We start from the raw sequence: 72,089 nt of genomic DNA, 5'->3' as shown, positions 1-72,089 counted from the left end.
CAGATGTGTTTGCAAACTAAGTTTATATACTGAAATTGCCAGTGTGGAATTTGAACATGCACTGTCCAGATTACTAGTCCGGTATCATGATCGCTACTCAAATGCACCTGAAATGCCTGTCCTGTTTGAATCTGTAGAATCTTTAATGTCTTTATGAAAAAGATTATAATAGAAGGAAGAATACATGGTAACACAGGAATAGAACACTCAATTGGACATATGAATAATCTGCAAACGTATGTCATGATTGCACAGTATTGTGCTTACTAGCCCATTAGCTTCCCTCTGTTAGAGTGCTGGAGTTAGTAAACTAGGGAAAGGAAAATTGCAGGCTTCTGCATATTTCTGACTCCTGACTCTCCCACATATTCTGTGTTGCCATTAGATTGAAGTACATTGTGAATAGTTTCAGCATCAAGCACAGTAAAAGGGAAATGGCATATATACATTGGGCTAATGTACAATTTCTGCATTATTCTGAGGCTGGGCTGGAGTAAAGTTGAGAGTGTGGTGCTGGAAAAGCACAGCCAGTCAGGCAGCATCCGAGGAGCAGGAGAATCGACGCTTCACCCCCCCCCCCCCCACCCCAATCACTAACTCCATTCCTGATGAAGGGCTTATGCCCAAAATGTCAACTCCTGCTCCTCGGATGCTGCCTGACCGACTGCTTTCCTAGCACCACACTCTCGACTCTGATCTCCAGCATCTGCAATCCTCCCTTTCTCCTGAGCTGGAGTAAAAAAATATTACACCAGAATTCTTGTACAGAGCCAAAAGCATTCTTTCAGTTGGCAGGGTTGGGACCTGCTGCTGTGGATAGTAATTACATACACAACAATCTGACCTGAAATCCCAAGGAGGGACATCACAAAATGTTCTGATAAAATGGCAAGAGAATACTTCCTGAGTTTTTTTTGTTCTTACTTGTGCTTTACAACTGGAATTAGGGTTTCAAATTAAAATTTTCTAGTAATTGATTGAAATGTTTTAGCCATGGTACACTGGTTGGAAAAGTTGACACAATTACTTAAAGTTTAACAGCAGTCTTTCACTTTTATTGTTTGAGATGAATACAAGGGAGCTGCTTGCAATGTTGCCAGGTATGAAACTTCTGAAAAACACCTCTTTCTGTAGATTGCGTAGAACTATTAACTATTTTTGGAATATTCTGAAATAATAGAGGTGTTGCTGTGACACCAGATTTAGCTCAGAACATGTATGTTCTGGTCATAAAAAAAGTACCCTTATTGATTTCCGTTTTGTTCCTCCAACGTAGGTAGTCTTGGCACAACATATTACAGAGCCATAAAATCTTTAGGATTCAATTTTAATATCCCTCAGGAATAAAAGCTTTTGCGTTTTGTCCATAATTTCTTTTCCCTAGGTTCTTATGTCGCATCTATCCTTCCCTCCTCTGTTATTGAATGTTAGGAAACAGACTGCCCAGACAAAACTAACACTCCATAACGTTTTGTTCCATTAGTAAGAATTTTGTTTGCCCAAGCTTTAATGTAAAATTAGGTAAGGTTGTGCCCCTAATCTCTAACTACGCTGATGCCACGGCATGGTGCCTAAATGTGTACTACTACCCATAATAATTTTTCCATGTTAATTTTCTAAACCACAGCCGAGCAGCTAAGTGATATTGGATATTTTAGCATGTGTGGGTTGACAAGATTATATTTGCATACAATAGGATATTCGGATTGTCATAACTCGAGTTTTCTGCTAATACTGAGGAAACAGAAACAATGGTAAACCCAAGGTAATGGTTCACTGCTACAACATGCATTGCAGATGCATGGCTGGCTGCAACAACACAAAGGTTGGGACCTAAATATTCAAGAGTTCATGGAATGATAAAAATTGAGGAAATAGCAGGGGAGCCATGATCCTTTCCTTTGTTGAAGCAGGCCAAACAGGTTAACTAATCTATTCCTGCTCCTAATTCGTGCATTCATACTGTTATGATCCGAGCTGGTGTAACTACGGGACAAGTTTGATCCCAGAATGAAATCTGACTTGATAGAACAAAGAACAAAGAAAATTTACAGCACAGGAACAGGCCCTTTGGCCCTCCAAGCCTGTGCCAATGCAAGTCCACTGTCTAAACCTATCGCCCAATTTCTAAGTATCTGAATCCCAGTCACATCTTAAATGAATCTACCATGTCTGTCACTACTACCTCTGCTGGCAACGCATTCCAGGCACCTACCACCCTTTGTGTAAAGTGCTTGCTGTGTGTGTCCACCTTAGACTTTTCTCCTCTCACCTTAAACGTGTGACCTCTCATTATTGAATCCCTCACACTGGGAAAAAGGTTATCTCTATCTATTCAGTCTTTACCTTTCATGATTTTGTAGTCCTCAATCAGGTCCTCCCTCAATCTCCTTTTTTCTAATGAAAACAATCCTAACCTACTCAAACTCTTTTCATAGCTAGCACCTTCCATACCAGGCAACATCCTCATGAACGTTCTCTGCACTCTCTCCAAAGTGTCCACACCCTTTTGGTAATATGGTGACAAGAACTGTACATAGTAGTCTAAATGCGGATGAACCAAAGTCCTGTACAATTTTAACATGACCTGCCAGCTCTTATACTCAATACCCTGTTCGATGAAGGCAAGCATACTATATGCCTCCTTGATCACTCTATCCACCTGTGCAGCCACCTTCAGGGTACTCCCAGATCGCTCTGCTCATCAACTTTTCCCAAGGCTCTTCCGCTTACAGTGTAGTTTGCTGTAGAATTAGACCTTCCAAAATGCGTCACCTCACATTTGCCTGGATTGAACTCCAACTGCCACTTCTCTGCCCAAGTCTCCAGTCCATCTATATTCTCCTCTATTCTTTAATTGTTTCCTATGCTTTCTGCTACTCCATCAATCTTTGTGTCATCTGCAAGCTTACTGATCAGACCACCAATGCTCTCTTCCAGATCATTTATATATATCACAAACAACAGTGACCCGAGCACTGGTCACCTTTCTCCATTTTGAGAAACTCCCTTCAATTACTACTGTTTCCTGTTGCTCAACCAGTTCTTTATCCACCTAACTAGAACACCCTGCATGCCATGTGACTTCACTTTCTCCATTAGTCTATATTGGGGAACCTTATCAAACACCTTACTAAAGTCCATGTATATGACATCTACGGACCTTCCTTCATCTATCAACTTGGTCACTTCCTCAAAGAACTATATTTTGGTAAGGCACAATCTTCCCTGCACAAAACCATGTTGCTTATCACTGATAAGCCCATTCTCTTCCTATCTTTCAGTATCTTCTCCAACAACTTTCCCACCACAGATGTCAGGCTCACTGGTTTGTAGTTACCTGGAATATCCCTTCTTGAACAGGAGGACAGCATTAGCAACTCTCCAGTCCCCTGACACTTCATGTATGTTTAAGGATGCTGCAAAGATATCTATCAGGGTCCCAGCTATTTCCTCTCTCGCCTCCCTCAGCAACCTGTATTAGATCCCATCTGGTCCTGAGGATTTGTCCACCTTAATATCTTTTAGCCTACCCAGCACATCCTCCCACCTTATGTCAATGTAATCCAGAGTAAACAAACTTCTATCTCTAATCTCAACATTCATCATGCCCCTCTCCTCAGTGAACACAGATGCAAAGTAATAATTGAGAATCTCACCCATTTTCTCAGGTTTGACACACAACCTTCCTTCCTTATCCTTTAGTGGACCAACCCTTTCTCTAGTTACCCTCTTGCTTTTTATTATTGATTAAAAGACCTTGAGATTCTCCTAAACTCTGCTCGCTAAAGTTATTTCATGACCCCTTTTAGCCTGCTTGATTCCTCGTTTATGATTGCTCCTACTCTTCCACCAAAGCCTGTTCAGTTCTGTTAGCTGCCTGGACCTTATGTACGCTTCCCTTTTTCTCATGGCTAGTTGCACAATTTCTGCTGTCATCCACGGATCATGAATCTTGCTTTTCCTATCCCTCCTTTTCAAAGGGACTTGCCTATCCTGCACTATCTTTGAAAACCTCCCACATATCACATGGAACTTCCCTTCAAATAGCTGTGTCCAATCCACATTTCCCATCTCCTGCCAAATTTGGACATATTTGGCCTTGGCCCAGCTTAGTATTCTTCCCTTAGGATCACTCTCTCATCTTTGTCTATGAGTATTCTAAAGCTTTCAGAATTGTGGTCGCTGTTCCAAAAGAAATCCCCCACTGCAACTTCTACCATTTGGCCTGGCTCATTCCCCAACACCAGGTCCAATATGGCCCCTTACCTATTTGGATTATTGACATACTGCTCTAGAAAACTTTCCTGGATGCTCCTTACAAATTCTGTCCCATCCAGACTTCTGACACTAAGTGTATACCAGTCAATGTTGGGAAAATTAAAATCTCCCATCACCACCACCCTACTTGCCTCTATTTCTTTCTGTAATCTGTTTGCGTATTTGTTCTTCTACCTCACATTCACTGTTGGGAGGCCTTCAGTACAGCCCCGACAATGTAACTGCACCCTTCTTATTTCTCAGTTCTATCCATAATGCCTCATTGCTCAAGCCGTCCATCGTTCTTCCTTTAGAGCAGTAGATATCATCCCTGGCCAGCAATGCAACTTCTTCCCACCTTTTACTTTCCTCCCTGTCCTGTCTGATGTATCTATATCCTGGAACATTTAGTTGTAATCATGCCCTTCCTTCAACCAAGTCTCTGTGATCGCAATAATGTCATACTGCCAGGCACCAATCCAAGCCCTAAGTTCATCTGCCTTATCTGCATTAAAGCATATGCACCAGTTCCTTTGCATTCATCTGCTCTTTGCCTACTCTTCCCCTTGCTAACTTCATGATCCTGTTCCCTACAGTCTCTAGATTCTCACTGTCTACGAGTCTTCTCTTCTGGCTCCCAGCCCCCTGCCACATTAGTTTAAACCCTCCCCAACATCAGTAGCAAAACCTCACCCAAGGACATTAGTTCCAGTCTGGTTCAGGTGTAGACCATCCAATTTGTAATAGTCCCACCTTCCCCAGAACTGGTCCCAATGTCCCAAAAATCTGAGCCCCCCACCCCCAAACAGCATCCCTCAAGCTATGTGTTCATCCTGTCTATTCTTTCATTTCTACATTGGCTAGCACATGGCACTGGTAGCAATCCTGAGGGGATCCAAGATGGTGGCGATCTAGGAGGATCACGTTGCAGAGATCCGCACCGCAGCACAAGTGGGATGAACCTTTAACCCGCCTATCCCTGACCAACGCAATATCTTGGGACTCTAGAAAGGTCAGGGAGTCCCAGGAAAGTATGAGAAGTTAACTTACCTACATTTCTTGCCATCCAGAGATGGGAGGAGGAGTGTCCGAGGCCGGGGCCGCAGCCCAGCCTGCAGGATCCTCAGACTCGATTATCTAGCAAGCCCTGGTGAACGAGCTCACGAAACCTCGAGATGCTGGGTAAGTAGATAGAGGAGAAGTTGATTCCGATCTCTATCATGCTGCAGAAACATGAACAGCAGCTGGGAGACCTGGAAAAGAGGATGGAAGAGGTGGGGCACAAGGTGATGCTTGTTCATCCAAGGATAGGATCCAAGCCCTGGAGATGCAGGTCTGTAGCTTGTGTGACCAAGTGGATGATCTTGAACAGGGGCAAGAGAAAAAATATTTGAATTATCGGTCTGCCTGAGGGTAAGGAAGGTGAGCAGTCTGCAGATTCTATTGAAGACTGGTTGCCGAAATTCCTTAACTTGGAGGCTGGCACGAGACGTTTGAAGATCAAGACGGCACACCAGGTAACGGTGCCGAGATCAGGTTTGGGTCAACGTCCTTTCCTTTCATTGTTATAAAGATAAGGAGAGAATTGTGGATGCTCCCACAATCCATGGGAAGGATCCAAAGGTCGTAATTTATGAGGGCTCTAAAATCATGTTATTCCAGGACTTCTCAGTGGTGGTAATCCAGAAAAGAAAATCTTATGATGCTGTCAAGAGAAGATTGAGGGAGCTTGGGATTCAGTACTCTGAGATAGCCAGTGGTGCTGCGGATCATCTTAGATGGATCTGTACATCTCTTTGACACGTCAGAGAAGGCAAGAGACTTTGTGGACAAATTAACCTAACCTGAACAACAGTATGTACAAATAGTAATGTTGTTTGGATATGTCTTTGTTGCTTTGTTAAAAAAAAAACAGAGGAAGTCCAGTTGGAGCTTTCTTTTCCTTTCTTTTCTTTTGGTAATAATTTGGTTTAAAATATGTTTGGCGGCGGTTGAAATGTGTATTTTCAATTTCTAGGTTAAGTTATACCAAAGGATGTGTGGGATATTTACCCCTTTTTTTTCTTTTTAAGAAAATTATTTTCTTTATTCATATTGCTATTTTATGGTGTATTTACTTTCTTTTCTGCTTGTGTTTGCGGTGTGGCTCTGGCTAGGAGGACGGAAAATGGTTGGGATGGCTAGATGCCTACTTATGGGCAGTTTGGGATGGGTAGTTACCCCTTTGGGCAGGGGGTAAGTTCCCCTATTCAGTGTCTTTGGTTTGTTTTTTGGTTTTTGTTGTTTTTAATCTTTGATAGTTTTGTAGGTTTGTTAAATGTAGTGGTTTTAGTTTATGTAGTTTTTATGTTCAATGGATCATGTGACACCTTAGGTTTGAATTCCTCCTCTCTGGAATTTAAATGTTATTGCATAAGGTTATGGCTGATGACTTAGTTAAATGGTGTACCTGGAGCATCAAGGGAAGTCAGTCAACAATAAAGATGAAGAAGGTATTTTTGAGTCTTAGAAAGGAGACGGTGGATATTGCTTTGTTACAGGAGACACACTTGGATGATAGGTAACATTTGAAACTACAACAGAATGGCTTTGAACGGGTTTACTTTTCATCATTTAATACCAGAAATAGGGGAGTAGGTATATTGGTTGGGAGGAATCTCCTATTTAAGTAACTAGAGTGTGTTAAAGACACACGGGAGATTTGTATTTCTTATAGCCTTGATAAATGGGGAAGAATATGGTGTTTTAAATGTTTATTGCCCACCAGCTCATCTCCTCAAATTTGTTTGGTAGCAGTCCTGAGATCACTGCCTTTGAGGTCCTCCTCTTTAACTTCTCTCCTAGCTCCCAGAATTCTGCTTTCAGGACCTCATCTCATTTTTTTACTTACTTTCATTGGTGCCTATATGCACCACGACAACTGCCAGTTCACCCTCCCCTTTCAGAATGCTTTGCAGCCGATCAGTGACATCTCTGACCCGAGCATCTGCGAGGCAACATACCATCTGGGAATCTCATTTTCAGCCACACAGCTGCCTATGTACTCCCCTTACAATAAAATCCCCTATGACTATGGTCCTACGAGTCTTTTTCCCACCCTTCTGAACAGCAGAGCCCACCACAGTGCCATGATCCTGGCAACTGCTATTCTCCCCTGTTGAGCCATCTCCACTAACCATATCCAAAATGGTATACCTGTTTTGGAGGAAGATGACCGCAGGGTAAACCTGCATTGCCTTCCTACTCTTTCTCTGCCTTTTGGGCACCCATTCATTGTCTCCCTCAGCAATTCTAATCTGCGATGTGACCAATTCACTAAATGTGCTATCCATGACCACCTCAACATCGCAGATGTTCCACAGTGAGTCCATCCACAGCCCCAGAGCCATCATGTGGGCAAACAAGAGCTGCAGCTGAACACACTTCTTGCAAGTGTAAGAGTCAGGGACATCAGCCACTTTCCTGAGCTCCCACATCAGGCAAGAGGCACATGCCACAGGTCTGAGGTCCCCTGCCATTGTAAGCCTTAGCTTTAACTCAACTCACTAAAACCAAACAATGCACTTAAATATATAAAAGAAAAGGAAAAAATTCTTATCTTACATAGTTCTTTTCTTATGGTTTGAGGAGAAGTGAGGAATAGGGGGAGGGGGAGGGGTGCAGTTAGGAGATCCTACACATGCAGTATCTTGGGTTTAGCCGCTGCCCAAATAGGTGAGTAGGTGAGGTCAGTGCAGGAGAGAGAGAGAGAGAGAAAGAAACCTACCTTGCTACCTGACAGAGCAGTGAACCTGCGCAGTTACTGCCTTTGCTGTTTGAATTCATCACTGGACATCAGAGTGCATCTGGGAAAAATATTGCTGGCCCTCTTACCAAGGTATTTGTATCATCGATAGTCACAGGTGAGGTGCCAGAAGACTGGTGGTTGGCTAATGTGGTGCTAAGGTCAAGTCAGGGAACTATAGACCAGTGAGCCTGAGGTCGATGGTGGGCAAGTTGTTGGAGGGAACCCTGAGGGACAGGATGTACATGTATTTGGAAAGGCAAGGACTGATTAGGGATAGTCAACATGGCTTTGTGCATGGGGAATCATATCTCACAAACTTGATTGTTGTTACTTCAAAACAGTCAGGATTGATGAGGGCAGGGTGGTAGATGTGATCTATATGGACATCAGTAAGGCATTGGACAAGGTTCCCCTTGAGACACTGGTTAGCAAGGTTAGATCTCACTGAATACAGGGAGAACTAGCCATTTGGATACAGAACTGGCTCAAAGGTAGAAGACAGAGGGTGGTGGTGGAGGGTTGTTTTTCAGACTGTGACCAGTGGAGTGCCACAAGGATCGGTGCTGGGTCCACTACTTTTCATCATTTATATAAATGATTTCGATGTGAGCATAAGAGGTATAGTTAGTAAGTTTGCAGATGACACCAAAATTGGAGGTGTAGTGGACAACAAAGAAGGTTGCCTCAGATTACAACAGGATCTTGATCAGATGGGCTAATGGGCTGAGGAGTGGCAGATGGAGTTTAATTTAGATAAGCGTGAGGTGCTGCATTTTGGGAAAGCAAATCTTAGCAGAACATAAACACTTAATGGTAAGGTCCTAGGGAGTGTTGCTGAACAAAGAGACCTTGGAGTGCAGGTTCATAGCTCCTTGAAAGTGTAGTTCCAAGTAGATAGGATAATGAAGAAGGCGCTTGGTATGCTTTCCTTTATTGGTCAGAGTATTGGGGACAGGAGTTGAGAGGTCATGTTGTGGCTGTACAGGACATTGGTTAGACCACTGCTGGAATATTGCAAGCAATTCTGGTCTCCTTCCTGTCGGAAAGAAGTTGTGAAACTTGAAAGGGTTCAGAAAAGATTTACAAACATGTAGCCAGGGTTGGAGGATTTGAACTAAGTGTGAGGTGCTGCATTTTGGGAAAGCAAATCTTAGCAGAACATATACACTTAATGGTGATGTCCTAGGGAGTGTTGCTGAACAAAGAGACCTTGGAGTGCAGGTTCATAGCTCCTTGAAAGTGGAGTCACAGGTAGATAGGATAGTGAAGAAGGTGTTTGCTATGCCTTCCTTTCTTGGTGAAGAGTATTGAGTACAGGAGTTGGGAGGTCATGTTGCAGCTGTACATTGGTTAGGCCCATTTAGAATATTGCATGCAATTCTGGTCGTCTTAACGGAAAGATGTTGTGAAACTTGAAAGGCTTCAGAAAAGATTTACAAGAATGTTGCCAGGGTTGGAGGATTTGAACTATGGGGAGGGGTTGAATAAGCTGGGGCTGTTTTCCATGGAGCGTTGGAGGCTGAGGGGTGACCTCATAGAGGTTTATAAAATCATGAAGGGCCTGGATAGGATAAATAGACAAAGTCTTTTCCCTGGGATGGGGGAATCCAGAAGTAGAGGGCATAGGTTTAGGGTGAGATGGGACAGATATAAAAGAAATCTAAGGAGCAACTTGTACCACTCTCTGCATGAAAGTGTGTGGAATGAGCTGCCAGAGGAAGTGGTACAATTGCAACATTTAAAAGGCATCTGGATGAGTATATGAATTTTTGAGAAGATTTGTATATGGGTATATGAATAGGAAGGGTTTGGAGGGATATGGGCCAAGCACTGATAATTGGATTGGGTTGGGATATCTGGTCGGCATGGATGAGTTGGACTGAACGGTCTGTTTCCATGCTGTGTACATCTTTATGACTCTATATACTAACCCTAACCTTCCTGGCAACCTCCTGATCCCAACGTCACCTTCGCTCTGTTAACCGCTGCTCCCGGACAGGAAAAAGGCCACGGGCATAGATCATGATTTGTTTTTGTTTTTATTTAGCATAGCAGTCTTTCACTGAAACATAAGCACAGAAGGTTGCAGATAAGGTTTTAACACTAAAACAAATTCATAACACCAAAGAAATAAGAATAAAATAAATCAAATCAATCTATTTAAATATAACACAGTTTGAAAGATGTCAAAATACAAAGCAAACCGAAGTGGCATTTGTTCCCCAACACCATCACTTTACAGGTATTAAAATTCCAGGGAAATTTTCCTTCCCTATCCAATCTATAGATTTGATTAAACTGGTTGTTCTCAGTTCTTCTTTTGTGAGATGTGATGCTTTTTCCTTCAACATTTGCATAACTGAGATTTTAGACTTTTTTAAGTTTTCATCTTTACCAGAGATTTTGAATTACCAATGCAGGTTTCTAACCAAACAGTCCTAGTATGTAAGTTTCACAACCTACACTCCTCCGCTGAGCTAATGTAGCTCCTAAACTACTGTCTTTTTTTTAATCTATGGAAGACTAAATTTGCTTCTGATCCCAGTCAGGCTGTCCTTCAAACTGAACCCATAAGCTTAATAACTTGATTTTAAAAAAGCTTGCTCATTCTAGATTATACTAGAGCTAATGGCTTGATGTTACTTTGTCTTCTGTTACAAACTCCATTCTTGTGTCCATTCAAATTTTCTGCCTTTAACAAATTTGTTAAAGAGCTGAAGTTAGGAATGAAAACCCGATAAAATCCACACGTCAACAGATTGAAAAGTTTCACAATTTTTTGTAGGTATGGGAAAATTCAAACTGGTCCCCTCTTTTCACTTTTCTAGGTGTTACATGCTCTTGCTCTACAACATTGTCAAAGTAAATTACTTCTGTTTTGTCAAATTCACTCAGCCTGATTTATAGACAAATTGGTTCGTTGTTGCTGATTTAACAGCCCGGCCAAGTTGTGTGGATGTTCTGCCCAGGTTTGATTTGAAAACAACCAAATTGTTGATGTAGACAGTCACACAGTCCTTCAATGGCTTTATTAGTTAGTCATTGGAACATTGCTGGTGCATTTTTCATTCCAAACATTTACATTGATAAAGTTCATCTCGTGTAACAAAAGCTGATATTTATGTAGCTTTATTAGTTAATGAAACTTTGCTATCCTGTAAGAAATCAATTGTGTTAATTCTTTCAATGCAATTTTCCAAAGTTAGAATAAGACATAGGTCCACTTTTGTTGCCTTGTTGGCCATAAGATGTAAAAGCAGAAGTACGCCATTCAGCCCATTGAGCCAGCTCTGAATTCAATGAGATTATTGCTGATCTGAGAATTCTCAACAACACTTTCCTGCCTTTTCCCCATAACACCTTGATTCCTTTACTGATTAAACATTTGTTGATCTAAACCATGAATTTAGTTAGCAACCCACCCTTTGGCATTGTGATAGTCAATGGACAACTTTTGTGACCTATTGGTTTCCCCAATGTCGTGATAAGCAATCTCCATTGACTGTGACTCAATTCCACAATATCATTATCCATCGTGATCATTATAGCTTTCCCTACTTGACCTAATTTCCCTGGTTTGAGTATGTAAGGGTGTTCTTTTTTTATTTCAGTAATGCACCCCTGAAATTACCATAATGAACAGCAAAGGATATTTTCCTGGCCTATTCTCACAAATTAGATTATGATTGTGTAATGGCTTTTCTGGAAGATAAAATGTTGTGCAGACTAACCTTTTAAGCACTTCCATATAATCCATATAATATATTTGCTACAGGATCAGTTTTTGAATTTTAAATTTCTGATTCATTCTGCATTTTTCAGATATTTTAGATTCACTCCCTTTCTATTTCAGTATCAGAAATATACCTTCTTCCTGAATATCACCGCTGTTGCAATATCTATCATTTCATTATGACACACTTAATGTTTCTTTCTCCTGTTTGGACTACTCACTACATTTATTGAGTTTTAGTTTTTTTAAAAAATGATACCTAATGCACCTTACTTTTAATAGTTCCCCAAAGACTGTTAACAAATATTAGCATCTTGTCTCCAGCAAAAAAAAAATCAAATCTTGGTGTTTTCATCTGCTCTAGTTTTCATTATTTTTGAGCACTCCTCAAAGGCTTCTTGGCCAACTCACTTTGGTTTGGCTAGTGCTTTAGTTAGTTTCAAGTTTCAGAGAGAAATTTAGGCTGGAAGCATAGCCTCAGAGCTTTGGTTTATTAACTTTTTTAGAATCAAGTGGTCCACTCATCTTGTATTCGGATATCAAAGGATTAACCTATGGACTCATTAGGAGTGGAACGCAATGGACAAAAACAGAAATTGCAGGAGAAACTCAGCAGGTCTGGCAGCATCTGTTCAGCAAAGACAAAGTTAGGTGTTCTGCAAAGTAGTTACCCAGTCTATGTTTCATCTCCCCAATGTAGAGGAGGCTACAATGTTCACAGTTCCAAGTAACAGTTTTCATTGCTGAACACACCACCTGCAGAATCTGGGACAACACTCAGAACAACTGGATGGGAAAGAAAAGGAAAAACCTTTTGAAGGCACTTTGATAGCACAGGTGACAATGCACTTTACACTAAGTATTGTGTTTGGATAATTTTTTAATGTTTTGAATTACGTCTGTGTAGTTAGAATCTGTGAAATCCCTAGATACCTTTGCCAGCATGGTGGCTAACTTGATGTCAGTATAGGATGTACCATTGATTGAAATCTATGCTGGGAGCCTGTTGCAGCATGTGGAAGCAAGATGAAGAAGTTGTATGTAGGGTAATAGGTTCTGCTGGCACTATTGCCTCTCATGGTGTAACATCATTATTCCTTCCCTGGCTGCTGTATGCACAAGTATTGCTGACCAATTGATTGACATGAATGGGTATCTCCAGCAAAAAAAAATCAAATCGTGTTTTTATCTGCTCTAATTTTCATTATTTTTGAGCACTCCTCATATGCTGCTTGACCACCTCCCCATTAACTTCACACCTCCCCATCTCCCATCAAAAGCCAGCTGCTCACATTACCCCTTCTCCCAGGCTCTGGCATTTGAGGTGACAATTTTAGCCAGGTGTGCTAAAATACTGTTCCCTTCTTAATCATCGAATTCTTATAGTGTGGAATCAGGCCATTCGGCCCAATAAGTCCACACTGACCCTCTGAAGAGTATCCCACCCAGATCCATTCCGCTACTACTCTACATTTCCCCTGACTAATGCACCTAGCCTACACATCCCTGAACACTACGGGCAATTTAGCATGGCCAATTCACCCAAGCTGCACATCTTTGACTGTGGAAGGAAATTGGAGCATCTGAAGGAAACCCATGCAGACATGGGGAGAACATGCAAACTCAACACAAACAGTCACCCGAGGCTGGAATTGAACCTGCGTCCCTGGCACTGTGAGGCAGCAGTGCTAAACCATTGAGCCACTGTGCTGGGTAATGCCTGAGTGTTTGTGGATGAACATCCCTTCCCCCACATTACCCCATTCCCGTTCACACCTTACCATATCTCCCACCATCCCCCCACTTGAGTTCCGTAACTTCAGAGTATGACATCCAGTTTCTCTATGTGCCCCTATCCTGCCCCAGCCATATTCTGTTTGTGTCTTGTTGCCGTTGCTCTCAGCAAAGTGAACCCATTTTCTCCTTTTCACAGCTAACATTTACAAAATGTTTTTCATATTTTTCCACCATTGTCATGCCTTTTGTATTTTGCTTGGGGTATGCTGCTCATCTTTTCCACTTGCTCATCTTCCGTGGTGGCATGGTGGCTCAGTGGTTAGCACTGCTGCCTCATAGCACCAGGGACCTGGGTTCAATTCCGGCCTCTGGTGACTGTCTGTGTGGAGTTTGTGTGTTATCCCTGTGTCTTCATGGGTTTTCTCCCACAGTTTAAAGATGTGTAGGTTAGGTGGATTGACCATGGTAAGTTGCCCATAGTGTCCGGGGCTGTGCAGTCTAGGTAGATTTGTCATGGGAAATGCAGGGTTAAGGTAGAGGGGTGGGTCTGGGTGGGATGCTCTTCAGAGGGGTCAGTGTGGCCTTGATAGGCCAAATGGCCTGCCTCCCTACTCTAGGGATTCTATGATTCCCACTCTGCATAAGCCAGCATAAAAGTCCTAATTTCCAAATCCGTTCAGTTCCAAAGAGTCACACTGGACTCAACGCTAATTCTGTTACTCAGTCTATAGATGCTTGCTTCATAGACATGCTGAGTTTCCCCAGTACTTCCTGGTCTTATTTCAGATTTCCAGCATCTGCAGTACTTTGCTTTTAAATATAAATAGGTACTATGCGGATAAATGGTCAGGGAGCAAGCAAACATATCACAATACATGAACATCGTGCCTGTTCCAGTGTACAAAGAGTCCTTCCAGCAACCTTTCAATATTATGTGTTGGTGTGCCTTGCTACAAGGCTTTGTGTTTCCTAAGGGTACTGCAAGTGAATCAAAGAGGAGAGCTGGGGGTTGGCTTATGGCTGCCAGCTGAGGGTGTGTCTGTGCATGAAACCTTTAACTGAACAACCAGCACCAGGGGGAAGAGTGCCTCAATGGTGGAATATTTAGCAACTGAAGGTCAAGATTAAAAACAAACTTTTGAGATGCAAACAACACACTTGGGGAAACTTGAGTTAAAGGCTCACCCACCTCTACAAACAAGGTGTTGTACAATCTGCAACTATGAAAAGTATGATTAATCAAGCCATATGATTAATCAATTCCAACATTTGAATCAGTCAGTATTACCATCAGCTTGGATCACAGCTGTTAGATAATTTTTAATAGGACACAATTTGTTTCAACAAGACAATTTATTGCTAAGTCAATGTATGAAACCATATAATACTAAAATCCAAACCTAATGACAAACATTCTATATTTTAAAAAATGTATTGTGCAGATGTTAGGTTTTGGAAGCAAAAACCATAGATTTGTGTTGCACAAGGTATTGGGATAGGGGCTTTTTGCAACATATCCCCATTGAGAATCATGATGTTCCTGCTTGTGTACTATTGCATTAGGCAGGAATTTGTTGACAGAATCTACTTTTTCAGTCAACAAATTCATTGAAGTTGAATGAATTGAAAACGTATTTCTGGTTTCTGTCTTCCCAACATAAGGGATAGTCTTTTTGTACAAATCTCTCAGCAGTCCACAAGATTGGAAGCATACAGTGAGAGAGAAATGAGAGAACATGAGGCAGTGTTGTAGATCCTCTTTGTTCTACTGGGTCACCATTTGTTTAACATCATCAATCTTACCTGGATTGAGGCAGATTCAGTAGGTAGAATAAATGGACCCATTGACATTGACCTGGCATTTTATGCTGTTAAATATTAATCCTTCTTGATATATTGCTGCGATCAGAAGGTAGTTGAAACTTTATTGCTGGAACAGCACAGCAGGTCAGGCAGCATCCAGGGAACAGGAGATTCGACGTTTCGGGCAACAGGCCCTTCTTCAGGAAGAAGGGCCTGTTGCCCGAAACGTCGAATCTCCTGTTCCCTGGATGCTGCCTGACCTGCTGTGCTGTTCCAGCAATAAAGTTTCAACTTTGATCTCCAGCATCTGCAGACCTCACTTTCTCCTCGAAGCGATCAGAAGGTAATCATGTTGTGCCTCAATCATGGTCATGATATTTTCTGTTACCCAAATACATCCTGGTATTTTTTCAATAATCTCATCCACTTGCTCCTGAAATAACTCTTGGCTAACTGGTAGACCTAATAGTAACTATAGAAAGAATATTATGTAAATCATAGAATCCCTACAGTGTGGAAGCAGGCCCTTCAGCCCATTGAGTCCACACCAACCCCCTGTACAGCCTCCCACTCAGACCGAATCCCCCTACTCTGTCTTTGTAACCTTGTATTTTCCATGGCTAATCCACCCAATTTATACATCCCTGGACACTGGACAATTTAGCATAGTCAATCCACCTAACCTGCACATCTTTGGACTGTCGTATGCTACAACATTGCGAAACCTTGTGATTTTTCTGTTAAATGTATAGAACAGTGTCCATGCTTCATGCCCAACTTGAAAGAGCATTTGCAACAATCTTCTGGGAGAAGTGCTGACTGGATGAGATAAAGCTCTTTAGGTTCTCCTTGATTTTACTTATCAGTATTCTTTAATAATTCTCTTTTGCTTTCCTAATTTTCTTTTTGAGTCAACCCTGCACTTTTAAATACCAATCAGCCTTCCTTGGTATTGAGTCCTCAGTGTCTGACATAAAATTAGATTACTTAGATTAGATTGCTTACAGTGTAAGTAATCTTCTGCCCAACAAGTCCACACTGACCCTCCGAAGAGCAGCCCACCCTGACCCATTCCCCTACATTTACCCCTTCACCGAACACTATGGGCAATTTAACATGGCCAATTCACCTGACCTGCACATCTTTGGACTGTGGGAGGAAACCAGAGCACCCGGAGGAAACCCACGCAGACACAGGGAGAATGTGCAAACACAGAAGCTTTCCTTTACTGCCTTTTCTTTTGTTTTTCTTGTCATTCAGGCAGTTTCAGATTTGACTGTCTGCTCTTTTCTTTGTGGAAACTTATTTACTTTGAAACCTGTGAAACTCCCATTGTTATATCTGCCACTGCTCTTACATGGAGTTGCCTTCAAGTAGTTGTTGAAACTGGCAGTTCACTTTTTTTTAAGCTAAGTCACTCCTGAGCTTAGTAAAAATGGCTTTATCATCATAACTCTTGATCTTTGTCCATTTCAATAATCATATTAAAACTGAATTGTCATCACTCCCGTCAAAATGTGCTCTCATTGCCTCTCCTACTGGCTGCTCAGTTTCACTTCCTAAGACCAAGTGCAGAATCACACTCCCTCTTGTTGAACTTCCTATATACTCACCAAAAATGTTCTACTGAATACATTTCAAAAATTGTATTTCCCTTTATTCCTTTTGCAATAAACCTTTGCAGTTAATATTGGTTAATTAAAATCTCTGCCCCGATTTCAGCAAATTGCCCACATATTTGATCTTCTCTGTCCTGATTGATTGATTGGTTTCAGATCTCTACACATTAGCATTGGGCTGCCCTTTTTCTGTTCCTTAGCTAAATTCCTCCAGCCACATTCAAGGATCCTTCCAACCTATCATTCTTCTTCGTAGGTGTAATTGTTTCTTTGATGAAAAATTGCCATTCCTCTCTATCTTTGTATTTCCATCTTTGCTAGTTACTCACTGTTAGTAAGTACTGGCATTTTTTTTCTCCATCTAAGCCATGTTTCTGTAATGGTTATGGAATCATGCTGCTGTGTTTCTTTGACTTCAGCTTGTCTGCTTTATTTGCTATTCCTTGCACCAACTTTAAAATTTTCTGACATTCGTTACCTTGATCTTACATTCATTAATTTTGTCTTCATTTTCTGATTTTTTTTGTCCCATCTACACAGGTTCACATTCCCCTGCTGCTTTAAATCCCACCTGACAAGAATGAACAAATCTCCCTGCAGGTAAATTTACTCTGGCTCTTAGCAGCCCCACATCCTCAGAACCAGCTCCCAATGCTCCAAGGAATCTAAATCTTTCTCCCTTGCTCCGTCTGTTTTAACCTATTTCAATGCAATGGGAGAAACTCCGAGATTACTACCTTTTGAAAGTATATATTTCCCAACTCATTAAACTCTGTGCAGGACCATGCCCCTTTTCCACCTACATCGTTGCTAAGGATATAAAGGACAACCTCTGACAGTTAACCACCACACACCCCCATAAATATTCTGTACTCGGTGATTTCCATGATCCTACCCCTCCTGGGATCACATCGAAGGCCACAAAAAAATGGCTATCTGCTCCTCTCATTATAGAATCCCTTTTGCTTTCCCAGTCTTTCTTGTATACTCCTGTGCTGGAGTCACGCACTTAACTCTGTTGCATCCCTCTCAGTATTCAGAACTCAGTGTTAGTTGGTGAGTCAGAAGCATTAACTCCTGATTCTATGTTTCTTTGTGACTGCTTGGTCACTCTTTCAGTCTCCATTTGTATTCTTGAACTTTGTGCAACTCTACCATCCACTACCTGGGCGCAGTCAAAATATCTTATTACGTTTAGTAATGTGGTTCCATACCCCTATTGTTTCAGTAAACCTTGAAATTAAAGGTTTACTTTCCATTTCTGATATGGAAGCTCTGACCAGAGTACCCGAGCCTGACCCTTCCCTTGTAGAACTTCCAAATGAAAACAATCCAGCACTGCACTGTCATCATCACCAAATTTCATTACATCAGTTCATGACTTATTCACACTTAGTTGGACATTATTAATAGCAGCCCCAAGCAACAGGTTATGCTAGTGATTTTACCAACATTACTGACTAAGAAATCAGGCAACAAATTAAGGGTTTGTTCAAAGTTTTATTAGAGCTTGCTTACGTGTAATTGCTGGGGAAGAATAAAGCAATTGAGATTCTGAAACTGTAAATAAAGATTCAAAACTGATGAATGAAGTATTGCTATTTATCATTGTGCAATTGTAAACAGACTGTGATTAAACGTTCTGTAAAGCCATTTACTTTTCTACTCAGCTTACAACACAACTTTATTGAATCTGGCACTCTTCAATTCAATCAGAAAGGCACTTTAAAGCCAACAATTTTCTTGGTGATTAAAAGGAGGAAGGACATTCTTGTCAAGCAATTTTCTTAATCAGCATCAGCTTCCATGCACATGAAAGAGCATTCTTGGACTGAAGGGTAGGTTCAGTCTTCAATTCTCTGGGTAGTTTCGCTGATTATCTGTAATTGAAAAGAACATAATTTGCAAATGTTAGTTCTCAAAAGCTGGCACAAGGTATATGCATTATTTACATTCTTTTTTTGGTGAACTTCAATACTAACATCTCCGCCTCTGCTCTCAATTGTTTTGATTACAACATTCTTCCTTGACATTTGAACATCAGTTGGCTGTTGCTCATACATGGCATCTGCGAAAACAAAAATGCATGGTTTCAGTCAAAATTTCTAACCTGCAAAGACTAAGATACTTGCTTTCTCTTTTTGGTTGTGTTTACAAAAGCCTTCAAAACCACGAATCTGCATTTGGTTGAGAAGAACTGCCAGGAATAATGACTGCTCCACAATTTTAACAAAAGGCAGTTCTTTGATATTTGTTTTAAAAAAAAGAGTCAATTTCCAGAATCAGGTTGGAATCCAAAAATGTTGTGGTCATTGAATTTACTATTAATCTTTTGGGGGTCGCTTTTCATGCTGATTCCCCTGTTAACATTTTCGACTTACTTCCATAGTTCGCTCTCAGTTTGGCAGATTCTGAGTGACAACCTATGTATTGTTAAGTCTATTTAATGTGTCTCCATTCCATGCAACATGTCCAATGAATTGTGCAACTATATAAAAGAAAAGTCTTTAGTTTGTTGGTTTCAGGTCATTACTAAGTATACTGAGTTGAAGTGAGGACTGTAGATGCTGGAAACCAGAATTTAGATTAGAGTGGTGCTGGAAAAGCACAGCTGGTCAGGCAGCATCCAGGGAACAGGACAATTGATGTTTTGGGCAGGAGCCCTTCATCAGGAATGGAGGCAGGGAGCCTCCAGGGTGGAGAGGTAAGCCAGGACATGTTACAATTAGCTTCCTTATTGTCAGATTAAATAGGGAGAAGTTGACAATGCTTCCTGTTTGGACCCAACTGAAACTTTATCCCTGTGATTGCTGGATGGGGACAGGTTGGGACTTGGCTATGATACTTCTGTGGTTGTGATAGTCTCCCTCGCTTCGTGAGTGCCTGTTTAAGCTGGCATGCCAAGCAAAGAAAGTAAATTAAGATTAGAACAAGGTTAAAGTTATAGACAGATGTCCTAACCTATCACCACCCTGTGAACAGGAATTAATTTCACTCCCATACATAAAATAATTAGTTACTGATAGTATCTTTCCAAGTCAAATAGTCTAGATAATACGGTACTTTAGTAGGCAAAAATCTTAATTTCGACTTGCATTTTTCCACCAGAACCATTTCTGATTCTAAATAAAATCAGTTAAACTTGTATTAAATGTTATATTGTGCAGTATATCTTGTAAAACAGTCACTCGTTACACAAGTGAAGCAAAAAATATTTCTTGGATCAAACGTCTATGAAGGGATAGTGTAACTGCAGAACAGGCAAACCTACTGGTTTCATTCTAAACAGAACGCACTGCAAGTTCTTCATAGCGGAAAAAGCATGCCCAGAAAAGGTGCATTTGATAAATTGATTTAAAAAAAAAAAGACATTTGTCAAGCTCAAACATTTACACATCCATTTTACTGTGATAATAACAAATATAACCTACCAGCAAGACTCAGAGAACTAAATGATTGCAGAGGCATAGAAATCCTAAGGAAGAGAAGAATTAATAATTATACAAAGATAGATACAGATGAAGGTGGAAATTTTCTCTTCTCACAATAGCCAGTTTCTCCTGGAATAAATTAAGATCTTCTGTCTTCATTTCTCTACATGGAACTTTCTTCCAACCTCTCCTCTCAAAATGTCTCCAGATGGAATAAAGAATAAGATTGATCTGTGGAAATCTTACAGCTACTGTCAGCAACAGATGTGGTCATTTATTCTACCTAAGCCAATAAACCCTACTTCCCTATTTGCACAGGATGTCTTAATGAATGGTGTTTTTTATCTTTATTTGTTTTCATGTTATGGATATCATTTGCAAATCATCATTTATTAACTGTCCGTAGTTCCTCTGAGAAAGTGTTGGTGGATATGCTCTGACCCTATTGTGTCTAAGCCGAGAACTTTATATATTCAGATAGCAGCTTTAACAAAAATGGTTCATACCCAATTATACAGATTTGAAAAAAATCTCTCTAATGGTGAGGAATCTCTGTCAGCATCTGTATACATGCAAAATGTATGTAAAAAGCACTATGATTTCAATATATTTTCTGCACTGCAGACACTGATTTGGTTTTAAGAATGCACTCGTTTAATCTTTGCTGCTTACATCAATATTCACAAAACAAAGAAACCAAGTAGATCGGTTTCTTTGATAATGAATAAACATTTGATTGTGTCAACCATATTCAAAACGTGTGTGTTGCAATGGACTTGTATGTTACGTTTTTACTTGACTTAAAATGTATGTTTTTTTTTAAAACATTTGCACAAATGCCTTACCTGTTTTCCTCACCCTCCAGCAATTTCCTGTAGGTTGCAATCTCAATATCGAGAGCCATCTTTACAGTCAGTAGCTCCTGGTATTCTTGCAAATGACGGGCCATCTCATCCTTCAAGTTACCAATCTCATCTTCAAGGTTGGCAATGGTTTCCTGGGCATTACTTGCCTCCAAAGCATAACGTTCTTCCATTTCCTGCATCTGGCGCTCAAGAGATTCATTCTGTTTGAATGGAAATAAAGTCATAGATTGATATAGCTTGCACACAGGCCCTTTGGGCCAAGTCGTTCGCATCGATCTGACAACCCAATCTGATCTAGTCCCATTTGCCAGCATTTCACCCATTTCCCTCTAAATCCTTCCTCATCAGGTTCCTTCCAGATGCGTTTTAATGTTGTGATTGTACCCACCCCAACCACTTCCTCTGGCAGCTCGTTCCATACACACCACCACCTGAAAAAGCCCTCTGGTCCTTTTTAAATCTTGTTTCCCCCCCCCACCTTAAACTTAAATAACTTTCTAATTTTCTTATTTCTGTTTACTACTTACAAATGTAATTTGAGAAAACTATATGTGAGAAAGTTATTGCATCATCTCTATTTCAATAATTCCAATTCTATTCTAAGTACGTATACATGCATAAAACAAGCTTTGAATAGAGTTTATTTCACAACTGATTAGGGCTTTTGGGAGATGAGTTCATATTTCTGCCTCAGCCTAAGATGATAAGTTATGTCATTTTAGACTCTTGGATATTCCTTGTACTTCACTGTATTTGAAAAATTACAGGTGATCAAGGCAGTTCACGTTCATAACCGGAGAATAAGGGTTTATTTGTCTGCAGATTTTAACAGTAGCTTCTTATCATCTGTGGCACCATCCGTCGTGTGTTAATATAAAACATCAAAAGTTGAATACAGAAATGTTTCCAAGTACCATAAATTTAAACTTGGATAATAAGAAACAAGGAAAGGTTAATGAAACTGATCAGGAGAGCTAAAAACATTAAACTAGTATGGTATATTAAAATTCTACTATCATTGTATGTGAGGTGATTAAACTATGAGGATAAAAACAAAACCCCTAGATGTGTAGTCTGCTGACATAAATCAAAATACAACATGCTCTATTCTGAACATTGGTTTTTTGGGGTTGATACAGTTGGACTTTGATATTCCTCTGTGTAGCACTAGAGATAATTTATTTCTAGGGTAGTACTGAAAGCAAGAGGAGCAGCAAATTTTTATCCAATTCCAAAACTCCTTATACTGCCCTGCGATGCTCAGCCTTCACCGGGTTAGGAACCAACATTGTAATGTAAATGAGATGAGATAGCACATTCCTGGTCTGCCAAACCAAGTTTTCTCAGCCTATTCAAAGGAGAGCAGCAACATTTGTTCCTTAAACGTAGAAAAATAAACACCAATTATCTGACAAGTCAACTGAGGGACCTCATTAACCTGTCAATACAGACATAAGTTAGAAAAAGGATGTGGTTGCAGGTAAGCTACAGTGGATGTATGAGGATGGTATAAGACTGACAGGTATGTCATACCGTGAGAACAGGTCTCCTCACATGAGTAGTTAAAAGCAACAGAAGATGAATAAAAAGTTGGCCATCACGTTTCAAATTTAGCAACACTAACTTCATTCTAAAAGTACATAATAAGCTGTGAAACATCTTCAGATATCGTAAAAGATAATGCATAAAAGTATGTTTTTTTTTGTGAATACAAGGTGCACTTAAAGTGGCATCCGGAAAGCTGGTATTGAATCTTTCATTGAGACATTCAGTACAATAGCTCTGAACAGCAAAGACATGAAAGCAAGGCATAAAGAGCAGTTCACTGGTCCTTCTTTTACAAGAACCTGAGAAAGGTCAAGGCCTTGAACTCTTCTGGCTGTGGGTACTGCATCATCTTAATTGGTTTTGAAATATTTCATTACAGTCGTAGTAATTCTATTGTGTGTGTTGAACACTTCTAATTTTATATTTTACTAGTTTGAGCCTGCAACTCTCACAATGGGACTTAATTTTCCAGATTTAGATGTTCCTTCCTATTCCTATACTGCATATGTATACCTCTATATGTACATTCTAAAATCAACACTCATTAATAAAGAGTGCCTTGTTATTGCTGGTGGATAAAGCTCACAGTTCTACAACTGCATATATTTTGCTGAAAGTCATTCTTTTTCATATTTTCAGTACTTACTGTTCCCTTAAGTGCATCAATATCGCAGGTCAGTGTCTGGATTTGTCTGCGGTAATCACCATTCTCTTGTTTCATTGTGCGAAGAGCATCATTGTTGCGAACAGCAGAATCATTCACATCCGCTAACTGTCCCAAAACACAAACCTTAATGAGTGAATGGAGTACTGACCTTAAAGTAGTAATCTAAACAAAACTGAATTAAAACCTTTTAAAAAAAAATTAATGTTAGCTTGAGCAAAAGCATCACTAACTTCTTCTGAATGCTTTTGGAGTAGCTATTCGAAGTATGGATTGGATAGGAACATTCACCCGTATCCCCCTCTCCACAGCCAATCATCAGAATGATTAATAGGAAAAGTACTAGATGCAGTGATTGCACGAATTGGATTAGGCATTAAGATAGGAAACATAGTCAGTGATGCCTATTAATGAGAATGCCTATTTATTATACTTGATAAGAATGAGTTCAACCTGCCAATCAAATAATATATAAGAGTAGTTGAGGATGTACTTGGAGTATAGACAGCTGCATAAGTATGGGAATGAATGAGGTTTGAATATTCATCTGGAAAATAGCATTTTGAGCCAGAAGTGAGTACAAGAGACATAGCTGGGAGATTTATAAAAAGCACTCTATATTTGTCAGGAGTAATAATCATGGATTCCTTCAAGGATGAAAGTGTAAACAAGTCAAATGGGATATGTGAAGAAGCGACTATAGAAAAGAGGTGGAACTGGGCAGAAAGCTGTAGGTTCGAAGTTTGTTGACAGGTGGTTTGTCGTCCAGTTTGTTATCATGAGCACTAACTAATGCATTTCAAAAAACATACCTTGGACTTGTACCATGCCTCAGTTTCAGCAATGTTCTTAGCAGCAAGTTTATCAAACTCAGAACGAACTTCATGGAGTGCTGCAGTAAGGTCAGGTCTGACCATATCCATCTCAACCTTGACCTGTGATTCTTGGATTTGAGCTTGTAACTCACTAATTTCCTGAAGAAAGAAATAAGATTCAATGAAAATTGGGTAAGTCGCTGTATAAATAAAAGCAACTTCTAGATAGCTTTACCAGCACAATATGTTGAAACTAAATGATAACTATGATCCATTCTTATCTCTTCACGAAACTAGAACAGAAATTATTGGAGAAACTCAGCAGATCTGGCAGCATCTGTGCAGTCAAAGCAGAGTTAACATTTAGAGTTCGATGAGTCCAGTGACTCTACTGATAAAGAGTCAATGTTAACTCTGCTTTCTTCCCACAGATGTTTGTTTCAAATCTCTGATATCCACAGTTCTATTGTATTTTACCTCTTCATGTAGTTTCTTTAAGAACATAATTTCTTCCTGCAGTGATTCAACTTTACGTTCCAGATCTAAGCGTGCCAGACAGGCATCATCCACATCCTTTCAGAAACAACAGGAAAACAAAACACAACAAGTTAATCAAAGAAATTATTCTGAGCTACTGCTCTTACCAACTTCACTTCAATATTGAACTGTATACATAATTATTATGGTTACATGCCTTGTATAAATTGATATGTCAGTTCATGTTACATTTACCTTCGCAATTACATGAAAAGAATTAGTCTTCTTAATGAGGGTTAGACATTATAAGGCATCTTTAAGTCATGTGTGAAAAAAGTCATAAGGTACTGATTTTGAAATAACTGCTTATTTAATTATGATCTGGTAGCATTATGACACTTGTTTTGTCCTTTAAACAGAACTGTATTCAATAATAAATTTCACTTCAATTTAAATTGCACATATCGTTACATCATTATCATTGGAAACTGACACTTAAAATAGTGAAAAGTAAACATGTAGCCTAAACAAGATAAAAATCTCCAAAATAAAAGTATACCAAATGTAAAGAATGAACTAGAGACAAAATACATTTTTGACAACTACTAACAATGTGTGATTTTGATTTGGATATTAGAAATGTATTATTTCTACCACTCAATTTGCATAATTCCATCGCCACAATGTTCACGAAACTCTAGATACTGTGAATTTGACACAAGCTTGATTTGTTAGTGCACTACTGTTCTTCTGTTGAGTCTTAATCAGAAATATCAAAAGTACAGTAAATGAACAGGCCATTCAGTCCAACCAGTTCATACTGACAGCTACCCTTTATGTCATTCAACTAAAACCAATTTGAACATAAATCAGACTTCGATGCATAATCTAAAATCTGCTCAAAGGATTGGCACCTGATGAGAAAAAATACAAGACTCCTTGAGCTTTCTTGGTTCAACAGAGTCATTCATGATCTGTCAATGACAATGCAACACCACTGCTATAAAAGGACAGTTGTTGTTAACCCGTAGAGATTTTGGATCATGAATCAAAAGAAACCTCATTGTTTAAATTCCAATAATTTTTTATATATTCTTACTCTGTTGATAGAAAAAAAGTTTCTGTAAAAAAGTTTCTAATACAAACTTTTATTTATAAATGATGTTTTCGAATTCTGCTGGGAGTTAAATTTTCCATTCCACAGTTCCAGATAAACAATGCAATATTTCATGCTGAAAATGCAATTAGTCCTCAAGTTGAAAGAAATAATGGTAGTAGAAAAATATATTTTTTATTTAAAGCAACTTTAACTCTTCAAAGAAATTTATAAACCAGCACTATTGTCTTCTCTTTACTGTTTCCTGAACTATACTCAAATGCTTTGAGGGCAACATTCCTCTATCAGTTGCAACAAGGATGCTGTGTTCACTTAATTGTCAACTCTTTGTTGTACAAGTTTCAAGGATTTTTTTTGTCACCATCAGAAACATATTAACAATGCAAATCAGAAACAGCAGTCTCTTTATCTGCACATTTAATCAATCTATTCAATTTTTAATGTTTATATCCTACAAGGGGGCTCACAGTGCCAAGGACCCGTGTTCGATTCCAACCTCGGGTGACTGTCTGTGTGGAGTCTGCATGTTCTCCTCATGTCTGCATGGGTTTCCTCTGGGTGCTCCGGTTTCCTCCCAGAGTCCAAAGATGTGCAGGTTAGGTGAACTGGCCATGCTAAATTGCCCATCGTGTTCAGGAATGTGTAGTTAGGTGTATTAGTCAGGGGAAAAGTAGAATAATAGGGTAGGGGAATGGGTCTGGGTGGGTCTTTGGAGGGTCGGTGTAAACTTGTTGGGCCAAAGGGCCTGTTTCCAAACTGGAGGGATTCTATAATTCTAAATATGTTATTTATGAATACTATTGACTAATTAACAATGGGAAACAGATACTTGGATCAATTTTCACTGTATTCCAGTAGATTATTATTAGCTCGTTACTAGTTATAATTTTGGGACCAATAATACATATTCTTTTATTCAATCAATCTAGTTTATTTTCTATTAGCTGATTAAAAAAAAGTTGCAACTGTTTTGTTGCTTCAGTATCACTGAGCTGTCGTTATTGCTAATGCACCTATCCTAATCCACTGTTTTCCAGCAACACAAAGGAATCTATTCATTTAATTATTTTACTGGTATGCACTCAGTTCACTGTAGCTGCATTCCATGGCAAATCCTCATTGGAGCTCACTTTCTATCAATGAACTATAATAAACAGCTGCTTCCTTAGAGTTATTGTTACTAACATAGTTCTTTTACATAGTTATGGGTTACATGGAGCCTTATGCCTGCACAGTGAAGAAACCTCGTCACCACAGGGGGAGCTGTATGGAAGCAATATGTTGCTTCTGACAGGAAGCAAAGCAGAGTGAAAGATTCAGGCTTACAGTGCCACACCCTGCAGACGAGTGCAAAATGTCTGGTTATGGGTCTCTGAAAGATTAAAATGCTGTTCTTTAATTAACACAAAAACCATTAAAAAAAAACTATAAAACAGTTCAGCACAGTCAAAAGGCCAGTGGAAAATTGGATACTGGCTGCTTCAGTAATTCTGCCCAGATGGAACTTCAGATACAGAGTGTGCTATCATGCAGAGTTAGAGACCACGCACTTCTTCAAGAAAAGAGAAAATTGCAAGGCACATCATATCAGGCTACTCTTTTGGATTTTCCAGAGGGTGGCTTTGGAATACAATCAGCAAAATTCCCTGCTGACTCAGGGAATCAAACAGTAAGAATTGTGCTGCTATGACAAAGCTTTGGTTCCTGCTCCATTGTGAATTAATACGACATGGGATGATTTACATATGTTAGGCAAGGAAAAAAAAGAATCAATCACAATGACTCAGTGGTTAGCACTACCACTTCACAGCACAAGGGACCCAGGTTAGATTCCATGTGGAGTTTGCACATTCTCCGTGTCTGAGTGGGTTCCTCCAGGTACTCCAGTTTCCTCCCACAGTACAAAGACGTGCAGGTTAGGTGGGTTAGCCATGCTAAATTGCCCATTGTGTCAGTGACGCGTAGGCTAGGGTGCATTAGCCATGGAAATGCAGGGTTACAGGGATGGAGTAGGGAGGTGCTCTGGGTAGGATGCTGTTCAGAGGGGACTTGATGGGCTGAATAGCCTGCTTCTACACTCTAGGGATTCTACGATTCCCACTCTTGGTAAAATTCCAGCCTCCCGTGTCAGCAGCTACCAAAGCTGGGACCTCTCAACTCTAGAAAGACAAGTACAGCACTTGCATGGGATCACTGCCATCTTTACAACACCATTCTTTACAGTTACTGGGTTAAAATCCTGGGACTCCTTTCCTAACAGCATCCCTCCACCTCAAGTACTGCAGTAGCACAAGAAGTCAGCTCACTACTACTTTCTCAGGGGCAGTTAAGGATAAACAATAAATGCTGCAGCATCCATATCTCATGAATGAACATTTTAAAAGTTATTCATTTCAAAGTGCAGAGAATTGGATATCTTTGATAAGGACAGATTCAAGTCCAACTGTGAACCCTCCTCTACCAATGCCAAGCAAACCCTAGCACAGCTGGGATCATTGAGAATATCTGCAGGATTGAGTGTAATGCCAATTTACTATGTAACTCTTCACTAACTTCAGTGGAGACCAAGATCAGGTGAGGTGTAAAATCAACTTCCCAACTGATGATGTAGGTTACAATGACCCGTGTTTGGATTCACTGAGCTACTTGGAGAAAGTATGGTTAGGAGTGGATTGACTTCAGAAAGGCAAGCAGCAAGGAAGAATAGTACAGTTATAAGTACAGATCTATGAAAAGATATATTGGCAAAGCTAACAAATAATCAAATAAGTTAAATCACTGAAATATCATTTAACTATTTTTGCAATGCCCTTTATCTTTTATTGATTTCTCCCCAACATGCGTCTTTCTGAACATTAGGCGACAGTAATTGTTATTTTTTAAAATATTTGTTATGAGTTCTGAAACTGCAATTTTGCAAATAAAAACACAACATTTTGTATTTCTCAAAGATATTGGAAAGAGGCACTTTAGGTTCATGGTTCTTGGGTAAGAAGAGCATTGGGTGTGTCTCTCGATTTTGCCCTTCTGTACTATGACCAGAGGGGGTGTCATTGTTGCCCAGTCTCCAGAGGGTAACTGCTGTATTAATAGTATAACCTATATCAGTAACTTCCCGATATCAGAAATAAACATGAGATTCAAATTAAATGTTGAAACGATTCAACTGGTGACATCATAATACCTCATACAAGACAATGAGTTACTGTTCATACCTGTCTGAAAGCTGCCAGATTGTTTTCAGCCTCCTCCCGCTGAATAATTTCATCTTGCAACCTGCAAATAATGATATCAAGGAATCAGTCACTTCCACCCCTGCTGAAAGCGCAATGTCTGAACCCTGAACATTTGCTGTTAGAAAGTAGAGATTAACAATAATCTCCTTTTTGTCCCTTGTATTTTGGTAACTCTTCTCGTGTCTTCCTGTTTTAGCTGAATATATCAAAGTAACGAATTGATTATTGTACAATTTTACTGAAAAGGTGGAGTTACTAATCAGATCTCAAATCGTACACAGTAGAAGATATAAATTGGAAGCAAATCAGTCAAACCTGATGCTCCCTTCTCCATGATGCTTTTTCAGGTCAATAAGTTGTTAAGAGCCATTCTAATGTGAAAGCCCCCAACAATCTCAATCTTGAATGTGACTAGCGCCAAATTTCTTTTTATAATTTCTGTAATCAAAATGGTGCTGAACTGTAGCAACTTATACACATCTTACTGTATTTTCATCAATACATGTGACAATAAATTGCTACTCTATTCTAAATTTGGCAGATGAAAATCTTTTGGAAAGTCAGGAGGTGATCCAAAAGACCTAGAATGCTCCCATTGTCAACCTAGGGTGTTGTTAGATTCCTAAAGTGGGAATGATTCAGATTCCTGACCTGACTGTGATTTATCCAGTGATCCATGCCCACCTCAAATTGCTTCACATCCACACAAAGTCAGCAGCCCATCAACATCATAAAGCCATCAGTTTGGAAACCACAAAAAGTGAAGTATATGCTCTAATCCCAAACAGCCTCACCGCTAAAATAGTTGTGGGGTCACAGTCCACCAATTTGATGAGGTTTTTTTTATTGTCCAAAAACTACATTTAAATAGTTATTTGAAAACAAACAAGCAAGGCTAGACGAATTAAGAGTGGATTGAAGTTTTTCAGGCAATCCCGGTCAAATTTAAGAGAGTGAAAGCCACTACATAAAGTAGTCCAGAGGATGATCAGCCGGTGACAAGTGAGGAGTTGAACAGTTAGCTGTGCTGCTCCCTGCACGGATGCTGCTGGTATTCAGTTCAGAAAACCCACTACAATGTGTTGGGCGGTGCAGAATTAAGCCAGAGGAACACATCTGAAGAGTTGTGATTTGTTTTGTTTCAGTAAAACTTTCAGACGATCACAATCTGGTACCTCCCCGCTCGCAATTTGAGAGAAATGGGGCAACTTGCAGAAAGAGGGAGAATTGTCCCGCGTGTTCCCAGCTACCCCTAACCCCACCCTGTCCTTTTTGTAATAAAGAGGTGAAACGGAGCACAGCAGAGAGCCAGACTTACTTTTCCCTCAGCTTTTGGAGATCGTCGACCAGGTTGTCTCTTTCCACCTCGACTCTGGACTTCTCGTTGTTGATTTGGTCAATCTGCTGGCGCAGTTGCCTCAGCTCCAGTTCGTACATGTCCCCAATCCTGGACCGGGGTTTCCCTTTCAGCTGTTCGAGCTCGACCAGCAACGTCTTGTTCTGGTGTTCGAGCCCTCTCACCTTGTCCAGGAAGCTGGCCAGACGGTCATTCAGCTCAATCATCTCGGCTTTCTCATTGCTGCGATTGGTCTTGAACTCCGAGTTCATGGCATCCACCAGAGAGAAGTTGAGGCTGTTGCTCATGGCCGCTGAGGGAGCGCTGCTCCTCAAACGCCGTGTGCTCTGTGCCTTGATCGGTCCCGAGTAGCTGACCCTGGAGTAAGAAGGAACGATGCTTCGCCCCGGTTTCACAGACGAGTACGAGTGAATGCTCGAAGTGGTCCGGATGGGTTTTTCTACGAACATCTTGCGGTAGATACTTGTTTTGGTGGTCATTTTGTAATCCTTTGTCGGACTCTGTCCTCTTCTCTGATGGATTCTTCACCAAGTAGAACTCCTGGGCTGTAAGAGGGGGTTAGCCAGCAGACGGCTGGTATTTATAGGGAGCTCGCGGTCTGCTCTCCTGGGGGTAGATGAGGCGAGGGCTAATACCATGATTGACAGCACAAGGACCAACCAGCAGCTGGGAACGACCCATAGGGACCACCACTCAACTTCAGACCCGGGCAAGGGCAGGGCCACTTATCCCTGGAAGTGGTCACGTACAAATATATGGCTTTAGATTGCAACACGTAATTTCTCTCTTTCTCTGTCCCCTCCCGATCGAATGTGTAAATGAAGTTAATCTTCTAGTACAGAACCGTTAATCCAGCGCCAATGACTTTGAACGAATTACTTTATTCAGACACAACACAGTTAGTTGGACTTTACTATTCAAAAGTGACTTCGGACAATATCTTATTGGGGTTTATTTTGAAGTGAAGTGCGATGCTTCTCTAGTAACCGTGTTTGATAAAACGCATTCGGAGGGACCAATTTCGCCAGAGGTCAGTGTAACATTGGGTGGAAAAGCATCTCTGGCTGCAGCTTTTTCGATAACATTTGTTAGGAAAGCAAAATGCCCGTTTCTGAACCACGAACGCAAAGCGTGAATTGATGGTTGCACAAGTCTTGGTTTCACTGAGGGAATACAACAAAATCAGTGCATCGCTGGCGATAGCTGTTCGATCGGGCTCGTGAACAAAAGTTGGCAGAAGGGCGTGTCTTGTCACACTTTTAATCTTTGGAACTTTTTTTGCATCTTTTTGAACTGGAAAACTTCAAAGCAAATTTTAAATTAAAAGTTCATCTGGAATCTCAAAACGTTCTACGTGTCTGATTGCACCGAGAATTTTTTTTTCTAAAAGAAACACAATGCAAATAGAGCAGTTTGGAAGAAGCCTCTTCTCCTTCCCCTCCATAGCAGCCATCGGAAACGCCCTGACTGAGATCATCCCGATGATTTAAGTTGCCCCTGTTTAATCGATAAAGTGGTTTGGAAAAATAAATGCAAACGCTAGAGCGAGTTAGATTAGTTCTGGAAGTTTCTGAATTTGGGATTAATTCCAAACAACTTTGTTTTTTTCGGGAATGAAAAGATTTTTATCTGGGAGAGTGGGGGTTTCCCTCCCACCAGCCGCTGCATCGACAAAAGCTAGAAAATGGACTCGCACTGGGAGTTCCTTTCATATTCCCTCGGGTGAGCTAAATGACAATTTGTCAAGCTCGTTATATTTTACAATCACGCAAACGACTATTCAGCCCAACATGCCCATGATGACTCTTTCGTAGAGTTACCCAACTAGCCCATTACTTTGCCCTTTCTCCCTAACCTTGCATTGTTTTACCCTTTTCGATATAACTTTCGAAAACTACTATTAAATCTCCTTTTAGGGGTGTGGGCCAAATCAGAACAATTTGCTTGGTGAAAGAACTGTTTCCATCTTCCTTGCCACACCCCTTTTCCTCTTCTGTTGATCTGCACCCTGGTTGTTTTAATAAGACAGTCTGTCTTTATAAGACAGTGTGTCTGATTAGACATGGTGTTCAGCAAGCATCAATGTTGGGACTACAACTTTTCACTTTAATCTTTAATGATCAAGATGAATGAACTGAGGTCATTCTGGCTAAATTTGCAGGTGATACAAAGATCAGTAGAAGGACAGTTAGTATTGAGGAGGCGGGGAGGCTGCAGAAGGATTTGGGCAGGTTGGGAGAGTGGGCAAAGAAGTGGCAGATGGAGTACAACATAGGAAAATGTAAGGTTATCCTTTTGGTAGGTAGAATAGACACAACATATTTTCTAAATGGGGAGAAAATTCAGAAATCTGAAATGCAAAGGGACTTGGGAGTTCTAGTCCATGATCCTCTTAAAGTAAACTTGCAGGTTGAATTGGTAGTTAGGAAGGCAAATACAATGTTGGCATTTATTTCGAGAGGACTTGAATATAAAAGAGGATGTACTTCTGAGGCTTTAAAAAGCTCTGGTCAGACCACATTCAGAGTATTGTGAGCAATTGTGGGCCCCTATACCTCAGGAAGGATGTAGTGGCCCCGGAGCAGGTCCAGAGGAGGTTCACGAGAATGATCCCAGGAATGGAATGCTTAACATATGAGGAAACATTTGAGGACGCTGGGTCTATATTCGGTGGAGTTTAAAAGATATGGGGGGGGATCTAATTGAAACTTAGAGAAAACTAAAACGCCTGAACAGAGTGGACGTTGGGAAGATGTTTCCATTGGTAGGAGAGACTAGGACCCAAGGGCACAGCCTTAGAGTGAAGGGAAGACCCTTTAGAACAGGGATAAGGAGAAACTTGTTCAGCCAGGAGTAGTGAAACTATGGAATTCATTGCCACTGAAGGCTGTAGAAGCCAGATCATTGAGTATATATAAGTCAGAGATAGATAGGTTGTTTGATTGTCAAGGGGACCAAGGGTTATGGGGGAGATAGCGGGAGAATGGGGTTGAGAAACATATCAGCCATAGTTGAATGGTGGAGCAGAATAGGAATACTGCAGCGAGCAACTCACCTCCTGACTCCTGAAAGCCTGTCCACCATCTACAATGTTTGTATAGCTGATCAATTGGGCTAGTGTATTGCTCAGTGTATAGCTAATGTCATTTTAGATGAGTAGGCAGCACTAAAATTAGGAGCTTTATTCAACCAGAAAGAGAATGGGATAATAATGCTTTCACGATCTCCCATATCTGCAGATGGGCTTTATCAAACTTTTTCCATGATGTGTTTTATACCATGATTTTTATTATTATATCTAGACACTTGCTCTTGACCCTATTTTAAACATTCATTGTTATTTGTTTATTATGCTTTGTTTGATCTGTAATGTTTGCCATCTAAAAGATGTACTACAACAATCCAACAAAACTCCCTCAACAGTACCTTTCCAATCTGCAACCTCCATTATAAACTCAGAACTGGGGATGCTTGCTGGTGATTGCGTACTGTTCTGTACCATTCACAACTTCTCAGATACTGAAGCAGTCCATGCATACAGTAAAATCTGGACAACATCCATAAATGATAAATGTTGAATAGCAAGTAAAATTCATGGCAGACAAGTGGCAGTTTATGACCTTCTCCAAGACCATATTTAACCACTAGCCGTACATGTTCAGTGACATTACATTCATTGAATCCTCTACTTTTAACATCCTGGATGTTAACATTGACTCAAAATTGAACTGGACCATGCATATAAATACTGCTGTAATGAGAGCTGATCAGAGTCTCTTTTTGTTTTAAGAGCTGAAAACGTGAATGAACTTAAGACTACACAACCAATTACTATGAACAGTTTTGGTATGGAAGAGCCAATGTTAGACAGGGGTGGACAAAGTTAAAAATCGCACAGCATTAGGTTATAATCCAACAGGTTTATTTGCAAGCACTAGTTTTCACAGGTGGTTGTGGAGAATAGTCTTACGGTCTTATTTTCCACAACCACCTGATGAAGGAGCAGCGCTCCGAAAGCCAGTGCTTCCAAATAAACCTGTTGGACTACAACATGGTCTTGTGTGATTTTAACTATGAACAGTAGAGCATAGGCAAGTTAGAGGAGGGTACATCAACAATTATTTGAACCTGCAAGCTGTAGTCTAAACTGATAACTAAAGCTGAATGAGGCTTTGCAACAAACTGAATCCATTTTAATTAATATGTATTAGAACATAGAACAGTATAGCGCAGTACAGGCACTTCAGCCTTCGATGTTATGCTGGCCTTTTACCCTACTCTAAGATCAGACTAACCAACATACCCTTCATTGTACCATCTTCCATGTGCCTATCCAAGAGTCACTTAAATGTCCCTAATGTATCTGGCTCTACTACCACTGCTGACAATGCATTCCACACTAGATGCCAGAAACCAGAGTCTAGATTAGAGTGGTGCTGGAAGAGCACAGCAGGTCAGGCAGCATCCGAGAAGCAGGAATATCGATGTTTCGGGCAAAAGCCCTTCATTGGGAATAGAGGCAGGGTGCCTGCAAAGTGGAGCGATAAATGAGAGGGGGATGGGGAGAAAGTAGCATAGAGCACAATGGGTGAATGGGGATGGGGCTGGAGGTGATAGGTCAGAAAGGAGGGTGATGGAAGATAGCAAAGAGTACAGTGGTTGAATGGGGGTGGGGATGAAGGTGATAGGTCAGAGAGGAGGATGGAGTGGATAGGTGGAAAGGAAGATAGGCAGGTAGGACAGGTCATGAGGGCGGTGCTGAGCGGGAAGGTTGGAACTGGGGTGAGGTGGGCGAAGGGGAAATGAGGAAACTGGTGAAACCCACATTGATGCCATGGGGTTGAAGTGTTCCGCCTCTAATCACACAACCAGGTTATAGTCCAACAGGTTTATTTGGAAGCACTAGCTTTCAGAGCACTGCACCTTCTTCAGGTGGTTGTCCAGAAGCTAGTGCTTCCAAGTAAACCTGTTGGACTCTAACATGATGTTGTGTGATTTTTTTAAACTTTGTCCACCCCAGTCCATATCTTATATATTGCTTCAGGAACCCTTCCGAGACACACTTGACAAAAACTGCTCCATCCAAACTATTTGAACTACGTAGGTTCCAATCAATATTAGGGAAGTTAAAATCACCAATGACAACACCCCTGTTACTTTTGCACATTTCCAAAATCTGCCTCCCAATCTGCTCCTCTATGTCTCTGTTGCTATTGGGGGACCTGTAGAAAACTCCCAATAAAGTAACTGCTCCTTTCCTGTTTCTGACTTCCACTCATATGACTCTGGAGACAAACCCTCTTCGACCTTCCCCCTGTCTGCAACTGTGATACTATCCCTGATTAGAAATGCCACTCCTCCACCTCTTCAACCTTCCCCCCTTTTTCTTTTGAAACATCGTAACCCTGGAACATCCAACAGCCATTTCTGTCCCTGTGATATCCTAGTCTGTAATTGTCACAACATCAGAACATCCAAGTACTGATCCATGTTTGAGTTCGTCACCTGTATTCCTGATACTTCTTGCATTAAAATAGACACACTTCAACCCATTACACTGACTGCACCTTTGACCTATCAATTGCCTATCTCTCCTCACAGACTGTCTACAGGTTGCATCTGGCTGTTTACTACCTACTCCATCATCTGATCTATAGTTCAGGTTCCCACCCTCCTGCCAATCTAATTTAAACCCCCCCTTACCAATAACAGAATAAGAGCAATATGGTGATTAGCGCTGGGGATTTTTATTAATAAGCATGTAAGTTTGAAAGCCATAACATAGCAGACAGCCTCAGACAAGACTTAAAAATATGCAGAAGTACCATTTATATCAGGTCCCCAGGGGGAATAAAATCAGCGCAGAAAGAGTGAATACTTAATTTGTGAGCCTGTTCAGGCAGAGAGTTATTTCTAAATTGAACTTTGAGGCTGCAAGGTCATCAAGACAATCTTGGATACCATTCCTGCACTGGACAAGAAAAAGCTAATGAAAATAACATAGGACACAGTTTTTAAAAAAAAGTTAAAGAAACACAGCAGTTACATTGCTGAATCTCCATACAGAGTAACCTCATAGTAACATGACTACTATAATTCCAATAGATATTGAAAAAAATGCAAAGGGTACAATAGAGAAAAGACTACCAAATACCCTGGCAGGAACTGGAAGGCCACACATTTCTAACCAAATCTATGTATTTTAAATGAAGGATGGAGTCAAGCTTTTTTGATGTAATTGCTACGGAATCAGATAAGCAAGTGATGTGAATAAAGATAGCCACTAGAAATGAGAGTTTGCACAGAGATAACACTCCAGGCTTACCTGAAGAGGAATAGAGAGATTAACCCAAGGGAAATAATGGAAAATCAGATTCATGCAAAAATAAACTTTAGAATCCACATTCTAGAGCTGATATCACACAGGAATATAATGATTAGTTTGTCAGTAGATATCATAAACAAGGACAAACACTGTGATTGTTTAGAGGCTGAGCTGTCTGAGTGATTAATGGAGGTAGTTAAAGTGTTAATGCTTATAAAAACTTTCTCAAAAGACCTCATGGAGAAATGTATTCGTCAATCAGCAAATTTCTTAAAGGTGGCAGAAAAACGCATTACAGGTTGACAGCAACATCTTCACCTATGATATTCAGTTACCTGATTTAGTACAGTGGCCAGGACACACAATGCAAGCAATTGCATGGCAAGTGCATTTGGTTACACCTCCCACAAAGCCTGCTATGCTGTAAGATCTTTGCAAGCCATGTAAAGCAAAAGGTCACTGTCCTAACATTTGTGTAACAATCATATATTTTTACTTTCCTTTAGTTTGCATTGTGCATTAAAATTTGGAACACACTGCTTAAAACCAAAGACTGTGAAATGAGTTGCTTCACTTTGAAAAACAAGTTGCTGGAACTCTTTGTGAGCCACAAGGTGGTTAATCTGTGGAGCTCATTGCCATAGAAAGCTGTGAAAGCCAAATCATTGAGTGTATTTAAGAGAGAGAAAAACAGGTTCTTGATTAGTAAGGGAATGAAGGGCATTGTGGAGAAGCAGGAGAATGGAGTTGAGAAACATATCAGCGAATGGCCTAATTCTGCTTGTATATTTTATGGTCTTATGATATAATTGTGTTTATATTGTTGTTCAAAAAGTAGGGGGAAAATGTTTGAGATCCAATGTCATAGTGAGTGTAGGTGGAGAAGTTGTAGGTTTACTGCTGAGACTTATTGCTCAGAGGGTGAAGGGTTTATTCCCAAAATATCGACTGTCCTGCTCCTCAGATGCTGCCTGACCTGCTGTGCTTTTCTAGCACCACCCTTTTCAAGTCTGGAATACTAAGGAGGCCAGACCAAGTAAGGATGGCAGAAAGAATAGGCTAAGGCTTTGCTATATCAACCTTCACCAATGCTCAGATACCCTATCTACACCCATTTGACGTCATGCATGAAGAACAGACTGACTGAGCAGACCAATTCCCTGACATTGCACTCTCTCTCCAACATTTGTCAATACCTTCAGGAAAGGAACATAGAGGAACATGGAAGAAAAAGAAATGGTAGCATAGAAATGCAAATAACAACTATAACAGGAAGGAAATTTTACCCTGCACTTTAAACAGTCAGAACTTCATTTTGTGACTTAAGGTGAAATGCAGCTCCTAACCTGAAGGACTATCAATTCATAATGAGGATATGGACTCAAAGTAGTGAAATATTAAAACCAATAATTAGAGTTGAAGCATCCTGCTTAAGTACTGGAATACTAATATAAGGCAAAACATCTTTACAATTCCATTTCACCTCTTGTATGTGATTGGTATCTGTTCATAGTTTGGAGTGTAGGAGGTTGAAGGGTGACCTTATAGAGGTTTATAAAATCATGAGGGGCATGGATAAGGTAAATAACAAAGGTCCTTTCCTTAGGGTAGGGGAGTTCAAAACTCAAGGGCATATTTTTAAGGTGAGAGGAGAATGATTTAAAAGAGACCTGTGAGCAATTTTTTCACACAGATGGTGGTTCGTATGTGGAATAATCTGGCAGAGGAAATGATAGAAGATGGTGCAATTACAACATTTAAAATACATTTTGGTAGGTACATGAATAGGAAAGATTTTGAGGAATATGGGCCAAATGCAGGCACGTTGGACTCGTTAATCTGGTCGTCATGGACTGGTTGGACTCCATGCTGTGTGACTCTTTGACAATTCAGCATAAGGCTCTTATCTAGTCTTGGAACTTCTCTGTAGTTTAAAAGGAGCACATATTTTCTAGTATTATGCTGTTTCATGTTTATCTAAAACTCCTGGAAGAATACTTGTTAGAACGCTGGGCAGAAGAGTATTAGGATAGCTACATTGGAAGGGGAGAGCAATGTCAGGTTGAATATAGGAAGCTGCAAAAATCAAGTGAGGACTGCATAGAGCATCTGTTTCACTTACAAGATAGTGGAAAATATGATTAATGTTGGTGGTCAAGTATTAAATATATTGATTAGGTCCCCTGCTGAAACTAATTGTGCGACTTCCCAGATTTGCCATCACATAAAGCTAGCCTGCAGCTCTGAAAAAGAAATGCATTTTTTTTAAGGTGATTTATGAATATTAGTATATAACTGGGGCAACAACCAACACGGTTTAGTTAAGAATACCCCAATTCTCCGATGGATATCTTTGTGTGGGAAATGGAAAGGAGCCCCCACTTTCAGATGCCCTGCAAAATTAACCAGTAACACTACAGAGAGGTGGTTGGCCAGTCAATGAGAGAAAACTAAATACTGGCATTTAGATAACACCTTTCACAACCTCAGAAAATCCAAAGGCTTTTCATTGCCAATAAAGAGTTATGGTAAAGTACGAATTGTGGCAGCCAGGAGTAATATGGCTAGTTCCCACAAATAACAATATGGGATCAGATTATTTGCTTTTTGTGAAGTTGACTAAGTGATGAATGTGGCCAGTATGCAACAGATATCTTCTCATATCTTCTTCAGATTAGTGGTACCCAGTCTTTTATTTCCACGTGCGAGGGCAGCCAGGGCCTTAGTTTAGAGTTTCGTTCAATAGTTACCACATCAGAAAGTACTTCAGTATTGCACTGGAGTAAGAGTATGGATTTTGCACTCAATTCCTATAGTTAGAATTGAACAATCAGTATTCTGAATCTGAGAGAAGACTGCTACCAACTGAACCTGAGCAGCAAAATATTTCATTCCTGATTGTAGTGCAGGAAGACCTTTAATTGCCAGTGTGGTACAGATTGCCAATGCAATACAACAGTAGCAATTTCATGGCAGAGTTTGAAAAAGATTAAATAAGTTCTCTTAGACTTTTATCACTCAAATAACACTTAAAAAAGTTGTAATCACATTATTGCTCGTGTACTTGGCTATGTGTAAATTGACTAACAAATTTCTTGCATTGCAACACTGTAAAGTGCCTTGGAAAGTCCTGAGGTCATGACAGATGCAAGATAAATGCAAGTTCTATTACCTTTTTAATTACAAAATGTAGACTCACCAAGAGCACCTTTCTCTTTGCCACATTCATATTCATAAAACTTCAATTATAACCAGACATATCACTTTGCCTCCTCAATTTGTACAGCTGCTTCAACAACTTTCTCCTTTTGCTGCTGTCTTCTTTAACCTTTCACACAAAGTTAATTTGTTTTATAATTTTCAGACATAGTGATTGAGCACCCCCATTTCTTAGTCAAAACTGTCCAGGAGGCGATCTCAAGAACAATGTGTTATTTTGCAAACTTGTGATATCAATTTTGATTATGATTATGATTATGATATTGCGCCAGTAACTGAGAACTGGGTCAAGGAAGGCCAGAACTGACCATGAACCATCTCTGGTTACAAGTTGTTCAGAAGAAGGAATAAAAGACGAGGGGCAGCATTTTTGTTTCAGGAAGGCATTGCAATATTAGAAAAAATGGATATTTTAGTGGATTCAGGACAAAATCAGCTTGGATAAAGCTAAGGAATAAGGCTTAGTGTAGTTCATAGATCAGTAACCAGTAGAAGGTTGTGGGGAAATTACAGAAAATTATATGCATCATAGAGTAATAATAGGGGACTTTAATTACATAAACATATACTGGAATATTGGCAGCATAAGAGGCAGAGAAGGACAATCATTCCTAGATTGTGTTCAAGAGAATTTTCTACAGCAATCTGTGCCCAGGCCAAAAGAAAGCACTGCTAGACATGACTGTTGTGAATAATGAGGGCCAAGTAGATCAAGTGACAATGGCAGAACATTTAGGAGACAATGATCATTGTGTCACACGGTTTAGGATAATGGTGGAAAATGGCATTAGTCAACCCAGCATAAGAATAATCAGTTAGTGGAGAGACCCAGTTTCAATGGGGCTAGAATGGAGTTGGGCTGGATAGAGCAAAACTGAAATGTTGATGGAAGAAACAGTGGTTGTATAATGCACTACCTTTAAAGATGATTTAGCACAGTCAAGATATATTCCCTCAAAAGGGAAAGGTGGGACAACAAATTAAGCACCTCCTGGATGACAAAGGAAATAGAAGATAAGATATTGTTTAATATATTTCAGTCACATCACACTGTAAACTTTTGCTATAAATTCTGTGTCTAATGGTCCTGCTCCATAACCATCTGATGAAGAAGCAATGCTTTGAAAGCTACTGTGCTTCCTAATAAACCTGTTGGACTATAACCTGGTGTTGTGTGATTTTTAAGTTTGTCCACCCCAGTCCAACACTGGCTCCTCCAAATCATTGTTAAAAAGAGGTTGTAAAGATTGGCCTAGCAATTACAGACCAGTCAGTTCAATTTTAGTGGTGAGGCAACTTTCTATAAGCAATTATACGGAGTAGAATTGATATTCACATGGAAAATGTGGATTAATTCAGAAAAGCTAGCATGGATTTGTTAAGGTAAAATCAGGTCAAACTAACTTACTGGAGCTTTTGAAGAGGTGAAGAGTGAGAGTCGATAAAGCTAACAGTGGTGTATATGGATCTCCCAAAGGTGTTCCATACAGTGCCACACAACAGACCTGTGAGAAAGGTTTAGGAAATCTACAGACTTCAGTATTTATTGGGACTCTTGTTTTCTCTGACAAATACAAATGGTGTAGATTTGATCTGTAGGTGACAATTTCAAAGATTGCAGTTGACACAAAACTGAGGAGAATTGTAAGCTGTGAGAAGGCCACTGTAGAATTTTTAAAAAATGACAAATTGGATCAGTGTGTGGATAGGTGGCAGATATAGGTCTATGTGGAGAAGTATGAGGTGAAATACTTTGTGCAAAGAAAATGGACAGATAGTGTAAAATCAAGGGTACAGTGCTAAAGGATCTGCAGGAGCAGAGAGCTCTTAGCATTACATACACAATTCATTTAAGTTTGCAGGACAGGTAGAGGGAACCATTAATAAAGCATGTAGTATTTTCGGGCGTATTAATTACTGTTATTAACAATACAAAAGCAGGGAGGTAATGCTGATCTTATGTAGGTCACTAGTTAGACCTCAGGTGAAGTGATGTGTATATTTTTGAGCTCTACACTTAGGAAGGATGCAAATGCATTGTAGAGAGTGCAGATGAGGTTTACATCAATTGTCCTAGGGATGAAACACTTCAATTTTGAGGGTGTTTTGGAGGAGCTAGGACTGCTTTCCCTGGACTAGAGGAGAAGACTGAGAGAAGTTTTGGTGGAAGTTTATGGAATCATCTGGACAGAGTAGATAGAGAGGAACAGTTCCTGCACATAAACAGACACAGCTTTAAAGTGTATTACACTTTTGTGAGGTGAGAAAAAAACAACTTTTTCACATAATTAGAGCCTGGAAAGCATTGCAAGTAAAAGTGTTGTGGAGGCATCGAATAGAGTATTAGATGATTATTTAAATAGAAGCGATGGAGAAAAAATAGAAGATTGGCAGCGAGCTAAAATGCTCGGAGAGTTAGTGCAGATGTGATGGCTGAATCGTGATGGCAAATCGTTGATGTATTTTGTGAAAGGTGGCGGCACCAGCACGGTGGGTAGTGTTTGGATTCCTAAGTCTCTCCCTCTCCTCTCTCTCGCCTTTTTCTTTCTCTTTTGAATTTCTTTCATCTTATGACATTGTGGGGAAGCCAGAGTTGTGTCAGTGGGGCATTCGCTGGAGTTCTTGTGGTGCCCAGAGTGAGAGTAGGTCCAAAGCATGGACTCGGCAGGTTGTTGGCTACTGCAGAGATGGTGACCGGACTGGGAACACCTGGCTGTGGTAATCCTGAAGCGTGGACTTTTCGAGGCCTGGGCTGCCTTGCAGAGACTTTGCAGAAGCCCTAGAGCTGTGTTTGAAGATCTTTTGCACAGAAGATGAACTCTATTTATGTAATTTCTTTTTATTCTTTTTGTAACTCAAAATGGCACTGTATTAGAGTGACTAAACACTTTTCACTATATCTTTCTAGATATACGTGATAATAAATAAGTTATATAGGATTGTTTTAAAAAATACTTCTGAGCCCATGTACTGATCCTTATGGTCTTGTACTAGTCACAGCCTGTAAATGTGAGGATTTATTCTAGCTCTGTCTTTTCTGTCTGCTAGCCAGTTCTTAATCCATGCCAGTACATTACCTCTTATCCCACATGCTGTCAATTTTTTTAACCGACCTTTCCTTGGGAAAGTTATTAAAAGCCTCTGAACATTGAAGTATACTATGTCGATCGATTCCCCTTTATTAATTCGTAACAGCCACAAGAAATGCGCCAACAAATCTGTCAAACACAATTTTTCTTTCGCAAATCATGTGATGTTCCATCAGGATATTTTTATCCAACTGTCCATTTATTGCATCCTTTATGATAGATTCTAGCAAGGAAATACAGGATGAATGATAGGACCCTTGGAAACACTGAGCATCAGAGGGAACTGGGAATGTATGTACAGCAATATCTTAAGGTATCAGGACTGGTGGATAAAATGATTAAGAAAGCATTTAGTCTACCTGCATTTGACTAGTCAAAACAGAGAATTTAAGATCATAGAGATTATGATGGAACTATATAATATGTTGGTTAGGCCTCAGCTAGAGTATTGTGCATAGATCTGTAATCCACATTACAGAAGCCACGTGATAGCACTCGAGAGGGTACAGAGGATGGTGTCTGGACAGTTTCAGTTTGCTGAGAGATTGGATAGACTGGGGCTGTTTTCCTCAAAATTATGAAAGGCATGGATATGGTAGACAGGAAGAAACTTTCCCCTTAATGCAGGGATCAATGACCGGGGACATAGATTTAATTTAAGGGATGGAAAGTTTAGAGGAAATGTGAGGAAAAACCTTTTCATGCAGAGAGAATTTGGAATTCATTGACTGTTAGAGTAGCTACGCTAAATGCTGGAAAATGAGTTTAAAATAGCTATTGTTAATTGTTTTTTGACCAAAATGGATGCGTTTGGCCAAAGGGTCTTTTTGCTATGCTGTAGATCTATGTTCCCTCCTGTTGATGCAAGGCTGAGATGTCTTTTGTTCTCTGATTTTTCTCTTTGCTTCTTTCTTAAATATAGAGTGTTGGTCTGTTATCATACGTGTCGAAGCAGAGTATTCAGTAGTTGCAGACTTGAAGTCATCCTCAGTCAGTCTCTCAACAACTGCCTATACTGGTGCCAGAAAACCAAATGAACCATTCATCCTGCACCCATTCAGTTACTACTCGGTTTAGACTCTTAAAATCATCAGCTACCAGCAGCTAAAGAGCCCTCATTTGATTTGTCGCAATGGGTCACATATATAGTGCTGAAAGTCTTACTGAAATATTTCTAAAAGCATTGTACAGTGCAGAAGACAGACTCTATGTACTCACATCTGTGTAATAACATGCATAGCCAATATCCTGGGTGTTATCATTGATCAGAAACTCAACCGGACTTGATCTTCCAACCTCCTGCTTGTCTACCTTGGATTCTGGCATCTGTAGTTTTTTGGTCTCTAACACAAACACAGTGGCTACAAGAGCAGGTCAAGGGCAGCAAATAACTCATCAAAGTCTGTCCACGATCCACAAGGCATAAGTGAAGAGTGTTGATGGAATACTCCCCAGTTGCCTGGGGGTGCAGCTGCAATAATGCACAAGAAGCTTGTCTCCATCCAGAAAAAAGCAGCCCACTTGATTGGCACTTCCTCCACCAGCAATGGTCTGTAGCAGCAGTGTATACTATCTACAAGATGCACTTCAAAAGTTCACCAAAAATCCTCAAACAGCACTTTCCAAACCCATGACCACTTCCATCTAGAGGGACAAATGTAGCAGATACATGGGAACACCAGTACTTGCAAATTCTCCTCTAAGCCAATCACTAGCCTGACTTAGAATTATATTGGCGTTCCTTCATTGCCGCTGGTCAAAATCTTTGGAATTCTCTCTCTAAGGGCATTGTGGGTCAACCTACAGTATGTTGACTGTACCAGTTTAAGCAGATATTTCATCACCACCTTCTGAATGGCAACTGGGGATGAGCAATAATGGCTGACCAGTCATGATGACCACGCCCACAAGTCAATCAGAAAATATTGAAGGAACCTGGTGAAAAATCTCTTTTGTTCTGGATAACAATAATAAGGAGAAACAAAGTAACTGTTTTGATGTTAAATAAAACATTAACATTATGGGATTGTGTTCAAATAATGACCAAAATTAGTGAGTGGTGAAAACAGTCTTTGTATTCAACAATCACAACACAAATTCAAGTTAACAATAGCATACCAAAATACAAGTCTTACACTAGCCTTCTAATAAACAGTCCTTATATATAATAAAATTCCATTACTACCGTGTTACAGTGTTTTATCTATAGTACATAAAGGTCTGAGGGGCTTCTGACCTGTGAGATAGGAGATGGATCCAAACAAGTGCTAAGTGCTGGCTGCTACTCCTGATGGGATTAAGAGTGTCTGTCTGGTCTGCTTGCATAATTAAGAGGTGTTAGTCCTTTTGGCTTTTAAATTAGTAAATGTTAGGGAAAAAAACACTGGACCTATGTGCTCTAAATAAGTTAGAAATTGTACCTGTACTTAATAAAAGAATAAAGGATATTAAACTGATTACTGTGGCTGGGTTGTGAGATTTATTTATTATCTGTGAGTTTCATTCATTCCTGCAATTTCACATCAGGACTGTTTTGACAGCTAGTTTTTAAAAGGGATAACGGTCCAGTTCAAAGGTATTTAACTAGTACACATTAATTGTGGAAAATGCTTGGTGTTCTGTAATCTATTCAGGTCAGAGAGATCATTGGTAAGGGCTGATTAATATTATAATCTTGCCATAGTTTCAGGTAGGTCATGGAGACATAATGGCAGGGCTGGTATTGTTCTGAATAGGTTAGTAGTCTTTGATATTAATTCAGAGTTAGCTTCCGATGTAAATAGATCTGATAAGGGTTGAAAGTGTGAAGGAGCAGTAATGGGCTTGGAAGTATAGCTTTAATTTTAGTCCAGATTAGAGTGGTGCTGGAAGAGCACAGCAGTTCAGGCAGCATCCAAAGAGCAGTAAAATCGACATTTCGGGCAAAAGCCTTTCATCAGGAATACAGGCAGAGAGCCTGAAAGTAGCTTTCTCCCCTCCCCCACCCTCCTGTAACTTATCTCTCCACCCTTCAGGCTCTCTGCCTGTATTCCTAATGAAAGGTTTTTGCCCGAAACGTCAATTTTACTGCTCCTCGGATGCTGCCTGAACTGCTGTGTTCTTCCAGCACCACTCTAATCTAGACTCTGGTTTCCAGCATCTGCAGTCATTGTTTTTACCTAGCTTTAATTTTAGTCTATCTTGCAATAGTGAAATATATTACAGAACTGTGGTTTTATGAATGAAACTGTGTTATAATAAATAATGGGTTAGTAAAGGGTTAAGACTGAATGAATAGGAACCCGATATCAATGAATATAGCAAGCTGGTGAGTGAAGTAATGAACATAATATTTAACACAATATCTCACACAATTTTGGTATGACTTGTGCAGTGGTTGTGCTTGATGCCCAACGTCTTCCTCACATTAGGGTTATAACAGGACGTACAGATTGCCTTTGCTACTGAATACAGCTTAAAAGTCTGCAATGAATTTGAATGTAATAAGAATCCTGTCCAGATTGTTATGCAGTTCTTGCTGCAGGAAACAACATAATTGTCAAACAACCTTCTGGGAAGTGAGCAAATTCTTGATTCATTGCTCCTTAAATAAGTGCAAACCTCTGTCCTAAGCTTGTATATTCTTGGAATAGTGACAAACAAACCTCTTTCTATCTAATTTCCCTGAAGCTGCCTATCTGTTTGGTTTTCCTCTAAACAGATTACAATTTCTAGGTACACATTAAATTCCTAAATCCTCTGCAACATTTTAAATGATAACAGGTGTGTATTTTCTTTGAAATTATGCTTTCTATAATTGGATACCAGGAACCTGCATGCAATTCTCCAATCTAGAAAACTAACAAACTTTAACCAATAGCCTTGGGGTGGCAAAATGACTGACAACAAAAAAAACCAAAATAGCTTTAGCATGTCAAAACATTTTCAAATTGTGCTGTTTGTCTCCTGGTTCTGTGCACATCTTAGCTGTTAACTTTATAAAGATGTTGTTATCAGAAACAAATACATTCCAGACAGAGTGAACACTGGGTGTTTCAGTAGTATTTAGATGCCTATTTGTCCTTAGCAAAAGATTCAGGACAACAAAGTTTAATTTATTTTTCCCTTAACAGTGCAATTTTATTTAATCAGTGATAGCAGTTTACAATTAGCAGTTAAGGTAAAGCAATAAAGACTTCAAATTCAAACCTGTTTGAGTGAATATATTGTTGTGTAGTATTTTGGTTTAACGTTTACTTCTTTTTAAATGATGTAATGCAGCCCTATTATACGTAACACTTCAAATAAAACCAGAAAGCCATGAAACTTAAAAGTTTTGTTTCACAAGAGAAAATTGCCATTCTTATTTTGGAGGATTCAGAGATTTAATGAAGTTTAATCTTGATTCACTTCAGTATGTGCATCTGATATCTGCAGTTCAAACTCTTGTGAGGTCTCACTGAGTACCTGCAAATAGTAAAATAAAAAGAAATATATGCAATTTTTATTATAACTCATTTAAATCTACATAACAAACAGGACAGATATTTATAATAACTGACCTCTCCATCTTTCATTTCAATTGTTTTCATGGACAGTGTCCTTTTAGGGGATTGAATTTCAGGTGGTTTGCTTCGTTCAAGTTCTACACCTTCAATGCAAGTAAGAAAATTATACACTATCATTTGTTATTACAAACTCTCAATTAGTTTGGATGGATGAAAAGATTGTAGCCATTTAAAGTAAAACATTTAATGAGCAAGAATTTTTGGAAAACGAAAGAACAGAAGATTTTCAATTGAAAATGTTATAATTTGAGAAAGCAAAGATAGGAATATGATATGCCGATAAATAACTTAATAACAGATGAAAGATAAATCTGATCAATGATGAGATCGCAGGTGAAGTTTTGTGTACTAGGCTGCACTTTATAGGAAGGATGTAAACACAGAGTGCAGAAGTGACTTATAAAAATGGTTCCAGAGATGAGAACCTTCAGTTATGAAAATAGACTGAAGAAGTTGAGACTCTACTCTTTGGAGAGAAGATAAGTAGGAGAGAGAGATTGGCCAAGGGGTATTGTCAGTTGACTATTAATCGAAACAATATTCTGGGAACCTTTGTACAAATCTTACCATGGCAGATGGTGAAATATAAATTCAGTAAAAAATCTGAAATTAGGAAGCTCATGATTACCATGAAATCATTGCAAATTGTCATTAAAAAAACTCATCTCATTTATTAATATCCTTTAGGGGAGGAAACTGCTGGCTTACATGTGACTCCAGGTCCACAGTAATGTGGTTCACTCTTGACTAGCCTGTGGACAATTAAGGATGGCAATAAATGCTTGTCAGTGATGCTCATATCCCATGAATGAATGTTAAAGGAAAAAAAGTCTATTCTTACGAAAAAGAGCAGGAAGCCTGATAGAGGTTTTCAAAATTATGAGCAAGCCAGATAGGGAGAAATTGATCCTGTTCATAAAAGGATGAGAAGACTTCGATTTAAAGTGTTTTGCTTAAGGAACAAATTGTGATGTGACAGAAAATCTTTTTCCCACAGCGAATAGTTAAGAGTATGGGAATGCACTCTCTAGAAGTATCTAAAGTATGGTTCAGTTGAGACATTCAAGAGGCATTGGATGAATATTCCAATAGAGAAAATGTACAAGGAAATGGGGAAAAAGCCAAGAGATTGGCAATGAGGTTAGGATACTCATTTGAAAAAACAGATACAGAGATGATGGGCTGAATGGCCTCCTTCTGTGATAACAAATTACTGGCTGGGTATCACAGGCAGACAATTTGTCCTCTCTACTGGAAAAATCAGTTAGCAACTGACAACTGACTAAAATATCCTGCCCACACCAATAAAACACTCCGGGTAGTAACAGGGAAGGTCAGAATAGGGTTTTACCCCTCAATTGGGCAGAGGTTCCATTATTGGGAGCAATTCTGACTGACTGGAAACTCCAGTCGCCCCAGTAAAGTCATGCACTGCAGATCCTGCAGTACAGGTCCCTGAAGATGACAGTGTGGACCCCAGACCAACAATAATCTGAGCTAGTGAGTGGGAAGGGATTGGCAATCTTAGAGAGGGAGGTCAGTTGGTACAGGTCTTGGAGAACAAGTGGGAAAAAGGAACGGCTGGGGGAGGGGAGAGATGGTGCTATCTTCAGGAAAAGTCTTCCTGTATGTAAATAACACCCCCGAAAAGAGTACACCTCCATCCGGCCCACTTTTAAAGTCTGTTTAAAAAAAAATCAACTAGTCACTCCCATCCAGCTGCAATACCACTCACATTTTAGATTGGGTAGTGTATTGTGAGTATCAAAAGTGTTTTTAGCAAGCTCAATTGACCCTTAATATTTTTGTTTATGTATGGTCAGACAAATGCTAATTCTGGAGTCCACATACCCTCTGTGAACTCAGGGCTAGGTACGAAGGTGGTGGGCTAGCCACCAAAAAGCTGCCTGCTGGTGTTGTGTTAAATCAAGCCCAATAAGACTTTCATGGTGGCACAGCAGTATCCTGTCATTGCTTGAAACAAAATCTGTTTCAATTTATACAGGATTACGCAGATTTACAAAAGCCAATAAACTTGAAAATATAATATTCTAAGAAGGATTTTGATAATTTCTCATTCAAATTTTATGACTACCTACCTTGCAGATGCAAAGGACTAGGAGGGGCAGTCATCGAATACCTAGAAAAAAACAATCTAGGTTAACACAGCAGTTTTGTTTCATCTCATACTCTTCATTTTCCTTATCAACACATTGAGTTAGTTTTTGTTGTTATTCATTGTGCAAAGTGTATTGTGATATCATGATGTTATAAGATGCAGGATACTCCCAAGAGGTGGCAAGGACAAAGGAAAGTATTGTATATTTTCAACAATTAAACTCCATGTTGACAACATTTTCAGTGCAGTACTATTATAAACAGATAATAAGAATAAAATCAGTCTTGGGTGAAAGCCTCAAAAGAGTGTAGTGATTTGGTAGTGCACTGAAACCATCAACTGGCATAGCTCATTTTGTGCTAGCACCAAGTCCAATTTTATTCCTAGTCTTTTAGTTCTGAGGTGGCAGTGGCACAGAGGCATACAGCTAAAAAGGAGTTGTCCTTGGATCATTAAAGATTATCACCAAATCCCACAAAGTCTCAGACTATCAGGTCAAATATGGGCAATGATGCCTCCTGCTGAATACAACATGTCACTCCCTACCCCTAGCTTCCCTCCTGCAGCTGATAAATTTGTTCTCCAACATGTTGAGCACCACTTGAAGTAAGCATTGAAGGCAGTGAAGGTATAGAATGTACTCTGATTGGGGGGGATTTCAACGACTGAGCAAACCAGCCAAAGTTTAAAGGGCATAGCTTCTAGACTAGGTCTATGGAAGGTGAGGTGTGTACCAAAGAGGGCAAAACTTTCTGACCTCACCTTCACCAATCTGCCTATCACATATGCATCTGTCTTTGACAGTATCAGCAGAAACAGCCACTGCACACAATTATTGTGGAGACAAAGTCTTGTTTTCATATTGAAAATACCGATGGTATCAATGATACCATGTGGCACCATCACCATTCTATATGGGACAGATTTTGAACAAATCTAATAACCTCAAATTAGGCACTCATAAGGCACCATGAGCAGCAGAAGAATTGTATTCAACCAGAATCTGAAACCTGATGACCTGGTATATGCCCCACTTTCTCCTCTACCATTAGCATCAAGCCAGGGGATCAACCATGGTCTAATGAAGAGTGCAGGAGGGCATGCTGGAGGAGCAGCAGGCATACCTGAAAATGAGGGGTCAACCTGTTAAAGTGACAACACTTGCATGATAATCAACGGAAACAGCATGCCATAGGCGTAGCTAAGCAATCCCACTACCAATGGATAAGATCATGACTGACAGGAGAAGGAGGCTTCACAAAAAACTCCATTCTCAAGTTTGGAGGAGTGCAGTAAATACATCTGTGCAACATCAGCACAAAAGAGAAGGATGAAGTAATTGCATCTATTTTCAGCCAGAAGGGCCAAGTGGATGATCAAGTCAACACGCAATTCAATTCTCTCCACATTATATCATGAAATGGCTGAATTAGCTGGATATTATAGAGACTATGAGCCCTGACAACATTTTGGTAATTGTGGTGAAGACTGGTGTTCCAAAACCAGCAGTGGCCTTAGGGACAACATTGGTATCTACCCAGCAATGTCAGTAACTGCCCAAATATGGCCTGTCAACTAAAATCAGGACCATTCAAACCCAGCCAAATGTTGCCCTATTAAATGCACTCTCCATCAATAACAATGATGGAAAGGATCATCAACAGTGTTAATGCCATCAAGAGACACTTGCTTGGTAATAGCCTTTTGAACTACTTAAGTTTCTTTCAGCTAGGAACACCCACAGTGCTGTAGGGAAGGGAGTTCCATGACTTTGCTCCCATGACAGTGACTGAGCAACAGCATATTTCTCAGTTGAGATGGAGAGTGGCTTGGCAAGGAACTTGCAGGTTCCCATGCATCTGCTACTCTTGTTCTTCTGGATGCTGGAAACCATGAGTTTGAAATATAATGTGGAGAGAGTTTTGCTGATTTATGACGTGCATTTTATAGATGGTACACACTGCTGCCACTGTACATTAGTGGCGAAGGAACTGAACGTTAAATTTAGTGGATGGTATGTTACTCAAGCGGCTGCATTGTCTTAGACAGTGTCAAGCTTCTCAAGTATATTAGCAGTTATAGCAGTCCATGCAAAAAGAAAGTATTCTATCACTGTCCTGATTGGTGCCAGGCACTGGAGAGACAGGAGGTAAGTACCTCGCAGAAGGATTTTGAGCTTCTGACCCTCTCTTGTAGCCACTGTACTTAAATAGCTAATCCAGCTCAATTTCTAGTTAGTGGTAAGCCCCCATTCCCAGATATAGATAATAAGGGATTCACTGATAATAATGCCATTGAACATCAAGGGACAGTGTTTAGATTCTCTTTTTGTTGGAGATTGACATTATCAGCACCATTGTGGCACAAATGTTACTTGACGTCTCTCAGTCTAAGCCTAGGTTTGTCCAAGTCTTGCTGCACATGAAGATGGACATGGATCCCTTCAGGCTTTGAGGAATCCTGAATGGTGCTGAAAATTGTACAATCATCAGAAAGATTCCTACCTCTGACCTTTTGATGACTGCAGTTATTGATGAAACAACTGAAGACGTTTGGGCCGAAGACTAGCCTGAGGAACTCCTGAAGTGGTGTCTTTGGACTGAAATGATTGACCACTAAAAGCTACAAACATCTTCCCTTGTTTTGGTTGGAGTCCAATCAGCAGAGAGTTTTCCCTCTGATTCTCAGTTTTGCTAGGGTTTCTTAAAGTCACACTCAGTCAAATGCTGACTTGATAATAAGGGCGGTCACTGTCACCTCATCTTTGGAGTTCAGCTGTTTTGTCTACATTTGGAATAAGGCTGAAATGTGGCCAGGAGCTGAGTGGGAGAACCCAAACTGAGTCACTGTCGTGGGAACACTCTGTTGGTGTTCCTAGAGGACAAGTACTTAAGTAGTTCAAAAGGCAACTCACCACCATCTTCCTCAGGCCATTTGGGATTGGAATAAATGCTGGCCAATCCGGTGATACCCATAACACATAAACAAATATGGGAAAAAAATCCAAAATTTAAATTATATGAATGAGAAAAATATTTCTTCATGACTATTTACGCAATATGGAAATACAACTGAACAACTCTTAGCATTGTTTCAAAAGTTACTCATGGAAAGGTATTTTTATTTGGCCAAGTTTGCTCATTGCAGAGTTCTGTGTTTGTTCCCTCAGTTAAACACTTTGCCAATAAAATTATGATGGCTTCCGAATAAGCATAATGGATATCAGCAATCATGATGGATTGCTGAGCTGATATAGCAGTGCTACTTCAGTCAAGTATTACATGGAAGTTACACAAACATCTGACCTGTTTTCCTCACTCTCCAATAACTTCCTGTAAGTTGTGATCTCAGCATCTAGTGCCATTTTAACTTTCAGCAGATCTTGATATTCAGATAAGCGATGGGTCATCTGTTCAGTCATATTTTGAATTTCATCTTCAAGTTGAAGGATTGTTTCTTGGAATTTGGCTGTTTCCTTGTTAAACTGATCCTCCATTTCATTCTTCTGGCGCTCAAGAAAATCTTTCTGTTTCAAAGATAACATAGACACTTATTTTCTATCCTTTTCCATGAGATCACATTTGTATTTTGTCATGTGTTTACACAGTGGGAGGGCACTGTCCTTTCTATGATTTCGTAAGAACCGTAAGAGATGCATACACATTAAAAATAATTTGCATAAATTGCTTTCATTACATGGGCTATCATGTTTATTAGCGTCATAGAGATGCACAGCACGGAAAGAGACCCTTTGGTCCAATGTGTCCATGCTGAACAGATATCCCAAGCTAATCTAGTCCCACCTGCCAGCACCTGATTCATATCCCTCCAATCCCTTCCTATTCATATACACATCCAGATGCCTTTTAAATGTTGCAATTGTACTAGCCCCCACCACTTCCTCTGGCAGCTTATTCCATACACGCACCACCCTCTGTGGGAAAAATTTCTCCTTAGGTGTCTTTTATATCTATCCTCTCTCACCCTAAACCTATGCCCTCTAGTTCTGGACTCCCCCGCTTGTTTTATCTTGTATGGTAGCTGGTTCAATGTTAATTTCCACCATAACCAGAAATCAGTATTTAATTTCCCCTCTTATGTCACATTCTGACAACAAGATCCAATTAGATTAATTGAAAATGTGAGTACAAATTTCATCATGTTAAATCATCAATAAATATGTTTTGGAAATCAGATTTATAGTGATTAAATTGGAAGTTAAAAATTTAGTTGAATATTTTCAAACCAAGTTGGATATTTTTACTGATATGGAAACATATGAAATACAATCAGCACTTTTCATTTTAAAAGAGGTACTTCTCGAAACTGGGACTTAATAAGTAACTCATTACATCAGAACTTAGAAAAATCAACATAATAATTAATATAAATTTGGTAATCAACAATGGATTGTCCTGAAATCCAAACACATTTCTCCACCCTCGTTTCCTTCATTTCCTCGAACACAGAGTCTTCCTAACACCCGTCAGCCTTCGGAGCCCAATTTAAAAAGTGTAAAGAAATAAACTGCAGCCATGGGTCTGGTTAGTTGTCCAGCAGCAAGCTCTTAGATTCCACACATTCCTGTGGCTTCTCCTTCCCACCTAATATGTTCTGTGCATTCCTGCTTAAATGAAGCAGAATCAGACTCAAACTTGCAGCAAATAAACAGGAGCGAGGGCTGATCAAAAGCTTGGTCAATGGAAGGAAGTGAGGGAGATGGAAGAGCTTTAAGGATGCATGATCTGTCGTATCGAGAAAGCTAGGAGTATTGGATGGGCAGAGTTAGGTTGGCAGAATATAAATTCTTCACAAATTTATTTATTTGTACAGAGACGATGTAAATAGAAAGTTAGTAAGCACTTGATTGCTTGATTGGAGCTTAACTTACCCTTGAAAGCAGTAATATCAGCAAATTAGTATTCCAACTAAAATAATATAAATTAAGATTAATTAAATGACCTCATTGAGATATAAAGAAATAAAATTGGGCCTTTCCCTTGGATTTTCCTAACTCGCCAAGATTAAAAGCCATTTGAACTGAAGAAATGGTACTTGTATAATTGTTATTGGCTCGACAGCCAGTAATTCCAAAGAAACTGGCAAACATATCATTCACATTCCATATTAATATGATACTGGTAAACCCCTTGATGCCTGTGTCTCTGAAGAGGAAAATTCACTTATTTGATGAAACAAATAATATCATTATTCACACACAGTCAACTTACTGAGCTTTTAAGAGCTTCAACTTCGCACTTGAGTGCCTGGGCCTCCCTGCGGTAATCACTTGCTTCTTGCTTTGCCTGGCGAAGGGCTTCGTTGCTGCGAGCAATATTTTGAGTAAGGCCGGAAACCTGTACAATATCCAATCTCATTAAGTGCAACTTAACACATAAGCAAAATCTTGCATTTCTGTTCTTGGTTATTTTCCATTACATATTTGTTCAGATTTTGGAAATAACAGAGTGGATATAACAGTTTCACTTTTTCACTCGGAGATTAACTTCTCAGAGTGGGCAAACTTTCAGTGAAATGCAGAAATACTGAAGGTGTGATTATCCCCTCCATGGAGATAATGAGGGACGTGCTGAGAAGGGAATGACTCACTTCAACGTCATCTTGCCTCATTTTATCCTCAACACCTCAGCAATTAGCTCTGCATGAGACGATCCACAAACCCCTCAAACTGCCAGCAATTAAGGCTTTTAAATGGTCAATTAATGGTCATTTAAGGTACTCAACAAACCATCTCCTCCATTTTAGAAATTGAGAAAGGTCCGTCGGGACTTGCCCCCCAGGTTGGGAGTTATGAGCTACATTATAATAGTGTCGCTCTGATTTGTATTCACATTCATACAAGTTTGTAAAGTTTCTCTGCTTACTCACTAAACATGCCAGAAGAAAATAGAGCAAGTGCATTAAGATGTAAGTGAATTGTTAACACATTAAATCAAAACTACTTTTAAACAATATACAATACTAAAAATATATATTTGTAAATGTAGACTCTCATTCCTTCAGAATTTAATTGGTCCTGGAGCTATTAGGAGAAACAGAATTTTAATTTAACTTTTCTATCCATATCTTTTATCTCTCCTTTAACTGTTTTTCTCTTTATTTTGCTCCTGCCCAATATACTTTATATTTGCTGGTGTGGATTCTTTATGTTTCAGTTAGGATTCTTCAGCTTGACAAGTTGAAAAGCCTCATGGTTGCTTGCCTTACGTATACACACTACTGCTCCCATGTGAATAATGCAGCATTGGATCAGATGACTGATAATGACAAGAGTTAAAAATTGGTCTGCACCCAATGTTGGGTACAGAGGTCACAATTCATGACCTGCCTGTGGCTTTTCCTGTTGATGTAGGCAGCAACCAAATTAGGTACTGGCATCCTTATTTACTTCATTGTAGTGTTTGTCAAAGCAGAGTCTGGGCTATAGAATTTAGGACATTACAGTGCAGTACAGGCCCTTTGGCCTCGATGTCGCGCCGACCTGTCATTCCAATCTGAAGCCCATCTAACCTACACTATGCCATGTACGTCCATATGCTTATCCAATGATGACTTAAATGGGTTGCTGGTTGGCAGAGTGCTGAGCAGATGGCCAAATAGTTTGGCCTGATAGCACACTGTGCTGCCAGTCCAATCCTTTCAAAAGGAGTGTGCCTGCCTTAAATAGGTGCTGTGTTCAGTGGAAGAAAGTTGGTGCAGACTGCCACCCTTTGGAGAACTTGTCCACTCAACACGTATCTCTTCAAGCACAACATTTCAAATGTGGTGATTTAAACAAGGCTTAACCTCAAATTAATATCAAAAAAAGTACCTTGGATTTGTACCACTCCTCAGTTTCAGTAATGTTCCTAGCGGCAAGTTTATCGAATTGAGAACGAGCTTCTTGTAGTGCTGAAGAAAGGTCAGGCCTAGCCACATCCATCTCAATCCTGGTGTGTTGATTTTGCCCTTGTGATTCCAGGTCATGGATTTCCTGAAGAAAAGTAATTACAAGCCATCATTTATTCAGTTAAAAATCACACAACATCAGGTTATAGTCTAACAGGTTTATTTGGAAGTACTAGCTTTAGGAGCACTGCTCCTTCATCAGGTGGTTGTGGAGTATAAGATTGTAAGACACAGAAATTACAGTAAAAGTTCTCAGTGTGATGTAACTGAAATTATATGTTGAAAAAGACCTGGATTATTTGTTAAGTCTCTCATCTTTTGGAATGACCATATTGGTTTCAGTTTCAAAAACCAACCAGTTCTGAAACTGAAACCAACATAATCATTCTAAAAGTTGAGAGACTTAACAAACAATCCAGGTCTTTTTCAATGTATAATTTCAGTTACAACACACTGTAAACTTTTCTTATAAATTCTGTGCCTTGCGACCTTATATTCCACAACCACCTGATGAAGGAGCAGCGTTCCGAGAGCTAGTGCTTCCAAATAAACCTGTTGGACTACAACCTGATGTTGTGCGACTTTCAACTTTGTACACCTCCGTCCAACACTGTGACCTCCAAATCACCATTTATTCAATCTCTTTAATTTACTTGAAATTTTGTGCTGGGAAATGCCAGAGGCCTTAAATGGAAAAGAATGTTTACTTCACTGCTAATTTTTGGCACCATGTAGGCAACATACGTTTTGGATTAAATGCAGGATAAAACTTCCAAACCCAAGATCAATCATAATTTTTTTTCTGATTCTAGTCGTCTTTTTGAATGAAACGGACAATTTTGTAGCAATTGGAACTGCAATTGGGCAAATTATACATTATATTGATTCTAGCAGGGAATAAATTGTCTGCTGACACTTAGAGACGTTTTTAATCTGAAAGTCGAGTAGATATAGTTCAAAGCCTGTTTAATTTACAAGTTTCCATCCCAGTGAGCCTATAAACAGAAGTACTTCTCTAAGATATAACTAACTAATGACTAAATAAGACTCCTTTGCAACAATGGGGGTTTTACCAAATATTCCCTATGCTTGTACATCAGTGCAGGCTATTAGAAGCATTGCGAGCAGTGCTAAGGTTGACGCTGACTTCTGTGAGATTACCTATACAAAACATCAATTGATCTTTGACACCTCCTTTATAGACGCACACTCAGCAGAATTAGAGGTCCAAGTTGGACTTACATTTACAGTGCACACATAAGATTCACACATGCACAATTTCTTTCAAATAGCATCTGTAATACCACAGTAACTGTAGGTGGAATTTTATCATAAGAGCGAGCTCCCCCACAATGGTGGGACCAAATGTTGGGAGCTACATTGCATATGATGATGACGCAACTCACAAATGCATGTGGTGGGCAAATGCCCCCTGTGGAATTATGCAGCAAAGGCAGGCAGGAAATGTCCACATTGCCATCGGATGACTCAATTTCAGGCTGAGATGGGCTGAAAGGGCCACCTCTGCAAGTCAGTCTGGTCTCCGCCAGCAGGAAGAACAGATGCCAGTGTAATACTACAGATCCTTCACCTGCTGGGAAATTTAGAATTCTTTTTTCCTGACTCACCGTCTACTTGACAGCTTTCATCAAACAACCCCACCACTGCCACTTTTTATCAATAACCTCTTCACTTTGGATCCCAAGCACAACAAGTTCTGCATCTCCCTTTCAGCACCTATGGATGCAGAGGAAGAATGGAATCAATCTTTCAGCAATATCTCCCTGCACGCCCAGAATCAGCAGGAGGTGACAGCAATAGGGGAGACTTCTGTGGAGGTCACAGAAGAGGTGAACAGCCATGGGGGTCCAGATGGGTCCACACATGAACCTAAGTGCATTGCCACAAAAGGATGAATGAACTTTCCCGATCAGCCAGGATAAGTGGCATGGGATCAAAGGATTCTTCATGAGATTATCAAGCCAAGGAATTTTGCAGGTAGCAACAGACTGGGAAATGTGTGTTCATTATCAAATGTTTATTTGGTCATGTGATTGTTGTGTCCAATTGGATAGCAGCTGGAATGTGTAGCCTGTATGTTGCATGGGGATAAATGGAGCTGAGGTTTTAGGTATCTTTTCACATGTCACAATCTCCATTGGACATGCAGGATAAAGAGAGCTTCAATACCAAGGAGAGGACAAAAACAGGAGTCTCCAAACTGGAAGTTCAAATGCTATGTAGGGAGGAAGCCATGGAGATTATGTTGCCAGGGTTGGAGGATTTGGGCTATAGAGAGAGGCTGAACAGACTGGGGCTGTTTTCCCTGGAGCATCAGAGGCTGAGGGAAGACCTTATAGAGGTTTATAAAATCATGAGGGGCATGGTTAGGGTAAATAGACAAGGTCTTTTCCCTGGGTTGGGGGAGTCCAGTACTAGAGGGCATAGGTTTAGGGTGAAAGGGGAAAAATTTAAAAGGGACCTAAGAGCAACTTTTTCATGCAGAGGGTGGTACGTGTATGGAATGAGCTGCCAGAGGAAGTGGTGGAGGCTGGTACAATTACAGCATTTAAAAGGCACTTGGATGTATATGAATAAGAAGGGTTTAAAGGGATAGGGGCCAAGTGCTGGCAAATGGGACAGATTAGTTTAAGATATCTGGTCAGTTGGAACTGAAGGGTCTATTTCTGTGCTGGACATCTCTACGACTCTACTCTCCTGCTAATGATATAGAGGTGCCAGTGTTGGACTGGGGTGGACAAAGTTAAAAATCATACAACACCAGGTTATAGTTCAACAGGTGTATTTGGAAGTACTAGCTTTCGGAGTGCCATTTCTTCATCAGATAGCTGTAGAGCAGAATTGTAAGACAGAATTCATAGCAAAAGATTACAGTGTCATGCAACTGAAATGATATATTAAACAAATCTAGATATACAGCAATCTAGGTTTGTTCAATATATCACTTCAGTTGCATGACATTGTAATCTTTTGCTATGAATTCTGTCTTACGATTCTGCTCCACAGCTAACTGATGAAGCTAGTACTTCCAATTAAACCTATTGGACTATAACCTGGTATTCTGTGATTTTTAACTCTTGCTGATGGCAAGTGTCTATTAACCAACTAACAGAATGGGAATGCCTCCAAGATGATGTTGAGATAACAAATTAAAGGCATGTGGGAAACTGTGGTTTGCAATGGGATTCTCAGAAAACACAGTGTATGTTTATTGAACCAAATGGCCATGTCAGAAACTGGGTGGATATCTGTCCTCAGTACACTGAAAGAGATCTAGTCAGTCATCTATAGGGACTGCTTGTCAAAATTGGTCAGAGGACTGGGTCAAATACAGTCCTGGGGATAGGTCCATCAATCAGTCAGGAGGTTGCAAGTTTGGCCTGCAACGGCAGAGGGGTTCACAGAATAAAGATGTGGGGGATTCAAGGCTGTTGGGGGAGGGTCTTACAGAGGCATTTGCAGAGGTGGCAACAAGAGGAAACTCAAGGTGCATGGGGGGAGGCAACTAGAGGTGCATGGAAAGATACGTGGAACAGCATCAGAGGCTATGGGTGGTAGAGTTAATGGCAGGAGCAACACTTTGGACTCCACAGGGGGAGCATAGAGGAGAAAGATGGTTATTATTCAGGTATAATGTCTGGGTTCAGAGGACAGGGAAGGCAGTTGGAGACAAATCAAGTGTAGTGGGACTCCTTATGGGGTATGAGTGAAAAACTGCTCTTGGGGTAGTGAGAGGTAAGTGGAACATGGAGGCGTTGGGAGGTGTCGCTACCTGGTGACCTGATGGAGGATGGAGCTGACAGTGTCCTCACTGAGCTGCATGCCCTGCATCACTTTCCATTCTCTCAATGCGTAGTGTGACTAGAAAATGGCTTGGACAATGCCCAGGGTGGGTGAAGTCAGTGTAACTATAACAGGTGAAAGCGTGGGATTCATGTCTGCTCGATGGTTGGTCATTGAGGGCAACCACATGAAGCAGCCATTTGCAAACCCAAGGGATATTTAATATGCAGGAGGCCCAGAGTTTTCTGGCTTGACTCCATTTCCTGGGATGAAAAAGTTGCAGTACTGACACTGGCTCCATATTCCCAGGATTCCGTGATGGTACAATGCCGGACGCTGAAGCAGGACCTGAAGGCTGTAGGAGTGGGAGGCCGACTTATCCTGGTGATTATGAAGGTGACAGCCGCTGTGAATTTCTGGGTGACAGGATTCCTCCAGGGAGTGATGGGTGACCTGTTTGGGATCTCTCAGTTGTACACTCACAAAAACATCATGACAGTGGCTAAGGTCATTTGTGCAGTATCACACTGGATCACACATTTGTTCTCCCATGGCACGGTCAGTGCTGCAACCCAGACAGTAGGATTCAGGAACATAGCTGCATTTCCTCTGGTGATGGATGCCATTAACTAAACACACACAGCACTGAAAGGGACACTACAGAATTCATCAACAGGAAGGTGTACTACTCAATTAATGTTCGGGTGATCTGTGATCACCTTTTCCATTTCCTGGAGGTGAATGCCTACAATCCCGGTCATTGGTATAACTCCTATATCTGGAGTGCTCATGTACCTGGTGAGTTTGAGGGTCCAGGTGACTTACAAAGCTGTTTACTGGGAGAAAAGGGCTTATCATTCCAACCAGGACTGATAATACCATTACTGGCTTACTAATGTGGAGTGTAGATACAATGCTGCTAACGTTTCCGCCAAGGCCACAGTGAAACATATGATAGGGCTGCTGAAGAAGCCAAACCACTGCTTTGGCCAATCTAGGTGAGCCTCTAGTATAGCCATGGCAAGTGACAACATTATCCTAGCATGCTGTACTGTGTACAATTGGAGTCACCAACAATAAGATATGATATATACTGGGGAACTGGGTGACTTGCAGCAGTCTTCTGAGGAAGAGGACAATTGACATTTTGGAAGGAGGGAAGCTGTGAGATGCATAGCTGTAATGACACTCCTCAACATCCTCTGTGACACACATTGTGATGCCCTGCTGGAACAGTCAAAGCAGCAAAAAGCATTTTCCAGAAGACAGTGGTCTGTTTCATTTCTGTGTTGCAGTATGATGCTCCTCCATGGGTAGTAGGGATTTGTGTCATGAGCCAAGTCCTCAGGGACTGTATTCATCACCCTGGGTTCAACCTGACAATTGGGAAAGTGCTTCAAAAAATGTAGTAGCTCAGTTCTGCAAAATATATGAGTCATGAGAGCTCCTTGGGAAATTGGCACACACTTGCATAAACGTCTTTCAATGGTTATAAATGACTTAAACAATAAGGGAGAGAAATCCCTTCCGATTGACAAAGCAGCTGTTGGTTGCCAGGGAATTCTAATGGTCACTTGAATGACTCAAATATAACCAGGCACAACCTGAGAGCCTGCATGCTATACCATACAGAATTGCAACAGGAGTAGATGTCTGTCACATGTACTTGCAATGGAAGACCCAGTAGCCAGGAGAATTATGTGCTCTTGTGCTTTCATAAAGCATCTCATTATGACCAAGTTGCTGCCTTGTTGTGGGTCATTGATTCACAAAGGTTCGTTTGCATGTGTATAAGTATGTACAGTAATGAGTCTGTGAATATGCAAATACATGGTAAATAAGTTTCTGCCACCAGGTGGCGGGACAACTGCCTTGCCATGAACTACTGCATTTGTCAAACTGAGCCAACATCTGGAAACTGAGGTTTTGGCCTCCGCCTAATTAACTCCCACCACCTGCCTTATTTCCCACTGCTACGGATCCCATTCAATGCTGCCATATGGATAAGGCAATCTCTATGTTGTTGGGTCCACTATACAATAGTGATAGCAAGATTTGGTAGCAAGAGAACCACTCCACATTACAAAACCAACAGAATTAGTTCTATGATATAATTAAATAGAAATAAGCTTCAAACCCAAGAACCAGAGGACAATCTTTTCATTCCCCACTCAGTATCAGTTTCTAATGGCTGTTTAAAGAAGCATTTAAATAAATGTTACAAACACAAATTGTTGGAACCTTAATTGATGCATCCTTACTTCTTCATGAAGTTTCTTTAAGAAGGCAATTTCATCCTGCAATGCATCAACTTTACGCTGCAGGTCAACACATGCTAGAGTTGCTTCGTCCACATCCTATGAGAGAAAATGGAATAAAAGGTCATTTGAAAAATTAATCACTTTTTTTTAAAAAAATCCATTACATAAATAGGTAGAAGGTTTAACCTCTATTGCAGCTTCCTCAAGGTTAGAAAAAGTAATTTCAGAGATGTCTCATCTCAAATCCCTCAACATTACCAAGTGGTATTACTGGCCCAATGTTTCCCACCCTTTTTGAATAAGGCTGTTGTGCATTAGCTTTTTAATTCTCAATCAGTTTGTGGTGATTTTTCTCCATCAGTCGAGACAAAGCAGCGCCTGTGGATTCAACCTAAAAGTTAAGTTCAGATTACAAATCTACCGTTTAACTTCCCCATAACAAGTCTAATAATGAAGGCACATTTACTATAAACAGGATGTAGTTTATTGCATGATAGCAATCAGGTATAAGTTAGACTAGTATAATACATGTCTTGTGGTGAAATGGTAGTGTCTTGACCTCTGGGCTGAAAAGGTCCAGGTTCAAGTCCCACTTGCCCCACAAGTGAGTCAAATATGTCTAAACAGGTTGATTGAAATAACTTTATTGGGATAATCAAGATCATTACTAAGACTATGAGGAGGCCTTGATTGGAGCTCAGCCTCCTTTGAGATCCAGAATGGTTATACCACACAAATCTTAATTACATCGTTTTATTCGAGTCTGAAGCACTATATGCAAAACCTTGACACTCATGGTTTATTAACTGCACTCTCCTCTTGTCGTGCTACCATTCATAACATATGCACATATAAACCCAGGTCTCTCTGCTCCTACATGCCCTTTTGAAAGTACTCTTTATTCTTTACTATCTTTTTATGTTCTTCATATCAAAATATATCACCTCATATTTCTCCACATTGAACTTCATTCATCCATTCCACCAACTTGTCTACGTCCTTTTGAAGTTCAACATGTCCCCTCACAGCAGATAATGCTTCCAAATATGGAATCATCTGTAAACTTTGAAAATTCTCCCTGCACACCAAGGTACAATCATAGTATCCCTACAGTGCGGAAGCAGTCCATTCGGTCCATCAAGTCCACATCACCCTTCCAAAGAGCATCCCAGCCAGACCTAATCCCCTAACCTGTCCCTGCATTTCCCATGGCTAATCCATCTAGCCTGCGCAATATGGACAATTTAGCATGGCCAATCCACCTAACCTACATATCTTTGCACTGTTGGAGGAAACCCAAATGACTCAGAGGTAACCCATGGAGACATGGGGAGAATGTACAAACTCCATACAGATGGTCATCCAAGGCTGCAATTGAAGCTCGGTCCCCAGCGCTGTGAGGCATCATTGCTATCCACTGAGCCACCATGCCACCTAGATTATTTATATATATTGGGAAAAGCAAGGTTCCCAATAGGGACCACTAGGGAATGCACTACAAATCTTCTTCCAACCCCAAACAAAATGCATTAACCACTACACTGTTTCATATCCCTCAACCAATTTTGTATCCAGGGTGCTACTGTTCCTTTTATTCCATCAGCTGTAACTTTTCTCACAAGTCTGTAGTGTGGCACTGTGTTAAACAGCTTTTGGAGGTTTACAGACACCCTATCAACAGCATTACCCTCATCAACCCTCTCTGTTAGGTCTTCAGAAAACTCCAGAAAGTTAAGCACGATGTTTCCTTAACAAATACATACTATCTTTTTTGAATTAACCCATATTTTGTAATATGTCTATTAATCCTATATTAAATAATTGTTTCTAGATGTTTACTCACCATCAAAGTTCAACTGATATCAGTGTTTAACCCTTTCCTGGACAGTGGGTAAGTTCTCCTGATCATTGTCTAGCTCTGTCCCTGGTATGTAACACTCTCTCTCCTTCTCAATGTGTAATCCTCTCCTGGTTGGTGTCAATGTCTCTCCTACTCTGTGAGCAGTTCTCCCCCTTCAGTGTGTTGCTCTCTTTTGGTCAATGTTAGCATAATCTCCTCATTAATGTGTAGCCTTCTCTTGATCAGTGTCTACTTCTGTCTCCTGGTCAGTCCATAGATCCCTCCTGGTCAGTGTGTAGCTTTCTCCCTGCCCCAAATGTTGCTTGCTTTACTTAGTGAGTATTTCTGTTTGCTGCTCACAGTGTAGCTCTCTCGGTCAATGTAGTTTGCTCTCTTCTAGACAATGTACAACTGTCTCGTCTTTAATATGTAGCTCTCTCTCCTGTTCAATGTGTATGTTTTGCTCTTGGTTCTTATGCAGCTTCCGATCTTGGTCAGTGTGTAACTTCTTCCTGATCAGTATCTACATCTGTCTTCTAGTTATTGTGTAGGTTGCTCCCATGCCTACTGGATAGCTCTCTCTCTCTCATGTTCAGTGCATATCTCTCTCCTGTTGTGTGGTAATTCTCTCTCCTGTTCAGGATGTAAGTAAAATCACCATAGTCCCAGAGGACCAAAGAGCTGCTTTCCCATTAGGGAGGCTCACCAGTGTGCACCTCTCTTCTATTCAGTTGTATCTGCCTATGTTTCTCAGTGTGTGGCTCTCTCCTGCTCAGTGTATGTGATTCAAACCTCTTCAGTGTGTGTACTTCTCTCACCTGCTCAGACAGTAGCTCTCTTCTGATCAATGTGTGAAGCTTTCTTTCCTGGTTGATAAGTTCAGAAATGCAGTTGATAGAAATAGATTGGTAGTCATCTGCATTACCTTTTCATTTGTGTCATTTCTCAGCAGGCAAATGGAGTGTATTCCTCTGAACAGTTTCAATCATAGCCAAGTAACCAGCATACTGAGCTCTGAATCATTCGGAGCTTGTTTCTATTCCTATTCAGGGCTTGCATACAGAAATCAAGGTAGACTCAAATGCTGACTTTTAGATGAGATATTAAACTGAGGGCCACCTGTTTGCTGAGGTGAAAGCTAAGAATCCTATGGTGTTAATTTGGAGAAGAGCAAGGGAAATCTGCCAGTGCTGTAGGCAAACATTTATCCTTCAGTTAACACCATAAATAGCAGATTGTTCAGTCACAATCACCTTTCTTTGGGAATTATGGGAATTGGCTGATATTTTCCAATATTACAACAGTGACTGCTCTTTTATAATTACTTCATTGTCGAGAAAGTGCTGCAAAATTTCCGATTGCCATGAGAAGTTCTAAAAAATGGCACGACTTCGTTTTCACTGGTTACTTCCTTTACACACTTTCAACACTTGCTACTGCTGAGTTGATTTTGTGCTCTTACTACTTTAATACAAACAATAATTTTTTGACATTAACAGCTGTTAAAATAGTGAGAATTTTAAACATGGCAAATATCTGAAGAGGAAATTGGTCATTTTCACTCTTTATTTGTTTAATGGTGATATAATACTCATCAATTCTTAACGATTCTTACCTCTCGGAAATCTGACAAGGTGTTTTCTGCATCCTCACGTTGCTGTATTTCATTTCTCAACCTGGAATGAACAATTTAAAAGGTGAATTGATGGTTATACAATATTGTCACATCAACTACCACTAACCATTAGCAGCTTGCATCAATCAGCTGCTTGTAGTTAAAGGCTGCTTTTACATTGGGCATTAATAGCCCAGACTTTGATGGCATCAGGTACATTACACCATGTTGTGTTGTTGCAGCTGCACTCATCCAAATGGGGAGAATTCCTTCGCACTCCTAACCTGTGGCTTGTAGTGGTGGACAGACTTTGTGGACACCATTTCTGACCAAATGATGGAGGGAAGGTCAATTATAAAGCAACGGAAGATGGTTGAGTTTAGGTACTACTACCCTGAGGTACTCCTCCAGAGATGATAATCTCTAACAAAATTGGCTGTCTTCCTTTTTGGTATGACTCCAAACAGCAAAGGGTTTTCCCCATGATTCCCAATGATTCTTGCTTTATTAGAGCTCCTTGATGCTACATTTGGTCAAAGGCAGCCTTGATGTCAAAGGCAGTTACTCTCATCTCACCTATCGAGTTCAGCTCTGAACCAAAGTTGTCAGGAGCTGTGTAGTCCTGGCAGAACTCTGGGTGTGCTAATAAGTAGCTTTTTGCTAAGGATGAGCTGGTTGATAGCATTGTTCCATTACTTATGATTGAGATTAGACTAATGGGGCAGCAATTGGCTGGTTAGATTTCTCCTACTTTTTATGCACAGGACATACTTGGGCAATTTTCTATTTTGTTGGGTAGATGCCAGCATTATAACTGTAGTGGAAGAGCTTGACTATGGATACGGAAAATTCTGGAGCACAAGTCTTCAGTACTATGCTGCAATGTTGTCAGGGTTCATAGTTTTTGCTGTATCCATTCCCTCAGCTATTTTTTGATATATGAATTGAATTGCCTGGTCTGAAGACTGACATCTGTGATGTCTGACCTCTGCAGAGGAGTCCTAGATGTTTCATCCAGTGGGTACCTCTGGCTGAAGATTGCTGGGTATACTACAGTCTTACCTTCTACACGAATAATGTGCTGGACTCCACCATCATAAGGATGAGGATCTTTGTGTACCTTTCACCTCTTGTGAATTGTTTAATTAATGATTCAGCAAGGCAGTGGTCAGCTCCAAGCACTTTACTGATAACTCCATGTCTCTATTGTATATTATTGGTGTCCTCACCTTGTTAATTGGCACAGGAACCAAAAGCCTGATGTACTGGGGCTAGCTCTTCTATCTGAATAGATGTCCTCTGGGGTTTTTTATGTGCAACAATGGAATGATTAGCCTCAGGATGAAGGCATTTTGGTTTTTGACAGGATAGTGGGTATTAATGAATATATGAGTCAAGATTAGAGTGGTGCTGGAAAAGCACAGCAGATCAGGCAGCATCCGAGGAGTAGGAAAAATCGACGTTTCGGGCAAAAGCCTTTCATCAGGAATTAATGAGTAGATTAATGAACATATGCATCCTTGCACATCAACTGTATGTTGTTATAATAGCAGTCTTTCCCTTGATATCTTCCCTTGATATCTTCCCTTTCACATGCGGGGGGGGGGGGGGGGGGGGAAATAGATAGGTCCATACAGTCAATGATTCCCTCTACCATTGGGAATTCTATTATCTTGGCAAATTTACATACCTGATAATCTTGCTTCTCCTTCCTTAGAAATAAAATATTACAATCACAGCTCTTTGCATACAGGGGCTCAGACACCTCCAGATGTATTGACGGAGGATGGACTGTAAAACATTGGTAGTGTCATCTAATTCCAATCTGGAAAGGAATGGTCACATAGACATTTAATGTCACTGTGACCTTTGCAACCAATTGTGTGTCATATTTTGAAGCTCTAATTTATGTTGAAAGAGATGGCACGATTCTGTAACCATCACCATGTTTGATTTGATTTATTGTTGTCACATGTGGCACGGTGGCACAGTGGTTAGCACTGCTGCCTCACAGCGCCAGAGATCCGGGTTCAATTCCCGCCTCAGGCGACTGACTGTGTGGAGTTTGCACGTTCTCCCCGTGTCTGCGTGGGTTTCCTCCGGGTGCTCCGGTTTCCTCCCACAGTCCAAAGATGTGCAGGGTCAGGTGAATTGGCCATGCTAAATTGCCTGTAGTGTTAGGTAAGGGGTAAATGTAGGGATATGGGTGGGTTGCGCTTCGGCAGGTCGGTGTGGACTTGTTGGGCCGAAAGGCCTGTTTCCACACTGTAATGTAATCTAATCTAATCTAATGTATTGATATACAGTGTACCGTATTGCATGCTAAACAGACAAATCATACCTTACATAAGTACATGAGAGTAATAGAATAGGATACATAAAATTAGTGTTACAGCTACAGAGAAGATGTAGAGAAGGATCAACTGTAATATATGATAGGTCAATTCATAAGTCTGATAACTGCAGGAAAGAAGCTATTTTTAAATCTATTGTTTTTTTTCAAACTTTTGTGTCTTCTTTCTGATGGAAGAGAGTATAACCAGGGCGGGAGAGGCCTTTGATTATGTTGGCTGCTTTCCCGAGGCAGCAGGAAGTGTCGATGGAGTATGGAAGTAAGACTGGTATTCAGGATTGACTGGGCGGCATTCACAACTCTCTGTAACTTCTTGCAGTCCTGAGCACAGCAGTTGCCATACCAAGTTGTGATGTATCCGGACAGGATGCTTCCTATGATGCATCTATAAAAATTAGTAAGTGTCATTGTAGACATGCCAAATTTCCTTGAGGAAGTAGAGGCATTGGTGTGCTTTCTTGACTGTAGCATTGACATAGATGGACCAGTCTGGATCGTTGACGATATTTACGCCTAGGAGCTTGAAGCTCTCAATGACCTTACCCTCAGCACTATTGATCTTAAAGCTTAATTAAATCTTAATTGCTTCTGGGAAGGAATCTTGGTTCAGATGGAGTTTTAAGAAATGCTCTCAATATAACCTGGTAGGCGGAGCTGTGGTCAGCCATCTTCCTCTCCCCATCTCTTCATAGAGCTTCCCATTTCTGCAGCCTCTGCTCCATTTGTTGGTTGTCTAGTACATTCAGAGACGCGGCAGCCACAGCCTGAGAACTTCCACCAACTACAGGTGACAAAATCCACTTTTTCTCTGTTTCGATGAACAAGTCACCAACAGACCTCCAATAACAAACCACAGTGCTTCCACCAACATCTCAATAGGAGAAGCAAGTCAAAAGCATCTCACCTGCAAGTTGATGTCTAACCTGTTACTGTGCAGCTGAACGCCATTGCTAAAGACATTCGGTCAACATGCACAGAACAGTTTAAAAGGATTTTAACCTTTAATTTGTCAAATCAACATGATGTATGACTTGCATCACAATCTCATACTAATAGTGTATGCACTCTATATTCAAACTGGTGGCTTGCCCAGAATGGGTCACATGCAATATTGGTCAGAACTGGACTTCTTTTCCATGATCAGATATCCTGCTTAGCAAGTAACCAATAAAAATAGTAGGTTCTTAAATTTTTGAAAACTCTGAAATTGTCAAGAAATTCTAATCACTGAAAAGTGCATTCCTTTTTACTATTTGAAATTGCAATAGAATTGCTTCTATTTCACCCACATCTCCCCACCACAGCCCAGCCTCTCCCTCCATTAGCATCCACAGACATAGACAGACAGACAGACAGCTACACACACACAAATTCACACACTGTTACATAAATAGGAAGGGAAAGGAAAAAAGAATCATACTTGGCCTTGACTTTGTGGACATCATCCAACAAATTGTCTCTTTCCACTTCAATTCTGGCTTTCTCCTTAGAGATCTGATCCACTTCTTGGCGTAGTTTTTTAAGCTCCTGTTCAAAGACGGACCCAATTTTGGAACTGCCCTTACCCTTCAGTTCCTGCAGTTCAGCCTGAAGAATCTTGTTCTGTTGCTCCATGGACCTCACCTTCTCGATGTAGCTGACAAAGCGGTTGTTCAGGTCAATCAGCTTTTCTTTCTCATCAGTGCGGGTGACCTTGAATTCATCACTTATAGCATCCAACAGGGAAAAGTCTAATTGATCACCTTCTTCAGGCATTTTGCTTGGAGCACTCTTGTTTAACCAACCTGAAGCAGTAGTTGGGCTAGAGTAGGTCACTGTTCTAGTGAAAGAACGACGAACTGGTGCTGATTGTGAACCTGATTTTGACCGTATAGTCAATCTGCGGAACGATGATGGAGAATTTGACGAATAATTCATTTTGTGATTGTTTTTAAAAGGGTTCTTCCAGAACGCAAGTTACTAAACAGTGGCACAGGACAAGTCTCTGAAGTTGCTTCGTAATTATTCATGAGATAACAGACTTCTCTTAAATGGTTATGAGTGGCTGCTACGTTGTGACTGACATTGCAACTAACCAACCCAGAAGATGATAATGGGTCTTAGCAACCATTCACCATGCAATCATTGTGGTTTGTGGTTTGGAATTTTGTATGTTGAATATTCAATTTTGTTCAGTAGCATCGCAAAGGTTCGTTATTTGACAAGTTGCTTAACTTCCACTTCTGTTATCTGTCTTCCTGTTCAAGATTGCACCAGTTAGTATTCAGATGCATTTAAAATATACAAAACAAATTTGTTAAAGAAGTTTTATTTAAAATCATTTACACAAACAAAAAGAAAGTCACTTTTTAAACTATCATTATTGATTCTTCATCACTCCTTTTGCCAGACTGTGTCTGAAAGTATAGTGCAATGCAGAAAAAAAAACACACTAATCTTCTGCTGCAATTTTGTTCTGACTAATGTTAACTTCCTCTACAGGTGCATTTTGGTGGCAAATTGTTCCCAGAATACTGAACTTTTCTTTCAGTGCTTTATGGCTTAAAAGATAGGCCGATCTTTCAAAGAAAGCAGCCTATATTTTGAGTATTTTAAATTTTAAGAATTAAAAATTTGGAATTCTTGATGGGACAAATTGAAAGATACAGTGATATTCTGTATCCTTAGGAGAGGCAGAAAGTTCAGGAGGCAGTGGTGAGAAATACAGTGGAGGTCTCTCCTATGAGTATGACTTGAAGAAGATGGGTGTGGTGCAGGAAGAATTTCAATGACCTGATATATGTTATCAAGGCATAACACCAAATATTATTAACTGCTCCGTGCACCTCACCCATAACTCATACACATGTGCACACAGACAGCGTTTCTAACTATGATAACAACACAAGCAAAACCATACTGCAGAATGCTTACTGGCACTTTTCCTCTTTCTTGGGTAGGTGGAGCATTACAACAGACAGCAGTAAAGAACGGGAGGACAACTAAGCACACATGTTTTATCTCCTTCAAGCAGATTGTAGAGCAATGATACCACCACATGTGGTGCTAAAGGGTTTGATGAAGAGGATATCTGCAAAATGAATCACCTCTTCCTACTTTCATTTGAATTACAAACCTGCAGGAGGTGGTCAGTATGCTCTTCTGACTTCTTCCTCTCTCTTCACTAAAACCCAAAACTTCTCCTTTTCATGTATAATATCCGAGAACTAGATGTTTCCCAATCAATGGTGTGGGTCTTACTATGACTGGGTTGGTAATCCAGAGACATAGGCTATTCCTCAGGGGACATGGGATTGAATCACACTAAGACAGACAGCAAAATTCAAATTCAATTAATAAATCTGGAATTAAAAGCTGGTGACTATAAACCCATTGTTGATTGTCATGAAACCTAATAGGTTCACTAATGTTCTTCAGACAAGGAAACTCTTCCATCCCCACTTGGTCTGGCCTACTTGTGACTCCAGATCCAGAGCAAAGTGATAACATGACCCTTAAACATCCTCTGACATGTCCTAGCAATCCATTCAGTTGTATCAAATTGCTGCATAGTCTGAT

The 72,089-nt window shown here is 40.2% G+C and overlaps 2 protein-coding genes across 3 annotated transcripts; both read right to left on the bottom strand.

Annotated features, from left to right (window-relative positions):
• Positions 1-18,419: 18,419 nt before the first annotated feature.
• On the bottom strand, positions 18,420-31,018 carry LOC122550010 (type III intermediate filament-like). The gene is made up of 9 exons (XM_043690386.1): positions 30,412-31,018; positions 29,073-29,133; positions 24,741-24,836; positions 24,261-24,422; positions 23,431-23,556; positions 21,216-21,436; positions 20,371-20,414; positions 18,922-19,007; positions 18,420-18,819 (listed from the first exon to the last, which is right to left on the bottom strand). The coding sequence occupies exons 1-9, from the start codon at positions 30,927-30,929 to the stop codon at positions 18,784-18,786; spliced, it is 1,350 nt and encodes a 449-aa protein (XP_043546321.1). The 5' UTR covers positions 30,930-31,018; the 3' UTR covers positions 18,420-18,783.
• Positions 31,019-47,176: 16,158 nt separating this feature from the next.
• LOC122550009 (vimentin-like) lies at positions 47,177-70,547 on the bottom strand. Of its 2 annotated transcripts, XM_043690384.1 has the most exons (9): positions 69,952-70,546; positions 66,179-66,239; positions 62,724-62,819; positions 56,582-56,743; positions 54,981-55,106; positions 53,055-53,275; positions 49,730-49,770; positions 47,625-47,713; positions 47,177-47,529 (listed from the first exon to the last, which is right to left on the bottom strand). In XM_043690384.1, the coding sequence occupies exons 1-9, from the start codon at positions 70,446-70,448 to the stop codon at positions 47,458-47,460; spliced, it is 1,365 nt and encodes a 454-aa protein (XP_043546319.1). In that variant the 5' UTR covers positions 70,449-70,546; the 3' UTR covers positions 47,177-47,457. The 2 variants fall into 2 exon arrangements, with proteins under 2 accessions (XP_043546319.1, XP_043546320.1); XM_043690385.1 differs by lacking the exon at positions 47,625-47,713 and having other exon boundaries at positions 69,952-70,547.
• Between the last annotated feature and the right edge of the window lie 1,542 nt (positions 70,548-72,089).

This window comes from Chiloscyllium plagiosum, chromosome 5 (assembly GCF_004010195.1).
Source record: "Chiloscyllium plagiosum isolate BGI_BamShark_2017 chromosome 5, ASM401019v2, whole genome shotgun sequence".
In the NCBI taxonomy this organism is placed as follows: Eukaryota; Metazoa; Chordata; class Chondrichthyes; order Orectolobiformes; family Hemiscylliidae; genus Chiloscyllium; species Chiloscyllium plagiosum.
The sequence above is the reverse complement of the archived record's forward strand: the minus strand, read 5'-3'. Positions and strand labels throughout refer to the sequence as shown.

Coding starts and splice junctions, on each gene's coding strand:
- LOC122550010 (XM_043690386.1), bottom strand. CDS start 30,929: ATGACCACCAAAACAAGTATCTACCGCAAGATGTTCGTAGAAAAACCC. Junction 29,134..30,411: donor CTCCAAAAGCTGAGGGAAAA/GTAAGTCTGGCT, acceptor CATTATTTGCAG/GTTGCAAGATGAAATTATTC. Junction 24,423..24,740: donor TAAAGAAACTACATGAAGAG/GTAAAATACAAT, acceptor TTCTTTCTTCAG/GAAATTAGTGAGTTACAAGC.
- LOC122550009 (XM_043690384.1), bottom strand. CDS start 70,448: ATGAATTATTCGTCAAATTCTCCATCATCGTTCCGCAGATTGACTATA. Junction 62,820..66,178: donor CCTTGTCAGATTTCCGAGAG/GTAAGAATCGTT, acceptor TTTCTCTCATAG/GATGTGGACGAAGCAACTCT. Junction 56,744..62,723: donor TAAAGAAACTTCATGAAGAA/GTAAGGATGCAT, acceptor ACTTTTCTTCAG/GAAATCCATGACCTGGAATC.